Raw genomic sequence first — 72,089 nt, 5'->3', positions numbered from 1 at the left:
AATTATAACACTAACCCTATTTCTAAATATAGTTCTTACCCTAACCATACTTTTGATTATAAGACTTACCCTAACTCTATCTATAACCCTAACCCTAACCCTAACCCTAATTTCAAGAGTAATTATAACCCTAATACTAAATTTATTGAATTGTACTTGTATCTCTAAATTTACTTCTAACTAGATAGCTAGTCCTAACATTAACTCTATTTCTAAACCTAAGATCCACCATTACCTTAATCAAATGCTAAATAACCTTCATCCCAATCCTAATTCTAATCATAGTGCTTATTATAACACTAACTCTATTTCTAACCCTAACTCTTATATTGTAAATGTAATCCAAATTTTAATCTAGCCCAACCCTAACCCTACATATAACCTCAATTCTAACACTTTTAATTACATGGTTGATGTTAATTCTAACTCTAAATTTACTTCTAACTCTACAGCTAGTCCTAACGCTAACTCTATTTCTAACCCTAAGCTCCATCATTACCTTAATCAAATGCTAACTAACCTTCATCCTAACCCTAGCTCCAATTGTACCCTAATTGTAATCATAATGCTAATTATAACACTAACCCTATTTCTAACCCTAGCTCTTATATTGTAAATGTAATCCAAATTTTATTCTCCAACCCTAACTGTATAACCTCAATTCTAACACTAATAATAATTACAAGTATAACCTTTATTGTAACCATAACCATAATTGTAATTGTAAAAATAATTATAACCCTAAATTCATTTGTCATGCCCCAATTTTTTCTAATGAACATGAGATAACACCTAACAATTTTTTTTTATTAAACATATAATCTATCAGTATAGCTTGATACGCAAGGATGTAATGTGATCCTACATGCACTAACGCACATCATTGTACACACACTAGAGATAAATCCAAAGGTATGATCAAGTTTGTTTTTTACGCTATTACTCGATTCTACATCTAGAATGCCCAGTTTAGCCCAAATCAAAATTTTGTATCACCCCTATAATATTGAGGTTCTACAATATTCATAAAAGTGTCAGGATTTATAAACAATATTCTTATGACTCCAAAATAATTTATTTATTATAAGAAATAACATTATCATTCATGATTAATATTGTCATTTACAATATTACCAAATCTACTATTGATGATGGATAGAATGTAAAGACAACATTAATTTTAGACACATAACAATTTATTTCCTAAAAAGTGATAAATTGAACTAAAATATTATTGCCTCATTGATTTTGAAAGTTATTGACAAAATGGTTACCAAAATTTTTGTAAAAGAATATGTTAACATTACTTCATCTCTAGTCTTTCCTGCTTAACGGTCTTCTGCTTCTTGCTTCCTATTAACTATTCTATTTGTGGGTTTCGGCTTGTTATGAATGGGGTGGGGGGGAGCTTATGGGCTTCCCAAACCTTTGGGCCATGTGATTGTGCTGCTTTTCCAGAAAACCGTCTGGTGGCAGATTCGTCCTGTTGCCTTTGTGCTCCCTAGTACTGCCATGATGTTTTTGCAGAACTTTTATTACGGTCCTATGTGGATAAGATTTTGGGTGGGAGCCCTACAAAGATGGGGAAAGCTTATTATAGTTTGTTTCCTCCTGCTATTTGTGTGATCAGTGAGAATATAGTTGAGGTTCTGGATGTGTTAGTTAATACGGCCATTGTTGAACTTAGTCTCTCCCTAGTGGGGATGTTCTTGGCCTTTCGACCCTCTTTAGAACTAGTGAAAAAGTGGGTGTCCTCTAATTAGAAGTTGAAAGGAAGTGTTTCTTCTAGTGCCATGGTTGGTGGGCTTTTCCTCTTCAATTTCACAAAACAAGTTGACCTGGCTAGTATTCTCATGGGTGGGCCTCGGGTCTTCGGGTCTTTGAACTATCTCTTTTTGAGGAAATGGAAACCAAACCTTGAACCCTAGATGGAGCTTGGTGCAGTTTCCCCTACTTGGATTCATCTTCAGAGGCTCCCCCTGGAATTATGGAATTTATAAATTCTCAAGGGAGTTGCGAACTCTTTTGGAAAGTTCTTCTCTATTGATAGAATAACACAAAGTAGATCCTGGCTTCTATTTACTTGGGTCTATGTGAATGTTGCTATTAATACCATCTTGCCTACCAAGATTACCCTACTATCTAGGCTTGGTTATTGGGTTCAACAGATTAAATATGAAAATGAGAAATCTTTCTCTCAAAGTTGTGGTAGATATGATCATTTGAGCTCTGCCTACAAGAAGAGTAACGACGAGATACCTCTTTAGCCTAAAAACTCTGAGAAGGTTAGGAAGGAAACTACTGACATGGTTGAATCCAAGTTGGTGATTTCTTCCTCTATTAAGAATGCTCCTTTGAATGAGGAGATTGTTACCCATCTGGAAAAAGATAAAAATAAGTGTATTGATGACCTTATAGCTTCCACATATGTTATTGAGATGCATGTGGAGGCTCCTGCTTCTCCTCCCACTGGTGTGGAACTTCTCACGAGGGTTTCCCCTGGTGTGAGTAAGATTGTCATTGAAATTTTTCAACCGAGTGGGAAGGGACTACACACTAAGCAGTTAAAAAAGATGAGATCATCTCTAGGTAATTTCTTCTACCCAACTATCCAAATGAAGTGGAGCTTGCCCATAAAATATTGTTGCTAACATCAAGGAAAACCTGCAAATGTTGGGATTCTCTGCTACCCCCAGCTAAATCAAACCTTTAGTTTCTTGAGGATAAAAAAGAAGACAAGGGGTAGGAACAAGTCCCAATCAAGAACAAGAAGAAGAAAAAAGTAGATGTAGGCAACAAAAACAAGATAGGTAGACCAACTAACAAAGATTCTAGACAAGAGGATATAGATCGGGAGGTGGCAATAGGGAAACAATCAACCCTCAATGGCATCGCTGAAAACAAGAAAAAGAAGACCTAATCCCCTGCGGATTGTTCTCATCTCTATTCAGGTGAGTATGAAGTTGTATCTATTTATGTTATTGATTATTATCTCTTGGAATGTTAGGGTCTTGAATAGCCTGATAAAACAACATATGCTTAAGTGCAAACTTATGCAACAAAAGGTGGATATTCTTATGATAAAAGAAACCAAAATGAACAAGGATAACTTCCAGCAGATCATTAACTCTTTTTGGTCCTCTTTTGACTTCCTAAATAGTAACTCTATTGGTGCTTCAGGGGGAATAGCCACCCTCTAGAATCTCACCCTTTTTGAAGAAAATCTGGTTTTCTCTGAAAAAAATTGTCTGATTGTCAAAATGAAGGATATCAAGTCCAATCTTCAATGGTATCTGGTCAATGTTTATTCCTCGAATGTTAGTGCTACTTGTGCTAGATTATGGAACTTCATTACCAATCATATTGGTAACAAAATTGGTGAGTTATGGATGGTTACGGGAGATTTTAACTCCCCCCTATTTCCCTCAGAGAATGCTGGTGGGATTAAGGATTTCTTGGATAGCATGTCTAAGCTAGTTGAGTTTATATCTTTTTCTGGGTTATTGGATATTCTTATCATGGGTCTAAATTCAATTGGACCAATAGAAGGTTCGGGGATCAGTTGATTTAGGTCAGGTTAGATAGAGTGTTGATCTCTTCCAACTGGAACTACCTTGATTCCTTCTCTCTCTGGTCCTCTCCTCGATTAGGGTCTGATCATAATTCTATTATTTTAAGGTTGGATGAGCTTGGGAATCGTAAAAAATATGATTTTAAGTATGAGATCATGTGGGCCGAGCACAAGGAATTTAGTATGCTGGTTGAGAAATGGTGGAATACTTCTATTTTGGGCACCCTCTTGTTTACAATTGCTCAAAATCTCAAAATCCTAAATGAGAAAGTTAAAGGATGGAGTTGATACTCATTTGGTAACATCTTTGAACAAAAAATGAGCATCATAAATGGTTTGAGTGTGATTAAAACTAAAATGGAAGAGAGAACTGATAAGGAGGAAGAGTTTAAAGAAGAAATGGACTTGAGAAACCAATTGCTCATACTTAATAGAAAAGAAGAAGTGTTTTGGAAACATAATTCAAGGTTACAATGGCTCAAGGAGGAGGATAAGAACACTAAGTTCTTCCACTAATCTACTTTGAAGCATAGAAGTTGGAATAGAATAAGTAAACTCTTGAGAGAAGATGGATCATATGGCTGCCTTGTTCATTGAATCTCTAAGTCTAAACATAACTATGAACAATGGTGGCAGTCAAGACCACAACAATATTTTGGATGTCATCCCGAACATTATTGGGGATGCTGAAATTATTCATCTCAATAAAAGAGTGACTTCACAAGAGTTGAAGAATGCTCTGTTTTCCTTTTGTCCTTGTAATTCCCCTAGTCTAGATGGGTTCCCTCTGAACTTCTTTGAAGATCATTGGGATATTCTAGGAAGTGACAACTTCAACACTGTTAGAGTTTTCTTTAGAATATGTAAGCTTGTTAAAGAGAAAAATACAACTTTTATAGCTCTGATTTTAAAAAATGATAATGTTATTTCCACTAAAGATTTTAGACCCGTTAGTTTATGCAATAATATTTAAAAATTTATCTCTCAATTGATGGTCAATATTATGAAACCCCCGATAGATAAAATGATCTCTACTAATCCAAAAGGGTTTGTGGAAGGAATACATATTCTAGATGCAGTCATTGTGGCACATGAACTCATTCAATCTATGGAAAACAACAAAAAACTTGCTATGGTCTTAAAATTGGATATCTCCAAGGCTTATGATAGTATCTTGGGACTTCCTTCTTAAAGTCCTTAGGAGATTCGGGTTGAAGGGTAGATTCCTTGGAATAATAGAACAATGTGTTTGTACTCTAAAAATCTCTTTTCTCCTAAGTGGATGTCCTAAGGGCTACTTTTCCTATGAAAAAGGTCTGAGACAGGGTGACCCCCTCTCCCCCTATCTATTTATTATTGTTGCTGAAGTGTTGGGAAGAAATATAAAAAATCTTAGAATAGAGGGCTCCCTCAAAGTCTTCAAGGTGGCCTCCACCTTGAACCCCATTACTCACCAATAGTTTGTGGATGACACTATAATTTTTGGAGAAGCTTTTATCTTGGAGGCAAAGAAGTGGAAAAAACCTTAGACGGCTATGCTTCTAATTTAGGATAGTATATAAACTTTGTCAAAAGTAAACTATTCTTTATGAATGTCAACTCTAGCCTTCAAGCTAAAATATCCTCTATCCTTGGTGCTCAAGCTGCTACCATCCCAGATTCATATATTGGGTTTCCCCTCATCTCTAAACACCCTTCTCTAAATTTTTGGAATGGCATGCTTGAAAGGTTCCAAAAGAAATTGGTTGGTTGGAAAGGAAATCTCCTTAGTATGGCAAGAAAATTATAACTTGTCAAGTCTTGTTTACAAAATATACCAATCTACTACCTCTCTCTATTCAGAATGTCGGGTTTTGTTACTAATAAGATGGAGAGGATTCAAAAATGGTTTATAGGGGTTGGAATTGAAGAAACAGGTAGACTATCCTTGGTTGCTTGGAAAAAAGTTTGCAAACCCTTGAGGTGTGGAGGGTTGGGTATAAGCAAAAAAGTCCTTTAATAAAGCCCTCATCACCAAAATTGGTTGGCAATTAGCTGAAGCACGAAAATATTGGACTCCCATATTTAAAGCTAAGTACTTCCCTAGCTAAAGTGAGGATAAGTTTTTCGATCAGATGGATCTCCCTATTGGTTCTACCATCTAGAATTATGTAGCTAAAACTGGAAATGGCATAAAAAGAAGTGGCAAGATATTAATAGGAAATGGTATAAAGACTGACTTTTGGAAGGATACTTTGTTGCACAATTTTCCCCTCGATCATATCCCACAATTTAGGAATATCAAGCAATTCTTAAGAAGTCACTATGGAAATAATGTACACGACTACATAATTTAAAACATGGATTGTGCTTCTTAGAAAGATTTGAATAGAATGGTTTCTTGCTGGTTTAATGTTCATCCCACCAGTAAAAATCAACTTTTTCTAGAGGCTTCTAAACTCTCTACTCTTCTATACAATTGCTCCCTTTACTCTCCCTTGGTGGAAGATGAGTGAATTTGGAAACCTAATGCCTCAGGGAATTTCACGAAAAAATCATCTTACCAAAATTTGGAAGAAGACACTACTGAAGACTTCAATTGGAAAGCTATTTGGATCAAGGGTCTCATCCCAAAAATCAATTGTTTATGGTGGGATGCAACCCATGGAAGGATCCTCATGCTTGATAATTTCAATAGACGATGATTATTTCTAGCTAACATATGCGAGCTTTGCCAAAAGGAAATGAAAGGTATTGAACACATATTCCTTCATTATATTTATGCCTAAGAAATTTGGGAAGAGATTATAATCAAGATGAAAACTAGGTGGACTCAACCTAGAAATATAAAAGACTTTATAGAAGCTTCACATTTATCTCCTTACTTGCATTGCATTGCAAAAATTATTTGGTATCAAACTCCCCCATTCTTGGCATAGAATATCTTGAAGGAATGGAAGAGTAAGGTCTTTAGAGAAGAAATGAGAAGAAACAGGTACCATCATAATCCACCAAATTAAACAAAATTTTAATGCTCAACCCTTAGCTTCTTCCAAAATTTACCCCTCCCTCTTGGATCTTCAAGTAAGACAAGTCTTGGGGATTCGTCACAATTTTTTGGAACTTAATTTGAAAAAAATGTTACTGAGAAAGACCTGCTCTTGGTTACCTCCTGAACTAGGATGGATTAAATGTAACTTTGATGGATGTTCTAAAGGTAACCCGGGTTTCAAGGGAAGGAGGCTTAATAAGATACCATAATGGTAAATTTCTTATGGGATATGCTTCCAACCTTGAGATTGCCACTAACAGAAAGACTGAATTCTCAATGACTTGGATGGGTCTCCTAAGATTACAAATTATCTCGAGGAAGAATATTATCCTCGAAGGTGACTCTTAATTAATCATCATCTGGCTTAACAATGCTATCTCTCTATCATGGGAAGTCAGGGGTATGGTTAACAAGTGCAAAAGTATCTTGTCATCTTTTTATGGTATTAAGATACAACATGTCTATAGGGAGCGCAATAGGATGGTGGACCTTATTTCTAGTCAAAGTCTTGGAAATCCAGAATGGCAGGTTTTTAATTTTGAAAATAGCTCCAGAGAACTTAAAGAAATCCTTGCTTAAGAAAGAAAAATACAAGCAGATAATTTAGTGTCTCTGTTTTTTGGGTTCTTTTTGGTTGATATTTTGAATTATTCCAAGATTGTCGCCCTTTTTAAAAATTTTAACAGAAAGGTAGTCCCCTACATGATGCTATGTAGGTTGAAGATGACTAGGCATCCTGGCACTATGGGTTCTCGCTCTAGCTGGACATTTAAGGTGTATTGTGACTTGTATCCGAACTTTCTCGATGCGGATGCGAAAGCGATGGATGTAGATGACATATCGATTCAGGGAGATATTGTCTTCATTACATAGATAGGGAAAGCATTAGATTTGTGTGCTACCTTTATGAGAAATGATTGCATTTGATGTCACACTTGTCAGAAATTTAATTTTATTAAAGTTAGAAAAGACAAGATTAAAAGTAATTCTTCAAGAAGAAGCTTGAAAGTGCAAAAATGTAGTTGTTTTTCCAATCGCTTTCACAAAGTTTGTTGTTCTTTGTTCATCCTATTCTCAACATGGGGGGTCCTCTCAAGCACACTGACTGTTACAATTGTTTGGTGTTGCTCGACAATAAGGAAATTTGGGAGCTTTTCCAACTGGTTGGGTTCACTCCCTTCTGCTTGGCATTAAAAGGTTATAACAAGGATCTCTCTGGTAGATTTTGTAACTCTTGGTAGAATGGTGTGGTCACAATTGACAAGATTTCATTTACTATGACTTTGGAGTACATTGTGGAGGTGATAAGATTACATAATGAAGGAGAAAAAGTTAAAAGGAAAAGCTTGGGAGATTATAAAGGGTTCTTGAAGCAGTTCTTTCAAAAGGGCGATAAACCAATGCTGCTCCAGAATGTGTATGACTGCTCTGCTTTATCCAAACCCTTTTCTATTGTTAGTTACCATGTCATGAAGTTCTTTACCTTAGAGGGTAGATACCCTACTTTGCATGGGTATCATTTCCCTATCTTGAATCACATTAGGCGCCACGAGAAAAATAATATGTCTTTTTTTCTTTTCTCCTCTTTGCAAATGTGCATTCAAAATGGGGCTAAGCCCTCGCTCCACCAGGGTCTTATATATCTATTGTACAATTTTGCTGTCAAAAACTATCCTTTCATTAGTTATCTTGTCTTTGTGTCTAGCAGTGTTGGTGGCTCTGTGAAGGCTCCTTCTAAATCCACCAAGTTGTTTCTTTATGCCCCTAAAGCTCAAAATTCTTCTAGCGCGTCTTTCTCTATTACGACCATTCCCAATAATTCTACTGATGTTCTTGAAAAGGACTCCCTTGAACTGGCCCTGTTTGATGTCAATCCTGACAAAACAAAGCTTGATACCCCTAAACGCATGCCAAAAAAAGGCAAGAAAACCAATAAAGAGTCGGAGGGGAAAAGCATCACCATAGACTGGAGGTGCACAATTATGATGATAAAGGGGAAAAACCGATAGAGTAGGGAAAGATTGAGATCAGTTCGAGTGAGAGAAGGTTGGCCCGTCAGCATGCGAAAGGAAGAAGATTTAAATAAGGAATAGGAAAACCCAGCCAAGGCTGATTTGTAGGAAATCTATGACTTGGAGGAGGCAGATGACTCGAAGGATAACTCAAAATATGAGGACTTCCAGGTGGAAGAAGACCAACCTGAAGTAAATCCTAAAATGAAATGGAGGAAATGGATGAAGAAGAGGAAGGGGAGGATGAAAGTAGCAACACTGAAAGTGAACTAGAGTCCTCGATCAAAATCCTCGTCCACCCCAACATCTCTGAAGATGAAGATATGGTTTCTTGTTCTCCTATGTCGCCTATGCATGACAAGAGCAGTAAGATAGAAGGGAAATTACATGATATGAGGGAGAAACTATCAACCCTTGAATAGAAAAATGTAGAGCACGACAAAAACATCCAACTACTGTGTGACACAGTTAACTCTCTTTGTTGCATTATGGATGGTATCATGAAGAGTGTTATTCTAGGAACTATTTCTGGATATGGCAGAATTAAGAAAAATAAAAAGAAAGTGGCCAAGTAGGAGTGAAGGAGTTGGGCAACGAAGGGGAAATGAACCAGAACAACACATGGGATCAAAACTTGGGAAGACTCAAAATGGATTGGAACCTTCTCAAGAAAGAGTAGATATTTTTTGTTCCACTCCTTCCTTTTTCTTTTTGTTTATGTTCTACTCATGGTGGATTATCAGGGTCTACACACCCATTTTGATAAACTTAAATTTTTATGGTCATGCTAAGACTTTTATTTCTAGGTTTATGGATGATATGAATACCAAAATTGTTACTTTTAGTACTACTATTAATAGGTATATGGGATTGTTCTGTTTAAAGGCTGGAAGCTTGTTAGAATATGTAGAAACAACTATAGGGTTATGAGGGTTTTTTATTACTTTTGAATGGGGACTAGGTTTTTTTTCTAGCTTCTGGTGGGTGCTTGGTGATGCATTGTTGTAATCCTTATCTCTAGTTCAGGGTCATCTCCCTGTTAACCTAATCAAAAACATTACTTCATCCCTTAATATAGATGACCCATCTTGGCAATAAACCTTTTACTATAATTATCTATTTCATGGACTTAATTGTTATGGTGAGAAACTCTAATCATTGAAGACAATTGCACCTACTAGTAATTATAATATTAGCACAAATGTTTCTTAGATACTCAACCATTAAGTAGGGGTAATAGTGGAATGACAATGGTTGGATAATTAGTTTTGTTTATAATCACATTTATCCAATAACTTTGTCTAAAATCAATAATAAAAATAACAATCATATTTTTAATCAAAAATAAGTTTTATCTTAATATGATTACTACTATACAATTCATTAATACCAATTCAATATATGACTATAATATTAATATGTTTTTTTTGTCATTAATATATAGTAGTAGTTGAACCCATAATTCTTACACCATAATGATTGAACATCAATTATAGCATTAAATAATCGTCATATATATAGACATTAATTTCTTATATCCAATACTCTTAATTTTGATATTTCTTTTTATTGTTTTATTCTATTATTATCTTCTTTTTCTTCTTCTTCTTCTTTCCTAAATAAGTCTCTTTGTATATTAATATTGTGATAATAACAACTAATCTTAATATCTTAATAATACCACCCCATTTTATTTTTCACTTGATTAAATCATTAAATCTTTCTTTAGTTTAATTCCAATAAAAAGATTAAACAAAATAAAAGAATCATTAAAACCTATGCTTCTCTTTATATTTTTTTTGGTATATATATATATATAAACAAAATCTATTCACAAATATACAACTTTGTTCCAGCAATATTAACTATCTCGATTTTATAATACTTTTGCGCTTATTACATCCTTCAAATTGACTCAAGTTGCAGCAACTTTAGATACCAAATAAAAGTAACTCCTACCAGTTTAATAGCCGAACTACATATCTGATAGTACATATGCATAAATCAATAACATTAAAAGAGAAATAAGTCTTTTAATAATATGAATGCAGCAGTTAGTATGCAAAGAGAATCAAAATTAGGAAGCACCAGAGAGTTGCACAGCATATGAGTAAAGCTTTGCAGCTCATTCAGGATAACTGTAAACAAATAAAATACATTATATTGCAACTACAAATCTGAAAATAAACATTTAGAGATAAAGGGAAAAGAATTTTTATTTTTTTTTAATTTTAAACATACAAGAAAAAAAATCAAAACTTTAATTGGCAATGCAGTTACACTAAATATCAAATAAAGTCATTGCAACTATTTATTCAACAGTCTAAGTGCAGATAAATAACTATAAAATTAGATTAATCAAATGAAGATATAATAATTTATGCAGAATTTGGTTCACCAATTTGACTACATCCACGGGAAGAGTAGGGGAAGTCTTATATATATTAAATATGTCCTTTGGTTAAATGGATATCAACTCGTATCCATCAATAATACAATGGATAATTATTTTATCCTTTCACTCCACTTTCAAGACTCCAAAGGAGTAAATAAAGGGAAATATTGTAAGTTAAAGAGCCTAGACATTGGGCCGCAATCCCTAACATATGTAGTCATTCAAATGCCTTCAGAAGTTCTATTGTATTGGCTTTGGAGGTTGCTTACAATGCATATGTAGTCTATAACTAATTTAATGTCATGCCTTGGATTGGCTTTGGAGGTTGCTACAATTCTTAAGTTCTACAGTCAGTAATAGTTGTTGAGGGCAGCAATTTCTGTTGGATAAAACAATGCTAATATCTATATGAGGTTTATAGTCATATCTAAAAGAAAAATTATTTTTACTTAATATCAGAATTGAATAGCCCCATACAAATGAAGAGGGGTTGACTATCACATCAGTTTGAAGTCATTGTAAATATAATAATTGAGACTACATAATAATAAGATATTGATTCAGTTTGAAGTCATTGAAGGGGTTGGCTCCCTTAGCTTTTGGAAGAAAAGAGAGACAAAGTCCTCTATTTTTGTGCAGAAAAGCAATATGTCATACAATGCCAATGGAATTCCATTCTTTACAGATTATGAGAGGGCCACAGATTGATTCCAATGGAAGCTTTGAAAATGTCAATTCCTTCAAATCCCGAGGAAGTTTAGATATACCACACTGCTTTGCATCTCCTTCATTGCGACGATAGGTTCTGGCTTCATTTCATGCATTTCTTTCCACCCAGCTTCCCAACTAATTAACGGTTTTTATTCTTCAAACCCTTGATGAAGTATTATTTTATTTTTAATTTTTTGGTAAATATTCACCTCCTTTTATAGGCGTTTGATGCGAAGTACTTTCCTTAATCACCCCATGCTATTGGGCCAAGAGTAGCCAACCTTAAAAGAAATATAAAACTAGCATTTGCAGCAAAATGAGGTGCAAGGGTTAAGCCAATAGCAATGTATACTTTCAATGATCTATTGTACATAAAAAATTACATCATCTTAAAAAATTGCATTTATTAATGATAATTTTTTGTTCGGGTAATCAATTGATTCTAAAATATAAAAAAACTAAATACAAATGTTAGAATTTCTTGTCTTGGTTTGACATGCCTTCCACTACAGCTCCACTTTTCTCCTCTTAATTTACTTCTAACTCTACAGCTAATCCTAACACTAACTCTATATCTAACCCTAAGCTCCATCATTACCTTAATAAATGCTAAATAATCTTTATACCCTAATTGCAATCATAATGCTAATTATAACACTAACCCTATTTCTAAACATAGTTCTTGCCCTAACCATACTTTTGATTATAACACTTACCCTAAATCTATCTATAACCCTAACCCTAACCCTAATTTCAAGAGTAATTATAACCCTAATACTAAGTTTATTGAATTGTACTTGTATCTCTAAATTTACTTCTAACTAGATAGCTAGTCCTAACATTAACTCTATTTCTAACCCTAAGCTCCACCATTACCTTAATCAAATGCTAAATAAGCTTCATCCCAACCCTAATTCTAATTGTACCCTAATTGTAATCATAGTGCTTATCATAACAGTAACTCTATTTCTAACCCTAACTCTTATATTGTAAATGTAATCCAAATTTTAATCCAGCCCAACCCTAACCCTACACATAACCTCAATTCTAACACTTAATTATAATTGCAATCATAACCTTCATTGTAACCATAACCCTAATTGTAATTGTAAAAATTATTTTAACCCTATAGTTACCCTCATTCTATCCCACTTGCAACCCTAATCTTGATTATAAATCTAATTTTATTTTTATTTAATAATAATAATAATATTTATAGTGGTGATCCTAATTCTACCTCTAAATAGTTAAATTACTCATAGACATAATTTTTATTTATTATTATATATTTATAGTATTTAAATCAAATTTATGCCAAAATAATTATAACATTGATTTTAATTCTAACTCTAAATTTACTTCTAACTCTATAGCTAGTCCTAACACTAACTCTATTTCTAACCCTAAGCTCCATCATTACCTTAATCAAATGCTAACTAACCTTCATCCTAACCCTAGCTCCAATTGTACCCTAATTGTAATCATAATGCTAATTATAACACTAACCCTCTTATATTGTAAATGTAATTCAAATTTTAATCTCCAACCCTAACTGTATAACCTCAATTCTACACTAATCATGATTGCAAATATAACCTTCATTGTAACCATAACCATAATTGTAATTGTAAATTCATTTGTCATGCCCAAATTTTTTCTAATGGACATGACACAACACCAACAATTTTTTTTTATTAAACATATAATCTATCAGTATAGCTTGACATGCAAGGATGTAATGTGATCGTACATGCACTAACGCACATCATTGCACACACACTAGAGATAAATCCAAAGGTATGATAAAGTTTGGTTTTTACACTATGACTCGATTTATAAACAATATTCATAAAGGTGTCAGGATTTATAAACAATATTCTTATGACTCTAAAATAATTTATTTATTATAAGAAATAAGATTATCATTCATGATTAATATTGTCATTTACAATGTTACCAAATCTATTATTGACTATGGTTAGAATGTAAAGACAACATTAATTTTAGACACATAACAATTTATCTCCTAAAAAGTGATAAATTGAACTAAAATATTATTGCCTCATTGATTTTGAAAGTTATTGACAAATCAAACTAATTGAGGTATTCAAACTATGCAATTAATGGTTACCAAAAGTGTCGTAAAAGAATATGTTAACACTACTTCATCCCTAGTCTTTCCTTCTTACTATGGGACTTTTCCTCTAAGGGTCTTCTGCTTCTTGCTTCCTATTATCTATTCTATTTGTGGGTTGTGGCTTGTTATGAATGGGGTGGGGGTGGGAGATTGTGGGCTTCCCAAACCTTTGGGCCACGTGATTGTGCTTCTTTTCTAGAAGACCCTCTAGTGGCAGATTCATCCTGTTGCCTTTCTGCTCCCTAGTACTGCCATGATGTTTTTGCAGAACTTGTAATAGGGTCCTATGTGGATAAGCTTCTGGGCGAGAGCCCTGCAAAGATGGGGAAAGCTTATTATAGTTTTTTTCCTCCTGCTACTGGTGTGATCAGTGAGAATATAGTTGAGGTTTTGGATGTGTTAGTTAATGCGAGCATTGTTGAACTTAGTCTCTCCCTAATGGGGAAGTCTTGGCCTTTCGACCCTCTTTAGAACTAGTGAAAAAGTGGGTGTCCTCTAATTGGAAGTTGAAAGGAAGTGTTTCTTCCAATGCCATGGTTAGTGGGATTTTCCTCTTCAACTTCACAAACCAAGCTGACCTAGCTAGTATTCTCATGGGCGGACCTTGTGTCTTCGGGTCTTTGAACTATCTCTCTTCAAGAAAATGGAAACCAAACCTTGACCCCTGGATGGATCTTGGTGTAGTTTCCCCTACATGGATCTTGGTGCAGTTTCCCCTACATGGATTCATCTTCAGAGGCTCCCCTTGGAATTGTGGAATTTGGAAATTCTCAAGGGAGTTGCAAACTCTTTTGCAAAGTTATTGGCTATTGATAGCATAACACAAAGTATATCCTAGCTTCTTTTTGCTCAGGTCTATGTGAATGTTGCTATTAATACCATCTTGCCTACCAAGATTACACTACTATCTAGGCTTGGTTCTTGGGTTCAACAGATTGAATATGAAAATGAAAAAGCTTTATGTCAAAGTTCTAGTAGATATGATCATTTGAGCTCTGTGTACAAGAAGAGTAACGACCAGATACCTCTTCAGCCTAACAACTCTGAGAAGGTTAGGAAGGAAATTTCTAACATGGTTGAATCCAAGTTGGTGATTTCTTCCTCTATTAAGAATGCTCCTTTGAATGAGGATATTGTTACTAATCTGCAAAAAGATAAAAATAAGAGTATTGATGACCTTACAGCTTCCACATCTATTATTGAGATGAATGTGGAGGCTCTTGCTTCTCCTCCCACTAGTGTGGAACCTCTCACGAGGGTTTCACCTGGTGTGAGTGAGATTGTCATTAAAAATTTTCAACTGAGTGGGAAGGGACTACGCACTAAGGAGTTGCAGGAAGATGAGATCATCTCTATGGAATTTCTTCTACCCAAATCTCCAAATGAGGTGGAGCTTGCCCATAAATATTGTTTCTAACTCCTAAAAAGAAGACCCATGGTGGCTTTGGTAACATCAAGGAAAACTTGCAAATGTTGGGCTTCTCTGCTACCGCCCTAGCTAAATCAAACCTTTGGTTTGCTGAGGATGAAAAAGATGACAAGGGGTGGGAACAAGTCCCAATCAAGAACAATAAGAAGAAAAAAGTAGATGTAGGAAACAACAACAAGATGGGTAGACCAACTAACCAAGATTATAGACAAGAGGATGTATATCAGAGGGGGGAATAGAGAAACCATCAACCCTCGATGGCATCCCTGAAAACAAGAAAAAGAAGACCTAATCCCCTACGGATTGTTCTCCTCTATATTTAGGTGAGTATGAAGTTTTTTTCTATTTTTGTTAATGATTATTATCTCTTGGAATGTTAGGGTCTTGAATAGCCTGATAAAACAACATATGCTTAAGTGGAAACTTATGGAACAGAAAGTGGATATTCTTATGATACAAGAAACCAAAATGAACAAGGATAACTTCCAGAAGATCATTAACTCTTTTTCGCCCTCTGCTGACTTCCTAAATAGTGACTCTATTGGAGCTTTGGGGGGAATAGCCACCCTCTAGAATCCAACCCTTTTTGAAGGAAATCTGGTTTTGTCTAAAAAAAATTATCTGATTGTCAAAATGAAGGATATCAAGTCCAATCTTTAGTGGTATCTGGTCAATGTTTATGCCTTGATTGTTAGTGCTACTTGTGCTAGATTATGGAACTTCATTACCAATCATATTCATAACAAAATTGGTGAGTTATGGATGGTTGCTGGAGATTTGAACTCCCCCCTATTCCCCTGAAAGAAAGCTGGTGGGATAGAGGATTTATCGGATAGCATGTCTAAGCTCGTTGAATTTGTATCCTTTTCTGGGTTATTGGATATCCTTATCATTGGGTCTAAATTCAATTGGACCAAGAGAAGGTTTGGGGATCAGTTGATTTAGGTCAGGTTAGATAAAGTGCTGATCTCTTCCAACTGGAACTACCTCGATTCCTTCTCTCTCTGGTCCTCTCCTCGATCAGGGTCTGATCATAATACTATTATTTTAAGGTTTGATGAGCCTGGGAACCATAAAATATATGATTTTAAGTATGAGATGTTGTGGGTGCAGCACAAGGACTTTAGTATGTTGGTTGAGAAATGGTGGAATACTTCTATTTTGGGCACCCCCTTGTTTAAAATTGCTCAAAATCTCAAAATCCTAAAAGATAAAGTTAAAGGATGGAACCAATACTCATTTGGTACCATCTTCAAACAAAAAATGAACATCATAAATAATCTGAGTGTGATTCAAACTAAAATGGAAGAGAGAACTAATAAAGAGGAATAGTTTAAAGAAGAAATGGACTTGAGAAACCAGTCGCTCATACTTAATAGAAAAGAAGAAGTGTTTTCGAAACAAAAGTCAAGATTACAATGTCTCAAGGAGGGGGACAAGAACACTAATCCTTCCACCAATCTACCTTGAAGCATAGAATTCTGAATAGAATAACTAAACCCTTGAGAGAAGATGGATCATATGGCTGCCTTGTTCATTGAATCTCTAAGTCTAAACAATCCCATGAACTAGGGTGACAGTTAGGACCGGAACAAAACTTTGGATGTCATCCCGAGATTATTGGGGACATTGATCTTCTTCATCTCAATAAAAGAAGTGACTTTACAGGAGTTGAAGAATGCTATGTTTTCCTTTTCTCCTTGTAATTCCCCTAGTCTGGATGGGTTCCCTCTGGCCTTCTTTTAAGATCATTAGGATATTCTAGGAAGTGACATCTTCAACGATGTTAGAGACTTCTTCAGAATACGTAAACTTCTTAAACAAAAAAATGCAACTTTTATAGATTTGATTTCAAAAAATGATAATGCTATTTCCACTAAAGATTTTAGACCCATTAGTTTATGCAATATTATTTAAAATTTTATCTCTCAAGTGATGGTCAATATTATGAAACCCCTGATAGATAAAATGCTCTCTAGTAATCAGAAAGGGTTTGTGGAAGGAAGACATATTCTAGATGCAGTAATTGTGGCACATGAACTCGTTCATTCTATTGAAAACAACAAAAAACCTGCTGTGGTCTTAAAATTGGATATCTCCAAGGCTTATGATATTATCTTGGGACTTCCTTCTTGAAGTCCTTAGGAGATTCGGGTTTAAAGGTAGATTCTTTAGAATGATAGAACAATATGTTTGTGCTATGAAAAAGGTCCGAGACAACGTGACCCCCTCTCCCCCTATCTATTTATTATTGTTGCTGAAGTGTTGGGAAGAAATATAGAAAAACTTAGAATCGAAGGCTCCCTCAAAGGCTTCAAGGTGGCCTCCAATTTGAACCATTTCTCACCAATAGTTTGTGGATGGCACTATAATTTTTGGATAAGCTTTTGTCTCAGAGACAAAGAAGTGGAAAAAAACCTTAGATTGCTATGCGTCAATTTCGGGACAGTTTATAAACTTTGTCAAAAGTAAACTGTTCTTTATGAATGCCAACTCTAGCATTCAAGCTAAAATATACTCTATCCTTGGTTGTCAAGCTGCTACCCTCCCGTATTTATATCTTGGGCTTTCCCTCATCTCCAAACACCCTTCTCCAAATTTCTGGAATGACATTCTTGAAAGGTTCCAAAAGAAGTTGGTTGGTTGGAAAGGAAAGCTGCTTAGTATGGCAGGAAAATTATAACTTGTCAACTCTTATTTGCAAAATATACCAATCTACTACCAATCTAAGATAGAGAGGATTCAAAAAGGTTTATATGTGCTAGCACTGAAGAAAGAGGTAGACTTTCATTGGTTGCTTGGAAAAAAATTTGCAAACCCTTGAAGTATGGACGATTGGGTATAAAGAAGATCAAGTCCTTTAAAAAATCCCTCATCACCAAAATTGGCTGGCAATTAGCTGAAGCACAAAAAGATTGGATTGGCATAGTTAAAGCTAAGTACTTCCCTAGCTAGATTGAGGATAAGTTCTTCGATCATATGGATCTCCCTATTGGTTCTACTATCTAGAATTATGTGGCTAAAACCAGACATGACATCAAAAGAAGTGGCAAGATATTAATAGGAAATGGTATAAAGACCGACTTTTGGAATGACACTTGGTTGCATAATTTTTCCCTAGATCATATCCCACAATTCCTAAGAAGTCACTATGGAAATAATGTACATGGCTACATAATTTCAAATAGGGATTGTGCTTCTTAGAAAGATTTGAATAGAATGGTTTCCTGCTAGTTTAATGTTCATCCCACCAGTAAAAATCAACTTTTTCTTGAGGTTTCTAAACTCTCTACTCTTCTACACAATTTCTCCTTTTACTCTCCCTTTGTGGAAGATGAGTGGATTTGGAAACCTAATGCCTCAGGTAATTTCATGATAAAATCATCTTACCAAAATTTGGAAGAAGACACTACTGAAGACTTCAATTGGAAAGCTATTTTTGGATCAAGGGTATCATCTCAAAACTCAATTGTTTTTGGTGGGATACAACCCATGGAAGGATCCTCATGATTGATAATTCGAATAGACAATGATTCTTTCTTGCTAACAGATGGGAGCTTTGCCAAAAGGAAATGGAAGGTATTGAACACATATTCCTTCATTATATTTAGACCAAATAAATTTGGGAAGAGATTCTAATCAAGCTAAAAAATGGCTAAACTCAACCCAGAAATATGAAAGACTTTATAGAAGCTTGGCATTGTATCTCCTTACTTGCATTGCGTGGCAGAAAGCATTTGGTATCAAACTCCCCCATTCTTGGCATGGAATATCTGGAAGGAACAGAACAATAGGGTCTTCACAGAAGAAATGAGAAGCAACAGGAACCATCATAATCCACCAAATTAAATAAAATGTTAATGCTCAACCCTTAGCTTCTTCCAAAATTTACCCCTCCCTCTTGGACATACGGCTAAGACAAGTTTGGGGGATTCATCACAATTTTTTGGAGCTTAACTGGCAAAAAATGTTACTAAGAAAGACCTGCTCTTGGTAACCTCCTCAACCAGGAGGGATTAAATGTAAATTTGATGGATGTTCTAAAGGTAACCCAGTTTTCAAGGGTAGGAGGCTTAATAAAGATACCAAAATGGTAAAATTATCGTGGGATATGGTTCCAACCTTGAGATTGCCACTAACAAAAAGACTGAAGTCTCAACGACTTGGATGGGTCTCCTAAGATTACAAATTATCTCAAGGATGAATATTATCCTCGAAGGTGACTCTTAATTAATCATCGATTGGCTTAACGATGCTATCTCTCCATCATGGGAAGTCAGGGGTATTGTTAACAAGTGCAAAAGCATCCTGTTGTCTTTTCATGGTATTAAGATAAAGCATGTCTACAGGGAGGGAAATAGGATGGTGGACCGTATTTCTAATCAAAGTCTTGGCAATCCAGAATGGCAGGTTTTTAATTTTAAAAATCACTCCAGAGAGCTTAAAGAAATCTTTGCGCGGGAAAGACAAAACACAAGCGAATAATTTGGTGTCTCTATTTTATGGGTTCTTTTTGGTCAATGTTTTGAATTATTCCAAGATTATCACCCTTTTTCAAATTTTTAAAAGAAAGGTAGGTCCCTACATGATTTTGTGTAGGTTGAAGATGACTTGGCATCCTGGCACTATGGGTTCTCTCTCGAGTTGGACATTTGAGGTGGATTGTGACTTGGATCCAAAAATTCTTGATGCAGACGTGAAAGCGATGGATGGAGATGACATATCGATTCAGGGAGATATTGTCTTCATTAGATAGATAGGGAAAGCCTTAGCTTTTTGTGCTACCTTTACGAGAAATGATTGCATTTGGTGTCACACTTGTTAGAAATTTAATTCGAGTAAAGTTACAAAAGACAAGATTAAAAGTAACTATTCAAGAAGAAGCATGAAAGTGCAAAAACATAGTTGTTTTTCCAATCGCTTTCACAGAGTTTTGTTGTGCTTTATTCATCCTATTCTCAACATGGGGGATCCTCTCAAGCGCACTGAACGTCACAATTGTTTGGGGTTTCTCGACATCAAGGAAATCTAGGAGCTTTTCCAAGTGTTTGGCTTCACTTCCTTCTACTTGGCATTAAAAGGTTATAACAAGGATCTCTCTGGTACATTCTGCAACTCTTGGTAGAATGGCATGGTCAGGGTTGACAGAATTTCATTTACTATGACTCTAGAGTACATTGTGGAGGTGATAAGATTACATAATGAAGGAGAAAGATTTAAAAGGAAAAGTTCGAGAGATTATAAAGGGTTCTTGAAGAGGTTCTTCGAAAACGGCGATAAGCCAATACCGCTCTAGAATGGGTATGACCACTCTACCTTATCCAAACCCTTTCCTATTGTTAGTTACAATGTCATAAAAATTTTTACCTTAGAGGGTAGGTACCCTTCTATGCATGGGTATCATTTCCCTATCTTGAATCACATTAGGCACCATGAGAAAATTAATGTCTTTTTTCCTATTCTCCTCTTTACAAATGTGCATTCAAAATGGAGCTAATCCTTCACTCCACCAGGGTCTAATATATCTGTTGTACAAGTTTGTTGTAAAATACTCTCCTTTCATTAGTTGTCTTGTCTTTGTGTCTAGCAATGTTGGTGGCTCTGTGAAGGCTCCTTCTAAATCCACCAAGTTGTTGCTCTTTGCCCCTAAAGCTCAAAATTCTCCCTGCGCGTCTTTCTCTATTATGACCATTCCCAATAATTCTACTGACATTCTTGAAAAATATTCCCTTGAACTGGCCCTAATTGATGTCAATCTTGACAAAAGAAAGCTTGATACCCCTAAACGCATGCCGAAAAAATCCAAGAAAACCAATAAAGAGTCGGAGGGGAAAAGCATTACCATAGACTTGGAGGTACATAATTATGATGATGAAGGGGAAAAACTGACAGAACGGGGAAAGATTGAGATCAGTTCAGCTGAGAGAAGGTTGGTCCATCTGCATGCAAAAGGAAGAAGAGATTTAAATAAGGAAGAGGAAAACCTAGCCAAGGCTAATTTGTAGGAAATATATGACTTGGAGGAGGCAGATGACTCGAAGGATAACTCAATAGATGAGGACTTCCAGTTGGAAGAAGACGAACCTAAAGTAAACCCTAATAATGAAATGGAGGAAATGGATGAAGAAGAGGAAGCAGAGGATGAAAGTAGCAACACTGAAAGTGAACCAGAGTCCTTGATCAAAAGCCCTATCCACCCCAACATCTCTGAAGATGAAGATATGGTGTCTTGTTCTCCTATGTCCCCTCTGCATGACGAGAGCAGTAAGATGAAAGGGAAATTACATGATATGAGAGAGAAAATGTCAACCCTGGAATAAAAAAATGAAGAGTGGGACAAAAAAATCCAACTATTGTGTGACATAGTTAACTCTCTTTGTTGCATTACGAATGGTATCATGAAGAGTGTTATTCTAGGAACTATTTCTGGATTTGGCAGAATTAAGAAAAATAAAAAGAAAGTGGCCAAGCAGGAGTGAAGGAGCTAGATGAGGAAGGGGAAATGAACTAGATTGATACATGGGATCAAACCTTGGGAAGACTCAAAAGGGATTAGAACCTTCTCAAGAAAGAGTAGATATTTTCTATTTGGCTCCTTCCTTTTTCTTTTTGTTTATGTTTTACTCATGGTGGATTATCAGGTCTGCACACCCATTTTGATAAACTTAAAGTTTTATGGTCATGCTAAGACTTTTATTTGTAGGTTTATGGATGATATGAACACCAAAATTGTTAGTTTTAGGACTACTATTCATAGGTATACTGGGATTGTTCTGTTTAAAAGTTGGAAGCTTGTTAGAATATGTAGAAACATCTATAGGGTTATGAGGGTTTTTTATTACTTTTGATGGGGGACTAGGTTTTTTTTCTAGCTTATGGTGGGTACTTGGTGATGTGTTGTTGTAATCCTTGTCTCTTGTTCAGGGCCATCTCCCTGCTAATCTAATCAAAAACATTACTTCATCCCTTAATATAGATGACCCATCTTGGCAATAAACCTTTTACTATAATTATCTATTTCATGGACTTAATTGTTATGGTGAGAAATTGTAATCATTGAAGAAAATTGCACCTACTAATAATTATAATATTACAAAATCTATTCACAAATATACAACTTTATTCCAACAATATTAACTATCTAGATTTTATAATACTTTTGCGCTTATTACATCCTTCAAATTGACTCAAGTTGCAGCAACTTTAGATACCAAATAAAAGTTTAATAGCCGAACTACATATCTGGTAATACATATGCATAAATCAATAACATTAAAAGAGAACTAAGTCTTTTAATAATATGAATGCAGCAGTTAGTATGCAAAGAGAATCAAAATTAGGAAGCACCAGAGAGTTGCACAGCATATGAGTAAAGTTTTGCAGCTCATTAAGGATAAGTGTAAACAAATAAAATACATTATATTGCAACTACAAATCTGAAAATAAACTTGTAGAGATAAAAAAAAATCAAAACTTTAATTGGCAATAAAGTTACACTAAATATCAAACAAAGTCATTGCAACTATTCATTCAACCATCTAAAAATGAAACATTTAATCTATAAAGTGCAGATAAATAACTATAAAATTAGATTAATCAAATGAAGATATAATAATTTATGCAGAATAAGTTACATCCATGGGAAGAGCAGGGGAAGTCTTATATATATTAAATATGTCCTTTGGTTAAATGTATATCAACTCGGATGCGTCAATAATACAATGGATAATTATTTTATCCTTTCAATCCACTTTCAAGACTCCAAAGGAGTAAATAAAGGGAAATGATGTAAGTTAAAGAGCCTAGACATTGGGCTGCAATCCCTAGCATATGTAGTCATTCAAATGCCTTTAGAAGTTCTATTGTATATCTATAACTAATTTAATGTCATGCCTTGGATTGGCTTTGTAGAAAACAACTTGTAAGCAGCAGAGAATCGGAAGGTGGGCTACATTGAAGTAGAAAACTAACAACATAAACAGAAAAATAATTTAAAGATTCTTAACTTCTACAGTCCGTAATAGTTGTTGAGGGCAGCAATTTCTGTTGGATAAAACAATGCTAATATCTATGAGGTTTATGGTCATATCTAAAAGAAAACTTATTTTTACTTAATGTCAGAATTGAATAGCCCCATACAAATGAAGAGGGGTTGACTATCACATCAGTTTGAGGTCATTGTAAATATAAATACACAGAATGTATGTGGTAGTTGTGGATAGACTCCACTTTTTTAATTGCACGGATTCTCTGTTATTATTTAACCTCAGATTAACCTTAGGTTGTATCAGTCAACAAATTATGACCATAAATCTATAAATAAATTTGTCAAAATAATACGAACTGATATGGCAAACATAAATTTCAAATAATATTCTCTACAAACTATGGAGCAATAGCTGACTCCTTTAAGCTGATACATAATTGAGACAACATAATAGTAAGCTATTGATTCAGCACAAATGCCAGTCGAGATAAAATTAAAATACTAATACAGTGGCCTTAACAGCAGATAAAGATGGCTTCAGCTGGTGTATTCTATATTCAAGTTTTAAAATTGACAGGAGATTCTAATTAGGCAGCATTTCAAGTTTTTTTTTCTCTACTGAAAACCCACGAGACCAAGGTTCATATCGTGTAAATGCTAACATGAAAAAGGATTTTAATCTTAGACACAATTATTATTCTCATCTTGTTTACTAAATCTGGAATTATGTTTTACCTCCCTTGAACATATATGGTATGCTTTGTTATATTGGAGCAAAATATTTCAACGTAATTTCTTGGCATGTTAATTGAATAAGGTTTAATACTAGTAATCTCTGTACCCATCTGTAAGTAACTATATTTTGAGCACTGGGGAGCGAGTTTGCTTCGGTGTCAGATCCGCCTCCCTCCAAGGATCCTTTCGGCAAACAAGCTGGAGACATTCTTCAATGGGTCTTCCGCGGAGGAAAATGAGTTGATGCTCTGGTTTCGTCTGCTCGCGATCGTGAGGGAAATCTATCTGACTTTTCTACTTCTGTGTATTTTAAAGGGTTTTCTCGGCGTAATGGGAATTGGGGGTGTACCTTGAGGAATAAAGGAAATTGACAGAAGGGCAATAAAAAACAGAATCAAAATGCTAGGGTTTCTGGTAATAAGGCTCGGCTTGGCCTAGCGAGTGACTCTGCTAAATCACAGCCACTTTCAAAGGACTCGGTAGGTCAATTGCGGAATGTTGATTTGCCCTCGCAGTCTGTTCTGTCCCCCGTTCCATTAATTGACACCTCAGATGTTATCTTGGGGAGAAAGGTGCATGATCTTCGGGCTTTGGTAGTTGTTATCCAGGTTTGGGGTGACTATTTCTCTGTCAAAGCTTCATTATAAAATTCATGCGCACTGGTATGCGCATCTGCTAGGGATAAGGCATTGTGTGTTCCATTTTTCTGGCTTCTGATCTTTGTAGAAATTTGGAAGCTCTTTCTAGCATCCTATAGGGTTGGCCTAAAACAAGTTCCTACCTGGTTTAAACTTCCTTTGTTGCCATCTGAATTTGTTAAATCTGATATTTTAATAAAGATTGGGGATTATTTTGGTAATTTTTTGTTGTCTCATTCGGAGTTTGAGGATGGGATGGTGGTTGTTAAAATTTGTGTTTTAATTTCACCTAAACTCTCTCCGTAGAAGTTTTGTAATATTCAGTCTCCTTTTGGCCTTTGGCGTCAAAATCTTATCAAAGATTCTGGGAGTTTTGGCTGTTCTTCGGTGATTATGGATTCTCCTTTGTTTTTTCATATGAAAACCATTCAATTTGGCTTGGGGGTATCGAGTCCTGTTTAATTTGATGGGAATGCAGAGATGTTTATTTGGAATAAGCACCATTTAGATGCCTCTGCTGCTAATTTAACTCCCCCTTTGAAGAAAACTTTCATTCCTGGAGTTTCGGCAGAGGTTCCTCATTGTTCTGTTCCTTCCCCAAAGCCTGGGTTTGTGAATGTTTCTCTTTTTAATAATTCTAATGGTGTTTTAAATAAGGGAATGTCTGCTGGTGATTTAGGAAAAGCCTTAGGGTTTGAGACACAATTCCCTATGGATGTTGATATTTTCCCAGATGAGCAACTTATTGCTCAAGTGCAAGATATTGCTAATACAAATAAGGTTTCTCTCAACTCTGATTTAGCCAATAAACTAATTTCTTCAGTCATGGTTGATTTGGGTAGCCTGGATAATGACTTGGCCGCTTTTCCCACTACTAACTCCTTTGATTTACTAAATATGGATAAAGCTTTGGTGACATTAGTTCTTGGGACATCTTTGACTCTCATTCCTACAGATAGGGAAGAGGGTAGGGTGGCTTCGGTTATTGAGGGTAGGGTGGATACTTCTTTGGGTACTAACAGACTTCCTTTGGTTCAAACCCCTCTTTCCCCCATTTCATCCTTGTCAACTCCAGGGAAAAGAGGTCGTAAACCCAAATCTGCTAAAACTAAGCTAGAAATTGATGCGTGAATTCAATCAACTCTTCTTTGGAAACTTCCAGAAAGAAAAGATCAAAAGAACCCTTTAGTTTGCTAGTCACAAGAGCCTTCGCGACTAAGTGAAGTCTTCACAAGACTTTTTTGGCAAGCAAGGTTTCTCCAGTTTCTTTGGAGGTTTCAAGGGGAGCAGATGCTTCCCCTCAGGTCCAATGAGGATTATATCCTGGAATGTTAGGGGCTTAAATGCCCCTAAGAAATGAGGCTTGATTAAGTCACAAATGGACTTAATGAAGTGTGATGTGGTAATGGTACAAGAAACTAAGTTAAATCTATCTTCTGCTGATAGATTTTCTCTTCTTAGAAAGTATGGAATTTTGGTGCATCTCCTTCTTCGGGTTCTTCTAGGGGCCTTGCGATCCTTTGGAAAGACTCTAGTGCTCATTTCTCATTAATTGCTTCCTCATCCAACTGGATGCTTGGTCTGGTCAAAAGTAGGATATCTAATTTAAAATTTTGGCTCCTTAATGTTTATTGTCCATCTAGGGTTTTAGAAAAAAGAAACCTTTGGGAAGTTTTGATCTCCCTTGCTGCTCCGCTGTGCAATGTTTTTCTAATTTTTGGGGGGGATTTTAATGCAATTGCTAGTTTGGATGAAACAACTGGGGGAATCATCCCTAACAAACACTCTATGTCAGAATTTTGCCACTTCATGCATTCTTTAAATTTGATTCATTGTAAACCACTTAATGGGATATTTACATGGTCTAACATACGAAGAGACTTTTGCCAAATTTCTAAAAGGCTGGATCACTTTTTGGTTTTGGAAAATTGCTTCAATTCAGGTCAGGACTTTGTTTCCTCAATTCTCCCCTTTACTGTATCTGATCATTTTCCTATTCAGTTTACTATTTTTGAGGATAGGGCACCTCGAAAGTTACATTTTAAGTCTGAGCCAATGTGGTTTCGGGATCAATCTTTTCTACCATCATGAAAGCAATGGTGGTGCTCTGCCCCATTTTTTCATATTGCAGTCTAGTTCAACTTTCCTAAAGCTACAAAATCTTCTAACTATAAAATATCCAATTCCAAAGTGTAAAATCAAATTACTAAAAGATATAGGTCATCATAAAGTATGAATACTTTCCCTTATCCTTAGTTTTTATTTAATGTTGTTGATTTATGTCTCTTATATTTTCATATTCGCAACACTCTCAAACTCTTTGCATTTTGTTAAGAAGTATTTCCAATTATCTACCTACTTTTTCAATTTCATGATAATAGGAAGTACTTTCGAACTAGATATTCCACAAATTAGGCTGCTAGAGATTACTTAATGGTGCTTATTATGTTTTTGATAGGACTCAATACCTACCTTTCTAGAAAGCCCTTATTCTTGTTTTCTTCATTTGGTCTATCATTGTGACTGCAACCAATTATTGTCCTCATTGGAATGAGACTAGGAGTAAATTTGGGTTCTTAGCCCTCTTCAATTTTATTTTAAGTTGAAACCATTCTAACGATCCAACTAGTTTACATCAAGAATTAGGGTTCATCAAATTTTAAAGGAAAATTCTTGTGAAGAACACATTTTCTGAGGATGATAGGCGTGAGCTTGTTCAGTTTTTGGCTTTCTGTGTTTGTTATTCTTTCAGCAGCTTTGATGTTTTGGCTTGGAATGGTTCAGATGTGTCTGGGAGGTACTCTATGTCTACTAGTTATAAATAGCTAGATAGGCAGTTATTTGGGGATATTGAGGTCTCATGATGGAAACAAATTTGGCATAAGTTGTCTTGGTCCAAGTGTTCAAAACCGGTGTCTCACTCGGGATAATTTGTGCAAGCATGGTTTCAATGGTCCCTCAATGGGTTCAGATGTGTCTGGGAGGTACTCTATGTCTACTGGTTATAAACATCTGGATAGGCAGTTATTTGGGGATATTGAGGTCTCATGATGGAAACAAATTTGGCATAAGTTGTCTTGGCCCAAGTGTTCAAAACCGGTGTCTCACTTGGGATAATTTGTGCAAGCATGGTTTCAATGGTCCCTCAATGTGTGTGTTCTATTATCATGCCATGAAGAGTGTCTCTCATCTTTTCTTCCAGTGATCTTATGCTAGGGAGATTTGGTATTTCTAGTGGAGGATGTGGAATTTTCCCTATAGGCGTTTTTCCTCGTGGACTGAGTTTGTGGATCAATGGGGTAGGGCCCCTGTTTCTACTTTCTTCTTTCAAGCTGCTTGGTCTATTGGTCCATATTTTATTATTTGGAACCTTTAGTTGGAGAGAAATCATCATATTTTTCAGAATGTTGGGTTGATGTACCCTCACTTGTGGTGGAAGATCTTGCATTCTCTAAGAGAAACTATAATGTGATATGACTGAATTGGTGGTTCCGGGTGATGTTGGGTGTTTTCATCATCTTCATCTACCTCCTCTGCAGTGACAGTTCATGGAAAATAGATGTAGACACCCTACTCTGATGGTGAATAAAGAGGGAAGATGGTCTCCTCCTTAGGGAGATCTTAAAATTAATACGGATGGCTATTACCGTGGAAACCCTGGTCATGCTGCCATTGGTGGTGTGGGTTGGGATAGCTTTAGAGATTTTTAGTCTATACTTTCTATTTATATGGGTCTTCATACTAATAATTTAATGTAGGCTCAAGACATTTTATTAGCTCTGGAGTGTGCCAGTAAATTGGGATGGAGCAGGATTATATGTGACCTAGTTGAGCTTGATAGGGCTATGTAATGCCCTTTCTTTGTACTTCTTCTTGCCTTTAATAAATTTTTACCCCTCCTTCAAAATACACTCCCATTCACATAAGTACATGTCTTAGTTAGAGAACAATAGGTTTTGTTGATCTGTCTGAATAGCACTACATTTTCTTGATCAGATCCTTCTATAACCTTCAATTTGTCTTTACTCAAAGTATAGATCCATTTACCGGTTACGCAACTGTACACTCACAAGTTTCCCCCAATCTTGCCTAATTTTACCAACACACTTACAAGAAACTTCATCAACCTTAAATACAAAAATCATTACGTCGGTAACACAACAAAAACCTAATTCTCTTCATCGAGATTACAAATAGGTCAGTGCAATCTAGAACATTAGAAATCATAACAATCTTTTCACATTCTTCAAGAAAATTCCAACCACTCCATAACATTCTTTTCATAACAGTAGAAATAGGTCAGTGCAATCTAGAACATTAGAAATCATAACATTCTTTTCACATTCTTCAAGAAAATTCCAACCGCTCCATGATCACCGCGCCATTGGACTTTTGAACTCATCACGTGTTGTGCATTACTACTCTCCAGATAATAAACCATCAAACTTGATCAGTTAGGGTTTATCAATAGGTAGGGTTTATCGGTTATATTGTATAAAAATGTTTAAACCTTTACACCGTTTACCAGTTCAACTCACAAACTTAACACACCGGTTTACATCTTCCACAAAGCTCTTCTTACCGGTTACTAGCCAATATCAAAAACAACAATATCAGCAATAACATAAATACCATTACTGGTTCAATTGACATCAATGACAACATATGATTAATGCAATCTATATATAGAATACCAACAAACTCAAATTGCCAATATTCTACAGTGGTATTTGGTCAATGTTTATGCCCCAAATGTTTGTGCTACTTGTGCTAGATTATGGAACTTTATTGCCAATCATATGGGTAACAAGATTGGTGAGTTATGGATGGTTTCTAGAGATTTTAACTCCCCACTATTCCCCTCAATGACAGCTGGTGAGATTGAGGATTTCTCGGATAGCATGTATGAGCTAGTTGAGTTTATATCCTTTTCTGGGTTATTGGATATCTCTCTCTCATTGGGTCTAAATTCACTTGGACAGCCAGAAGGTTTGGGGATCAGTTGATTTAGGTCAGGTTAGATAGAGTTCTCATCTCTTCCAATCAGAACTGCCTTGATTCCTTCTCTCTCTAGTCCTCTCCTTAATCAGGGTCTGATCATAATGATATTCTTTTAGGGTTGGATGAGCCTGGGAACCGTAAATTATATGATTTTAAGTATGAGATGATGTGGGCCCAACACAAGGACTTTATTATGTTAGTTAAGAAATGGTGGAATACTCCTATTTTGGCCACCCCCTTGTTTAAAATTACTCAAACTCTCAAAATCTTAAAAGAGAAACTTAAAGGATGGAACTGATACTCATTTGGTAACATCTTCAAACAAAAAAAAAATATCATAAATGGTATGAGTGTGATTCCAACTAAAATGGAAGAGATAACTAATAAGGAGGAAGAGTTTAAAGAAGAATTGGACTTGAGAAACCCATTGCTCATACTTAATAGAAAAGAAGAAGTGTTTTGGAAACTGAAGTCAAGATTACAATGGCTCAAGGAGGGGGACAAGAACACTAAATTCTTACACCAATCTACTTTGAAGCATAGAACTAGGAATATAATAAGGAAACTCTTGAGAGAATATGGATCATATGGATGTCTTATTCATTGAATATCTAAGTCTAAACAATCCCATGAACTAGGGTGGTGGTTAGGACTGGAATAATATTTTGGATGTTATCTCGGAGGTTATTAGGGACGCTGATCTTCTTTATCTCAATAAAAGAGTAACATTATAGGAGTTGAAGAATGCTCTATTTTCCTTTTCTCCTTGTAAGTCCCCTAGTCTGGATGGGTTCCCTCTAGCCTTCTTTCAAGATCACTGGGATATTGTGCGAAGTGACATTTACAATGCTATTAGAGACTTCTTTAGAATACGTAAACTTCTTAAATAGATAAATGAAACTTTTATAGCTCTAATTTCAAAAACTGATAATGCTATTTCCACTAAAGATTTTAGACACATTAGTTTATGCAATTTTATTTAAAAAATTATCTCTCAAGTGATGGTCAGTATTATGGAACCACCAAAAGATAAAATGATCTGTAGTAATCAGAAGGGGTTTGTGGAAGGAAGACATATTCTGAATGCAGTCACTGTGACACATGAACTCATTCATTCTATGGATAACAACCAAAAACCTGCTATGGTCTTAAAATTGGATATCTCTAAGGCCTATGATAGTGTCTTGGGACTTCCTTCTTGAAGTGTTTAAGATATCTAGGTTTAAAGGTAGATTCCTTGGAATGATATAACAATGTGTTTGTACTCCAAAATTATCTATTCTCCTAAGTGGATGTCCTAAGGGCTACTTTTCCTATAAAAAATGTCTGAGCTAGGGTGAACCCCTCTCCCCCTATCAATTTATTATTGTCAGTGAAATGGTGAGAAGAAATATAGAAAAACTCAAAAGAGAGGGCTCCCTCAAAGGCTCCAAGGTGGCCTCCACCCTAAACCCCATTACTCACCAACAATTTGTCGATGACACTATAAGTTTTGGAGAAGATTTTGTTGCAGAGGCAAAGCAGTGGAAAAAAACCTTAAACAGCTATGCTTCAATTTCGGGAGAGTATATAAACTTTGTCAAAAGTAAACTGTACTTTATGAATGTCAACTCTAGCCTTCAAGATAAAATATCCTCTATCCTTGGTTGTTAAGCTACTACCCTCTAGAATTCATATATTGTGCTCCCCCTCATCTCAAAACACCCTTCTTTAAAGTTTTGGGATGACATGTTTGAAGGTTCCAAAAGAAATTGGTTGGCTAGAAAGGAAAGCTCCTTAGTATGGCACGAAAATTATAACTTGTCAAGTCTTGTTTGCAAAATATACCAATCTATTACCTCTCTCGCTTCAAAATGTCGAGCTTTGTTGCTGATAAGTTAGAGAGCATTCAAAAAAGGTTTCTATGGGCTAGCACTAAAGAAAGAGGTAGACTTTCCTTGGTTTATTGGAAAAAAGTTTGTAAACGCTTGAAGTGTGGAGGGTTGGGTATAAGAAAGATCAAGTCCTGTAAAAAATCCCTCATCAGCAAAATTGGCTGGAAATTAGCTGAAGCAAGAAAAGATTGGACTGACATCTTTAAAGCTACGTACTTCCCTAGCTAGAGTGATGATAAGCTCTTCAATTAGATAAATCTCCCTGTTGGTTCTACTATCTAGAATTATGTGGCTAGAACAAAAAATGACATCAAAAGAAGTGGTAAGATATTAATAGGAAATGGTATAAAGACTAAATTTTGGAAGGACCCTTGGTTGCACAATTGGCCCCTAGATCATATCCCACAATTCAAGAATATCAAGCAATTATTAAGCAGTCACTATGGAAATAATGTACACGACTACATAATTTGGAATGAGGATTGTGCTTACTAGAAAGATTTGAATTGAATGGTTTCCTCTTGGTTGAATGTTCATCCCTCCATTGAAAATCAACTTTTTCTCAGGGCTTCTAAACTCTCTACTCTTCTGCCCAATTGGTCCCTTTACTCTCCCTTGGTGGAAGATGAGTGGAATTGGAAACCTATTGCCTCACGGATTTTCACAGTAAAATCATCTTACCAAAATTTGGAAGAAGACACTACCGAAGACTTCAATTGGAAAGATATTTGGATCAAGGGTCTCATCCCAAAAATCAATTGTTTTTGGTGGGATACAACCCATGGAAGGATCCTCATGATTGATAATTTGAATAGACGAGGATTCTTTCTTTCTAACAAATGCAAGCTTTCCCAAAAGGAAATGGAAAGTATTGAACATGTATTCCTTCATTATGTTTATATCCAAGAAATTTGGGAAGAGGTTCTAATCAAGCTGAAAACTAGCTGAACTCAACCTAGAAATATGAAAGACTTTATAGAAGCTTGGCATTTATCTCCTTACTTGCACTAGATGACAAAAAGTATTTGGTATCAAACTCCCCCATTCTTGGCATGGAATATCTGGAAGGAATGGAACAATAGGGTCTTCAAAGAAGAAATGACAAGAAAAAGGAACCATCATAATCCACCAAATTAAAGAAAATGTTAATGCTCAACCGTCACCTTCTTCAAAAATTTACCTCCCTCTTGGACCTCTGGCTAAGACAATTCTGTGGGATTCGTCACAATTTTTTTGAGCTTAACTGGCAAAAAAATATTACCAAGAAAGACCTCTTCTTGGCAACCTCCTGAACTAGGATGGATTAAATGTAACTTTGATGGATGTTCTAAAGGTAACCCTAGGGTTTCAAGGGTAGGAGGCTTAATAAGATACCATAATGGTAAAATGCTTGTGGGATATGGTTCCAACCTTGGGATGCCCTCTAACAAAAAGTCTGAACCCTTGATGGCTTGGATGGGTCTCCTAATATTACAAATTATCCCGAGGAAGAATTTTATCCTCAAAGGTGACTCTACATTAATCATCAACTGGCTTAACAATGTTATCTCTCTATCATGGGAAGTCAAGGGTATGGTTAACAAGTGCAAAAGCATCCTTTCATCTTTTGATGGTATAAAGATACAACATAGCTATAAGGAGGGAAATAGGATGGTGGATCATATTGCTAATGAAAGTCTTGGAAATCCAGAGTGGCAGGTTTTTAATTTTGAAAATATCTCCACAGAGCTTAAAGAAATCCTTGTAGAGGAAAGAGAGAATGCAAGTGGATAATTTGGTGTCTCTATTTTCTAGGATCTTTTTGGTCAATTTTTTGAATTATTCCAAGATGACCGCCCTTTCTCAAATTTTTAAAAGAAAGGTGGGCCCCTACATGATGTTGTGTAGGTTGAAGATGACTAGGCATCCTGACACTATGGGTTCTCGCTCGAGCTAGACAGTTGAGGTGGATTGTGACATTGATCCAAACTTTCTTGATTAGGTAGGTAGGGAAAGCCTTATATTTTTGTGCTACCTTTACGAGAAATGATTGCACTGGGTGTTACACTTGTAAGAAATTTAATTCGAGTAAAGTTAGAAAAAACAATATTAAAAGTAATTCTTCAAGAAGAAGCTTGAAAGTGCAGAAGTGTAGTTGTTTTTCCAATCGCTTTCACAAAGTTTTGTTGTGCTTTATTCATCCTATTCTCAACATGGGGGGCCCTCTCCCTTTTGCTTGGCATTAAATTAGAGAGCTTTTCCAAGTGGTTAGCTTCTCTCCCTTTTGCTTGGCATTAAAAGGTTATAATAAGGATCTCTCTACTAGATTCTGCAACTCTTGGCAGAATGGCATGGTCATGGTCGACCAAATTTTATTTAATTTCACTTCGGAGTACATTATAAAGGTGATAGAATCAAAAAATGAAGGGGAAAGAGTTGAAAGGAAAAGCTCAGGAGATTATAAAGGTTTCTTGAAGAGGTTCCTTGAAAAGGGCGAGAAACCATTGCCATTCCATAATGGGTATGATCGCCCTGCTTTACCCAAACCCTTTTCTATTGTTAGTTACCATGTCATTAAATATTTTACCTTAGAAGGTAGATAACATACTATGCATGGGTATCATTTCCCTATCTGGAATCACATTAGGCACCACCAGAAAATTAATATGTCTATTTTCCTATTCTCCTCTTTGCAAATGTGAATTCAAAATGGGGCTAAGCCCCAACTCCACGAGGGTCTGATATATATGTTGTACAAGTTTGTTGTGGAACACTCTCCTTCTATTAACTGTCTTGTATTTGTGTCTAGTAGTGTTGGTGGCTCTGAGAAGGCTCCTTTTAAATCCACCAAGTTGTTGTTGTCTTCCTGTAAATCTCAGAATTCTCCCAGCTTGTCTTTCTCTATTACAACCATTACCAAGAATTCTACTGATGTTATTTAAAAAGACTCCCTTGAACCGGCCCTTCTTGATGTCAATCCTAACAAAAGAAAGCTAGATACCCCTAAATGCATGGCGGAAAAAACCAAGAAAACCAATAAATATTCAGAGGGGAAAAGCATTACCATAGACCTGAAGTTGCACAATTTTGATGATGAAGGGGAAAAAATGATAGACCAGGGAAACATTGAAAGTAGTTTGGGTGAGAGAAGGTCATCCCATCTGCATGCGAAAGGAAGAAGAGATATAAATAAGGAAAAGGAAAACTTGGCCAAGGCTAATCTGTAGGAAATCCATGACTTGGAGGAGGAAGATGAATCAAAGGATTACTCGAAAGATGAGGACTTCCAGGTGGAAGACGACGAAGTTGAAGTAAACCCTAATAATGAAATGGACGAAATGAATGAAGAAGAGGAAGGGGAGGATGAAAGTAGCAACACTGAAAGTGAACCAAAGTCCTCGATCAAAAGTCCTATCCGCACCAACATCTCTGAAGATGAAAATATGCTGTCATGTTCTCCTATGTTGTCTATGCATGCTGAGAGAAGTAAGATGGAAGGGAAATTATGTGATATGAGAGAGAAACTCTCAACCCTAGAACAAAAAAATGAAGAGTAGGATAGAAAAATCCAACTATTGTGTGATGGAGTTAAGTCTCTTTGTTGCATTATGGATGGTATCATGAAGAGTGTTGTTCTAGGAACTATTTCTGGATATTGAAGAATTAAGAAAAATAAAAAGAAAGTGGCCAAGAAGGAGTGAAGGAGTTGGATGAGGAAGGGGAAACAGGCCACAACGACACATTGGATCAAAATCTAGGAAGCTGCTCAAGAAAGAGTAGATATTTTTTGTTCGGCTCCTTCCTTTTGCTTTTTGATTATGTTCTATTCATGGTGGATTACCGGGGTTTGCAAACCCATTTTGATAAACATTATGTTTTATGGTCATGCTAAGACTTTTATTTCTAGGTTTATGGATGATATGAACACCAAAATTGTTATTTTTAGGATAGGTATACTGGGATTTTTCTGTTTAAAGGTTGGAAGCTTGTTAGAATATGTAGAAACAACTATAGGGTTATGAGGGTTTTTTATTACTTTCGATGGGGGACTAGGTTTTTTTTCTAGCTTCTGGTGGGCTTCTCATGGCTGCTTGGTGATGTATTCTTGTAATCCTTATCTCTGGTCCATGTTCATCTCCCTGCTAATCTAATAAAAAACATTACTTCATCCCTTAATATAGATGACCCATCTTGGCAATAAACCTTTTACTATAATTATCTATTTCATGGACTTAATTGTTATGGTGAGAAACTCTAATCTTTGAAGACAATTGCACCTACTAGCAATTATAATATTAGCACAAATGTTTCTTAGATACTCAACCATTAAGTAGGGGTAATAGTGCAATGAGTATGGTTGAATAATTAGTTTTGTTTATAATCACATTTATCCAATAACGTTGTCTAAAATCAATAATATAAATAAAAATCATATATTTATAATAAAAAATAAGTTTTATCTTAATATGATTACTATTATACAATTCATTAATACGAATTCAATATATGACTATAATATTAATATGATTTTTTTGTCATTAATGTATAGTAGTAGAACCCATAATTAGCATTCATATGCAAATATAGTCATTCAAATGCCTTCAGAAGTTCTCTTCTATATCTATAACTAATTTAATATCATGCCTTGGATTGGTTTTTGCAGGTTTCTTACAATTCATAAATTAGAAACAACTTGTGAGACAAAGGAAGCCTATCACATTGAGGAGAGATGCATGTTTCAATAAGATTATCTGCTAATTATTCTAACAATTCTTAAGTAAGCTTGTAAGCAGCGGAAAATCATAAGGTGAGATACATTGAAGTAGAAAACTAACAACATTGACAGAAAAATAATTTAAAGTTCTTAACTTCTACAATCCGTAATAGTTGTTGAGGCAGTAATTTCTATTGGATAGAACAATGCTAATATCGATATGAGGTTTATGGTCATATCTAAAAGAAAACTTATTTTTACTTAACGTCATAATTGAATAGCCCCATACAAATGAAGAGGGGTCGACTATCACATCAGTTTGAAGTCGTTGTAAAAATAATAATTGCAATATATGCTCCCATGGATAAATCACTATACTCTATGAGCTTCAAAAACATTCGTTCAATCTAAGATTTATATTATATTACGTAGAAATTAATAATTAAGTCACATTGTATTTTAATTTTACTTCAAGTATATAAGATTCTAGAGGAATATTTAGATTAATCTTCATGTCCAACATAATCATAATAAAAATTTAATCACAACCAAATGTTCATATAGTAAAATCAAATTGAGTGTCTCAAGTAACATCAAGTATGAAATATTTATAATCATCTACACATGGGGCATCACACATTCTAACCCTAATTTTGATTAAAAATCTAATTTTATTTTGTAAATCATATTCAATACTCACGTTAAACCTAATTAAACATATTAAACATTGAATTAGGGTTAGTTTTAGGTTCCATCAACATTATAGTTTTATAATGATTATGTTTTAATTTGGGTTTACCTTTGGTGAGGGTCAAATTATTTTTTTAATAAATGTTGAAATTAATCTTATAAAACTTAAATTATTTAAGTTAAAAAAAATATTAATTCGCTTAAAATATGAACATTGAATAAAGTTAACTTAAATTATTAAAGTAAAAAAAATATTATTTTGCATTTCATTTGATTTCAAAGAAATTATTCTTCACTTATAAATTATTATTATTATTATGTTGTATTATCTTTTATTTAATTTCTTATGTGTTGCACTTGCCAATGCTACTAGCATATATATATTATTATATATATAAAGTAAGCCTAGAGATATCGAGTCTTTAATTTTTGAGGTTAATCTTTCTATTATTTCAATAACTGAACCTAAAAAATTAAAGCCTTCTATGCTAGTAATATTTATAGTGGTAAGCCCATTACCCATAAAAACTCCTACAGTCACATTATGAATATCAGTGTACACAAAATCATCTCCTTAAATTTTGGAGGCATCTTTAAATCCTAACCTTTAAAATTGAATCATCTCCTTAAATTTTTGAAGCATCTTCAAATCCTAATGTTTGTGGCAGCTATACTCCTTTAAACAGTTTATTAATAAATACACACATCTATACACTTTGAATTATTAAAAAACATCTAGAGATCACTATACAATTTACTATTTTAAAAATTAATGCAAATCATTATACTTATTTGATGTCACTATGACTATTATTTTATGTCACTGCCACTACAAGATGTGAATGGAATAAGCACAGAAAAAATTTCAGCAAAATGCAGAAATAGAAGGAATAAATATATTATTAATGGTCATTTAATATTTTTTGTAAATTAGTGAGATGAGGAGTAAACAATTCATGAACCTTGTTACAATATATTTAAATATATAATTTAAGTCAAATTGTTCACTATCAATAAATTAAATTCAACTTTAATCCTAAACTAATTTGAACAAGTTATACCAAATGTAACTAAAATAAATCCTAACCTTAATTCATATTGAACACTAACACTAAACCAAATTAAATGTCAATTATAAAATTAATTGAATCATAAACCAAATTGAACCCTCACACTAACCCAAAATAAACCCTAACATTAAACTAATGTGATCCCTAACCCTAAACCAAACCAGATTCCAAATTGAAACCTACCCCTTACAGAACACTTAGGCAAATTAAACTGTAACCCTTATTGAACAATAACGTAAAATGAACCCCAATTAAATTTAACTAAATATTAAACCATATTGAACACTAAAACAAAACCTTAAAAATTTCACTTACTATATCATATTGAAGCTAAATCCTAAACCAAATTTGACCATGTTAACTTAATTGAATACAAAACCAAATAAAAACCTAACCCAATATTTAATTAAACATTAAACCAAATAGAACCCTAACCTTAATTTTTAACTTAATTAAACCTAACCCTAACCATATACCACATTGAAGCTACATCCTAAACCAGGTTTCACCCTAACCCCAACATTAAGCCAAATTGTTCACTATCAATAAATTAAATTGAACTTTAAACCTAAACCAATTTGAACAAGTCACACCAAATGTAACCAAATTAAACCCAAATCATGTAAACACAATACCAAATTGAATGACAATACTAAAAAAAATTATACCCTATAACACAAACTCTAAACCAATTTGACTGACTAACACTAAACTAATGTAATCCCTAACCCTAAACCACACCAAATTCGAAATTAAAACCTACCCCTTACAAAATGTTAATTGATTACAAATTATTTGATTTTCCTGTATGTGATTATTGTATAAATAACTAATACCAATTTGTTAATTAATTAATAATTAAATATGTTTCCATTCACGGATGTTGGTTCTAGAATGGTTCATAAAAGTTTTTAATCTAAAAAAAATTTGGTTTGACATTTAATATCTTTTCTTCTCATGATTGCAATGATTTGTATATGGCTATTGTAATCATCACTTTCAAAAGATTTCTCTAATTAATCAATATACACTGTAAATTATTGGTATTAAACTTTAAAAATATTTTTTTAATTTTTTATATGAAAAAACTAGAAATATCAAATTACTATTGATGATTCTCATTTATTGTTATTTATGTAATATATTTATTAATAAAATATATATTGATATAGCTTTTGTTAATTTTATTACTATTCAAATAATTTTTAAAAATTTATTGATATTTCAAATTATTTGATAAAGGTTAAACTCTTAATTAAGTATTTTATTTGATTATCATTAGGGTTTGATTATTGTATGAATAACTAATACTAATTTTTTAATTAATTAATAGGGGAATACAAACTAAACTAACTGATAACTAATAAATTAATCATAGGTAGGTTGGGCAATATTAACTCATCTTAGTAAGATAATAAATGTGTATGTGGTACTCCATCTCATGTGTATGTGTACTAAGAATGTTTTGGGATGACGACAATACTAAGTGGGAGATAATATTTGATTCTAAATTACACTTTTCTATAGTAGTAGGGAATGACATTATAGTATATCTTGTTGAATCTTTCAGCCCATTTGTTATACAAAGCAAATAAATAAGTTACAACACAGATCTGACAAATGCCATAGCTCTCAACACCCAAAGAAATTAAAAATGTTTCCAACAAAATCCAAAAAAAATTGGGTAATTTTTTAAAGTTTCTCGTGGTTTTTATTATCAATATAACTCCAAACTATGTTCATGTGATCATCCACTTCATAGCAGGATGAAAAAAAAAGAGCTCCAATCGCCACTGTCACCTACAAACTATTGTGATTGTCAAAAACCCCAAGACTTATGGAGTCATGTGATCTCTTCAGTTGGTATCAGTAAAAGTTATTTTTAACAAACAAGGCTTTTCATTATCTTTTTGTGTTTTAATAAAAATATAGTAAAATATTTTCTTATTATTTCCTACCAATTTTCATACTTTTCTAAGATTAGCTCTCTAAAATGAGCTTTCGTACAGAAATTCACCAAGTTCAAATTACATTCAGAATAATTTAACAAAAACAATTCCCACAGCTTTTCAATGCTGATAACATAAATAATGTACTAATGTACCAATGTGGTTTAAGAGCGAACTATTTAAGCAAAAGTATGGAAAATGAATGGTGAATACCCTAAATCTCATCTATCTAGTGTCTTATTAGTCCTATAATTTGTTCATATGCAGAATAGGAAGATTTATTAGTCCTAGTCCTATAATTTGTTCATATGCAGAATAGCAAGATTTACTAGTCCTATAATTTGTTCATATGCAGAATAGGAAGATGTAATGCCTTGATGAACAATATATAAGATTCTTATACATATATGTTTCTCTTGGAATTTGAATCTGGTAGACACAATTTATTCTTATTAGACATGAGATATATCCATATAATTTTATTCTCAATCATTAATTTTTTTCTTTTTCCTTTTTTCTTTACTTCAAAAAAACTCTCCACATAGAATTCCTTCCAAATAGTTGATGTGGTTTTTAGTATCCAAAGTATTACTTATGTTAAATTGGGTGTTGTGGATTGGGCAATCATCTTAAAGTTTAGACAATTATTTAAAAGATTACATATTTGTTATCAATTGACAGCTTAGAACTTATAATGAATAGGGTTCTTAAAGTACTATAAATTTGAAAACAGTGAAGAATATGAGAAGTCTTATTATATATTCCTCAAGTTACATCCACAATGAAATTTGGAGTCTTATTTTACAATAGATGATTGTGGAAAAATATTATGACAATTAATAGCAATTATAATATATTTGCATGTCCTCATTTATGGTTTATCTGTGCTCCTTATCCAATAATATACCACCCAAATAGGAATGTGCCTACAGAGGCGCACTTTGTTGGGCCTGATCCTGGGCCCTTGCAAAGAAACTGATGGATGAAGATACACTGAAGACAAAAATCCCAAGACCTATGGAGTCATGTGTTCTCTTCGGTTGGTTTCTGTAAATGCTTCTGCAGGCTGTCTCCAATGTCAATCATTATCGTCAAGAATAGTTTTTATCCAAAATATCAGTAAAATATATGCAACTTGTATATTGCATATATATAAAAAATAAAATACATTCAAATTAATAAATATTCTCCACAGTAGTTCCATGGCAGCAATTAATAAATATTTATATTGAGAGTGCTTTGAATGCAATGGCTTTAAATAGGTACAATATTTGCTATTATATACTGTATTAATCTACATTGGAATTTTATGGCAATATTTATGCAACATGTAAGATGCATTTTTTATAATGATTATTAGTAAATTAAAAATCAAAAACTTAATATATTCTAATTTTAAATTAATAACTAAATAAGATCAAGGGTATATTGTACATGCTACATAGACAAAATAAAATAAAATTCACATACATCATAGACAAAATAAAATAAAATTCACATACATTTTCATAAGCCACATTCAATATAATTTTGAAATAGATTTTATAGGGACAACGATTTCTGTATTTAGATTCCTTCCAAGTCTCGGTAGACCCATTTCCATCTTCACCCATTAAACTTAATGGCCATAAGGTGCAAAATATAAAAATGGAATATCAATGTGAAGTGATAGTATGCACCGACCACAATGTCTCGAAGAATGACAACTACAGGGCAAATATGGTCTCAACGCTAAACATGGACAAAATAACAACATTTAGAACAATATTACAAATGACCGCACAACTACAAAATTGAAATCATAGGAATATCAATCTTAAAAAGCAACAGATCACAAGAACGCTAATGCATGAAAAAAGAGTTTCTGTCATAACAGTTCACTAAATCATTAGAGCAAGATAGAGGATGCAGAAAGTAACATAAAATGTCTATACAATTGTCATCACTAGAATTGCAGATCCACTGTCATATCCTGAAAATCAGTGTCAAATATTCCTGGCAATAAATTCGCAAAAAATTACTGTAGAATAGCATGTAATTGACAAATGTGGACGTGCACTATAAGAAGCCCCCTCTTTACAAGGTAGAAGATTCATTACCTTATCACCATGTACTTATCGCCATGATCATGTCATCCAAGCTCGTTCCCTCGACTTTCTTAAGAACTGATAAAGATAGGGTTTCGGTTCAAACGACGCCATCCTCCAGTTTCTGTTCTCCATTTTACAGGGTGGAAGGCGTTGCATATAGAGAGCTGAAGCATAGCTAATCTCCCACACAAACACACTCTCCATACCACCAATGTTTATCAAGATATTCATGGAGCGACAGTGGAGGCATTCTTAAAAATTCTTTCCACTTCCAAACCAACTCATTCTGCTCGTCCTGAAACAACTCCCAGATAACAATTCCGTCCTGAGTCCGGCCAAGTTTGCAAATCTTGTGTACAGTGGATGGATGAATTCCGGCATACGATGGTGGGAGACTTAAGTCAAGCCTCGAATGGTTGAGCATGACGAATACGAAAAGAACAGACGAACCATATGAAACCATAGATAAAAGAAAAAGATCTTCATCTTCAACCATTTCAGATGGTAATGGAGCTACTGTAACAGGGCTAATGAAACCCTCCTCTTGGATTTTGAAACCTATGATAACCCTATGTTCCCCTCGTTCCCTCCAAAAAATAACGTCATTGCACACAACCATTTCATCACAGTAAAAATGTGAATACTTGGTTTCCCCTACAAATTGACACATTATATTCCATGAATCTTGAAAATAGTGGTAGATCTGGAAGGAAAACTTTACAAAATTTGAGCAGACTACCAAATACGGTTCTTTTTTTCCTCGCTGCACCATATGCATAAATTTGCGGGTGGCATCTATTTCTATCTCTGCATAAGATCTCATAAGAAGATTACAAACAAATGATTGCGAAGTCGACATTTCTTGAAATTGAAGTAACCCCAGCCCTACTCTTCGTAAAAATCTGGTATTGCCTCCCTTAGGTTTTGGAAGAAAAGAGAGAGACAAATTCCTCCATTTTTGTGCAGAAAAGCAATATGTCATACAACGCCAATTTTTATCCTTTTACTCATGGCAGATGAGGAGTCAAGGATATTGAATTGGCAGTGAAGATAAAAAATTGTCGGAAGACAAAATAGAATTCCATTCTTTACAGATTATGCGAGAGCTACAGATTGATTCCAATGGAAGCTTTGAAAATATCAACTCCTTCAAATCCTGAGGCAACTTAGATATACCACACTGATTTGCATCTCCTTCAACTGCTACGATGGATTCTGGCTTCATTTCTTCCATTTTTTTCCTCCCCTAGCTTCCAACTAATTAATGGTTTTTATTCTTCAAACCTTTGATGAAGTGCTATTTTTTATTTATTTTTTGGTAAATCTTCACTTCCTTTTATAGTCCTTAATCACTTCATCTTATTGGGCCAAGAGTAGCCGACCTTAAAAAAATATAAAACTAGCATTCGCACAAAAAGGGTTATACCAATAGCAATGTATACTTTCAATGATATATTGTAGGATACAAAATTACACAATCTTAAAAAATTGCATTTATTAATGATAATTTTTTGTTTGACATAATCAATTGATTCTAAAATATAAAAAATCTAAATACAAATGTTAGAATTTCTTGTCTTCGTTTGACATGCCTTCCACTACAGATCCACTTTTCCCTTAGAACCCTTTTTTTGTGTTTCAACATTTTTTATCTTGACACTAACCCTATTTATAAACATAATAATTACCCTAACCATACGTTTGATTATAAGACTTACCCTAGCTCTATCTATAACCCTAACCCTAACCATAATAATTACCCTAACCATAATATTTATAAACATAATAATTACCCTAACCATACGTTTGATTATAGGACTTACCCTAGCTCTATCTATAACCCTAACCCTAACCCCAATTCCAAGTTTAATTATAACCCTAATACTAAATTTATTGAATTGTACTTATATCTCTAAATTTAATTCTAACTAGATAGTTAGTCCTAATATTAACTCTATTTCTAACCCTAAGCTCCATCATTGCCTTAATCAAATGCTAAATAACCTTCTTCCTAACCCTATCTATAACCCTAACCCTAACCCCAATTCCAAGTTTAATTATAACCCTAATACTAAATTTATTGAATTGTACTTATATCTCTAAATTTAATTCTAACTAGATAGTTAGTCCTAATATTAACTCTATTTCTAACCCTAAGCTCCATCATTGCCTTAATCAAATGCTAAATAACCTTCTTCCTAACCCTAATAATAATTGTACCCTAATTGTAATCATAGTTCTTATCATAACACTAACTCTATTTCTAACCATAACTCTTATATTGTAAATGTAATCCAAATTTTTATCTAGCCCAACCCTAACCCTACATATAACCTCAATTCTAACACTTAATCATAATTGCAATCATAACCTTCATTGTACCCATAACCCTAATTGTAATTGTAAAAATAATTTTAACCCTATAGTTACGCTCGTTTTATCCCACTTGCAACCGTACTCGTGATTATAAATCTAACTTTATTTTGATTTAATAATAATAATAATATTTATAGTGGTGATCCTAATTCTACCTATAAATAGTTAAATTACTCATAGACATTATTACTATATACTTATAGTTTTTAAATCAAATTTATGCCAAAATAATTAAAACAGTGATTTTAATTCTAACTCTAAATTTACTTTAACTCTATAGCTAGTCCTAACACTAACTCTATTTCTAACCCTAAGCTCCATCATTACCTTAATCTAATGCTAAAAAACCTTCATGCTAACCCTAGCTCCAATTGTACCCTAATTGTAATCATAATACTAATTATAGCAGTATCCCTATTTCTAACCCTAGTTCTTATATTGTAAATGTAATCCAAATTTTAATCTGCAACCCTAACTGTATAACCTCAATTCTAACACTAATCATAATTGCAAGTATAACCTTCAGTGTAACCATAACCATAATTGTAATTGCAAATATAATTATAACCCTAAATTCATTTGTCATGCCCAATTTTACATATAATCTATCAGTATAGCTTGACACGCATAGATGTAATGTGATCCTACATGCACTAGCGAATGATGCTTGCACATCAATGTTTCTACATATTCTAACAAGCTTCCAACTTTTAAATAGAACAATCCCAGTATACCTATGAACAGTAGTCCTAAAACTAACAATTTTGGTGTTCATATCATCCATAAACCTACAAATAAAAGTCTTAGCATGACCATAACACTTTAAGTTTATCAAAATGGGTGTGTAGACTTGATAATCCACCATGAGCAAAACATAAGCAAAAAGAAAAAGGAAGGAGCCGAATAGAAAATATCTACTCTTTCTTGAGAAGGTTCTAATCCCTTTTGAGTCTTCCCAAGGTTTGATCCCATGTATCAATCTGGTTCATTTCCCCTTCCTCATCCAGCTCCTTCACTCCTGCTTGGCCACTTTTCTTTTTATTTTTCTTAATTCTGCCATATCCAGAAATAGTTCCTAGAATAACACTCTTCATGATACCATTCGTAATGCAACAAAGATAGTTAACTATGTCACACAGTGGTTGGATTTTTTTGTCCCGCTCTTCATTTTTCTATTCCAGGGTTGACTTTTTCTCTCTCATATCATGTAATTTCCCTTTTGTCTTACTACTCTTGTCATGCAGAGGCGACATAGGAGAACAAGAGACCATATCTTCATCTCCAGAGATGTTGGGGTGGACAAGGCTTTTGATCTAGGACTCTGGTTCACTTTCAGTGTTGCTACTTTCATCCTCTGCTTCCTCTTCTTCATCCATTTACTCCATTTCATTATTAGGGTTTACTTTAGGTTCATATTCTTCCACCTTGAAGTCCTCATCTTTTGAGTTATCCTTTGAGTCATCTACCTCCTCCAAGTCATAGATTCCCTACAAATTAGCCTTGGCTGGGTTTTCCTCTTCCTTATTTAAATCTCTTCTCCCTTTTGCATGTAGACGGGCCAACCTTGTCTCACCCGAACTGATCTCAATCTTTCCCTGTTCTGTTGGTTTTTCCCCTTCATCATCATAATTGTGCACCTCCAAGTCTATGGTAATTCTTTTCCCCTTCGACTCTTTATTGGTTTTCTTGGATTTTTCTGGCGTGCGTTTAGGGGTATCAAGCTTTCTTTTGTCAAGATTGACATCAATTAGGGCCAGTTCAAGGGAGTATTTTTCAAGAATGTCAGTAGAATTATCGGGAATGGTCATAATAGAGAAAGACGCACTGGGAGAATTTCTAGCTTTAGGGGCAAAGAGCAACAACTTGGTGGATTTAAAAGGAGCCTTCACAGACCCACCAACATTGCTAGACACAAAGACAAGACAACTAACGAAAGGAGATTTTTTTACAACAAACTTGTACAACAAATATATCAAACCCTGGTGGAGTGAAGGATTAGCTCCATTTTGAATGCACATTTGTAAAGAGGAGAACAGGAAAAAAGACATTAATTTTCTCATGGTGCCTAATGTGATTCAAGATAGGGAAATGATACCCATGCATAGTAGGGTACCTACCCTCTAAGGTAAAAAATTTTATGACATTGTAACTAACAATAGGAAAGGGTTTGGATAAAGTAGAGCGGTCATACCCATTCTAGAGTGGTATTGGTTTATCGTCATTTTTGAAGAACCTCTTCAAGAACCCTTTATAATCTCTCGAGCTTTTCCTTTTAAATCTTTCTCCTTCATTATGTAATCTTATCACCTCCACAATGTACTTTGGAGTCATAGTAAATGAAATTTTGTCAACCGTGACCATGCCATTCTACCAAGAGTTGTAGAATCTACCATAGAGATCCTTGTTATAACCTTTCAATGCCAAGAATAAGGAAGTGAAGCCAACCACTTGGAAAAGCTCCCAGATTTCCTTATTGTCGAGCAACCCCAAACAATTGTGATGTTCAGTGCACTTGAGAGGATCCCCCATGTTGAGAATAGGATGAATAAAGCACAACAAAAATTTGTGAAAGCAATTGGAAAAACAACTATGTTTTTGCACTTTCATGCTTCTTCTTGAATAATTACCTTTAATCTTGTCTTTTGTAACTTTACTCAAATTAAATTTCTGACAAGTGTGACACCAAATGCAATCATTTCTCATAAAGGTAGCACAAAAGTCTAAGGCTTTCCCTATCTATCTAATGAAGACAATATCTCCCTGAATTGATATGTCATCTCCATCCATCGCTTTCACATCTGCATCAAGAAAGTTTGGATCCAGATCACAATCCACCTCAAATGTCCAACTGGAGAGAGAACCCATAGTGCCAGGATGCCAAGTCATCTTCAACCTACACAAAATCATGTAGGGGCCTACCTTTCTTTTAAAAATTTGAAAAAGGGCGATAATCTTGGAATAATTCAAAACATCGACCAAAAAGAACCCATAAAATAGAGACACCAAATTATTCGCTTGTATTTTGTCTTTCTCACGCAAAGATTTCTTTAAGCTCTCTGGAGCGATTTTTAAAATTAAAAACATGCCATTTTGGATTGCCAAGACTTTGATTAGAAATACAGTCCACCATCCTATTTCCCTCCCTGTAGACATGTTTTATCTTAATACCATGAAAAGATGACAGGATGCTTTTGCACTTGTTAACAACACCCCTGACTTCCCATGACGGAGAGATAGCATCGTTAAGCCAATCGATGATTAATTAAGATTCACCTTTGAGGATAATATTCTTCCTTGAGATAATTTGTAATCTTAGGAGACCCATCCAAGTCATCGAGACTTCAGTCTTTTTGTTAGTGGCAATCTCAAGGTTGGAACCATATCCCATGTGAGAATTTTACCATTTTGGTATCTTATTAAGCCTCCTGCCCTTGAAAATTGGGTTACCTTTAAAACATCCATCAAATTTACCTTTAATACATCCTGGTTCAGGAGGTTACCAAGAGCAGGTCTTTCTCAGTAACAATTTTTGCCAGTTAAGCTCGAAAAAATTGTGATGAATCCCCCAGACTTGTCTTAGCTGGAGGTCGAAGAGGGAGGGGTAAATATTGGAAGAAGCTAAGGGTTGAGCATTAACATTTTATTTAATTTGGTGGATTATGATGGTTCCTATTGCTTCTCATTTCTTCTCTGAAGACCGTATTGTTCTGTTCCTTCCAGATATTCCAGGCCAAGAATGGGGGAGTTTGATACCAAATGCTTTTTGCCACACAATGCAAGTAAGGAGATAATTGCCAAGCTTCTATAAAGTCTTTCATATTTCTGGGTTGAGTCCAGCTAGTTTCTAGCTTGATTAGAATCTCTTCCCAACTTTATTTGGCCTAAATATAATGAAGGAATATGTGTTCAATACCTTCTATTTCCTTTTGGCAAATCTCGCATCTGTTAGCAAGAAAGAACCATCGACTATTCGAATTATCAATCGTGAGGAACCTTCCATGGGTTGTATCCCACCAGAAACAATTGAGTTTTGAGATAATACCCTTGATCCAAATAGCTTTCCAATTGAAGTCTTCAGTAGTGTCTTCTTCCAAATTTTGGTAAGATGATTTTATCATGAAATTACCTGAGGCATTAGGTTTCCAAATCCACTCATCTTCCACCAAGGGACAGTAAAAGGAGAAATTGTGTAGAAGAGTAGAGAGTTTAGAAGCCTCAAGAAAAAGTTGATTTTTACTGGTTGGATGAACATTAAACCAGCAGGAAACCATTCATTTCAAATCTTTCTAAGAAGCACAATCTCTGTTTTAAATTATGTAGCCGTGTACATTATTTCCATAGTGACTTCTTAAGAATTGTGGGATATGATCTAGGGGAAAATTATGCAACCAAGTGTCATTCCAAAAGTCAGTCTTTATACCATTTCCTATTAATATCTTGCCACTTCTTTTGATGTCATTTCTGGTTTTAGCCACATAATTCTAGATAGTAGAACCAACAGGGAGATCCATATGATCGAAGAACTTATCCTCACTCTAGCTAGGGAAGTACTTAGCTTTAACTATTCCAATCCAATATTTTTGTGCTTCAGCTAATTGCCAGCCAATTTTGGTGATGAGGGATTTTTTAAAGGACTTGATCTTCTTTATACCCAACCCTCCACACTTCAAGGGTTTTCAAAATTTTTTCCAAGCAACCAATGAAAGTCTACCTCTTTCTTCAATGCTAGCACATATAAACCTTTTTTGAACCCTCTCTATCTTAGATTGGTAGTAGATTGGTATATTTTGCAAACAAGAGTTGACAAGTTATAATTTTCCTGCCATACTAAGTAGCTTTCCTTTCCAACCAACCAACTTCTTTTGGAACCTTTCAAGAATGTCATTCCAAAAATTTAGAGAAGGGTGTTCGGAGATGAGGGGAAGCCCAAGATATAAATCCAGGAGGGTAGCAGCTTGACAACCAAGGATAGAGGATATTTTAGGTTGAATACTAGAATTGGCATTCATAAAGAATAGTTTACTTTTGACAAAGATTATATATTGTCTTGAAATTGACGCATAGCCATCTAAGGTTTTTTTCCACTTCTTTGCCTCTGAGACAAAAGCTTATCTAAAAATTATAGTGTCATCCACAAACTGTTGGTGAGTAATGGGGTTCAAATTGGAGGCCACCTTGAAGCCTTTGAGGGAGCCTTTGATTCTAATTTTTTCTATATTTCTTCCCAACACTTCAGCAACAATAATAAATAGATAGGGGGAGAGGGGGTCACCCTATCTCGGACCTTTTTCAGAGTACAAACACATTGTTCTATCATTTCAAGGAATCTACCTTTAAACTCGAATCTCCTAAGGACTTCAAGAAGGAAGTCCCAAGATAATATCATAAGCCTTGGAGATATCCAATTTTAAGACCATAGCAGGTTTTTTGTTGTTTTCAATGGAATGAACGAGTTCATGTGCCACAATTACTACATCTAGAATATGTCTTCCTTCCACAAACCCTTTCTGATTACTGGAGAGCATTTTATCTATCGGGGGTTTCATAATATTGACCATCACTTGAGAGATAAAATTTTAAATAGTATTGCATAAACTAATGGGTCTAAAATCTTTAGTGGAAACAACATTATCATTTTTTGAAATCAAATCTATAAAAGTTGCCTTTTTCTGTTTAAGAAGTTTACGTATTCTGAAGAAGTCTCTAACATCGTTGAAGATGCCACTTCCTAGAATAACTCAATGATCTTAAAATAAGGCCAGAGGGAACCCATCCAGACTAGGGGAATTACAAGGAGAAAAGGAAAATAGAGCATTCTTCAACTCCTGTAAAGTCACTTCTTTTATTGAGATGAAGAAGGTTAGCGTCCCCAATAATCTCGGGATGACATCCAAAATATTGTTTCGGTCCTAACTATCACCCTAGTTCATGGGATTGTTTAGACTTAGAGATTCAATGAACAAGGCAGCCATATGATCCATCTTCTCTCAAGAGTTTACTTATTCTATTCAAAATTATATGCTTCAAGGTAGATTGGTGGAAGTATTAGTGTTCTTGTCACCCTCCTTGAGCCATTGTAATCTTGACTTCTGTTTCCAAAACACTTCTTCTTTTCTATTAAGTATGAGCAACTGGTTTCTCAAGTCCATTTCTTCTTTAAACTCTTCCTCCTTATCAGTTCTCTCTTCCATTTTAGTTTGAATCAAACTTAGATTATTTATGATGTTCATTTTTTGTTCGAAGATGTTACCAAATGAGTATTGGTTCCATCCTTTAACTTTCTCTTTTAGGATTTTGAGATTTTAAGCAATTTTAAACAAGGGGGTGCCCAAAATAGAAGTATTCCACCATTTCTCAACCAACATACTAAAGTCCTTGTACTATGCCCATATCATCTCATACTTAAAATCATATATTTTATGGTTCCCAGGCTCATCAAACCTTAAAAGAATAGTATTATGATCAGACCCTGATCGAGGAGAGGACCAGAGAGAGAAGGAATCGAGGTAGTTCCAATTGGAAGAGATCAACACTTTATCTAACCTAACCTAAATCAACCAAACCCCAAACCTTCTCTTGGTCCAATTGAATTTAGACCCAATGATAAGGATATCCAATAACCCAGAAAAGGATATAAATTCAACTAGCTCAGACATACTATCCGAGAAATCATCTATACCACCACCTTTCTTTCAGGGGAATAGGGGGGAGTTAAAATCTCTAGCAACCATCTATAACTCACCAATTTTGTTATGAATATGATTGGTAATGAAGTTCCATAATCTAGCACAAGTAGCACTAACATTCAAGGCATAAACATTGACCAGATACCACTAAAGATTGGACTTGATATCCTTCATTTTGCCAATCAGACAATTTTTTTCAGACAAAACCAGATTTCCTTCAAAAAGGGTTGGATTCTAGAGGGTGGCTATTCCCCTCAAAGCTCCAATAGAGTCACTATTTAGGAAGTCAACAGAGGGCCAAAAAGAGTTAATGATCTTCTGGAAGTTATCCTTGTTCATTTTGGTTTCTTGTATCATAAGAATATCCACTTTTTGTTCCATAAGTTTCCATTTAAGCATATGTTGTTTTATCGGGCTATTCAAGACCCTAACATTCCAAGAGATAATAATCATTAACACAAATAGAAAAAAACTTCATACTCACCTAAATATAGAGGAGAACAATCCATAGGGGATTAGGTCTTCTTTTTCTTGTTTTCAGGGATGCCATCGAGGGTTGATTGTTTCCCTATTGCCACCTCTCGATCTACATCCTCTTGTCTATAATCTTGGTTAGTTGGTCTACCCATCTTGTTGTTGTTGCCTACATCTACTTTTTTCTTCTTATTGTTCTTGATTAGGACTTGTTCCCACCCCTTGTCTTCTTTTTCATCCTTAGCAAACCAAAGGTTTGATTTAGCTGAGGGGGTAGCAGAGAAGCCCAACATTTGCAGGTTTTCCTTGATGTTACCAAAGCCACCATGGGTCTTCTTTTTAGGAGTTAGCAACAATATTTTATGGGAAAGCTCCACCTCATTTGGAGATTTGGGTAGAACAAATTCCATAGAGATGATCTCATCTTCCTTCAACTCCTTAGTGCGTAGTCCCTTCCCACTCAATTGAAAAATTTTAATGACAATGTCACTCACACTAGGAGAAACCATTTTGAGAGGTTCCACACCAATGGGAGGAGAAGAAAGAGCCTCCACATGCATCTCAATAATAGATGTGGAAGCTGTAAGGTCATCAATACTCTTATTTTTTTCTTTTTTCAAATTGGTAACAATATCCTCATTCAAAGGAGCATTCTTAATAGAGGAAGAAATCACCAACTTGGATTCAACCATGTTAGCAATTTCCTTCCAAACCTTCTCAAAGTTGTTAGGCTGAAGAGGTATCTGGTCGTTACTCTTCTTGTACGTAGAGCTCAAATGATCATATCTGCCAAAACTTTGATATAAAGCTTTTTCATTTTCATATTCAATTTGTTGAACCCAAGAACCAAGCCTAGATAGTAGTGTAATCCTGATAGGCAAGACGGTATTAATAGAAACATTCACATAGACCTGAGCAAAAAGAAGCTAGGATATACTTTGTGTTATGCTATCAATTAGCTGCTATATGACCAGTTTTGTTGCATGCAAAACATTTTAAAGGTAGCTTACTTTTATATTTACCAGTGCCTCTAGGAAGTCATTTTGCCAACAATGCTTCAAGTTCCACTAAGCTGTCTTCATCATCAACATCTCTGTTGGATCTAGATTCATAGCTATGGCCAACATCTTTACTTCTTCTCATATATGGGTTAGAGACAGAAGCTCTAAATATAGATTCTGATTTTTGTATACTACTATCATAGCCATTTTGTTCAAAAGCAGTAAGTTTGCCAATAATAGAGTCAAGAGATACCTTAGATTTGTCAATGGACTTCTACTCTCGAATAGCTGCAACTCGGATAACATAGACCGGTAGCAAGGTTCTCAGTACCTTACTGATTACTGTGGCATCTTCCAATTTCCCTCCTGCACTCTTTATCTCTCCAACTATCTCTTTTATCCTTTGACCATACTGCTAGCTATTCTCACCGTCAGACATTCTCATATCATCAAACTTTCCTCTTAAACTCTCTTCTTTATCAATCTTGACATGTTCATCACCACTATAAATATCTTCTAGTTTCTTCCATAGTTCATATGCATTTTGAAGACTATGAACATCTACATATTCAACATCAGACAAGAAACTAATAATAGCCTCTAATGCTTGGTGATTTTCTTGTTGTTCTTTCTTCTAATGATTAGTTAGGGTTCCAGTAGGAGTAATATACTTATTCTCTATATGATCCCAATACTGACTACCAAGACTCTTAATGTAAATCTTCATTTTATCGCTCCATATTCTATAGTTATCTTTGTTGAACTTCGGACATTCTTTCTTCATCATGATCTACAAGATATTTTCCTCAAGTTGTCAGGCTTTTACATAAAGAGGACCTAAGATGCTCTGATACCAATTGATGGTATGATGAAAGAATAAGTATCTGGTATAATACTGAGAGGGGAGGGGGGTGAATCCATACATTGGAAAACTGATACAAAGTTCCCAAACTCAAATTCAATCACAAAAAGTAAACTTATTTCAGTCAAGATCAATATTCATAGGAATACTTGACACAAACCAGTTTGACTGTTATAACAGCTTAACATTAAAAAAATTCAACCTTTATGAATCATAAACAATCCTTAATCAAAACTCAACACATTCATCTTTAAATGCTTCTAGCTATCACACTTGATCAAAAACTAATCTAATTAACATATAAGATCACAACCACAAAAGAATTCACTACCTGACACAAATGTTTATACGTTGGAAACCCAAATAGGTAAAAACCACAGTGAGATGGGACTCACAAAGATAGCTATCTGGACTCTTTTAAAGTTTTCCTTGTTAGGATCCAAGCCTATTAAAGCTTTACAATAATTCCTGTTAAGAACTAATTCATGTTTAGCAATCACCCGGTTAAGGGATTTACAAATATGCCTTGATGAAAAGAACAATACCTTGTTAGGAGTAACCTCGTTGGAGGATTTAAGAATCCAAGTTAATAGACCACCTTGTTAGAGGAGTTAATGAGTAACCAATCTTGTTAGAACTTACCCGGTTAAGGGATTTCACTGCTATTGTACTTGTTAGAGAACACCATGTTTTGTTGATTTATCTAAATGGCACTACATTTTCTTCATTAGATCCTTCTATAACCTTCAATTTGTCTTTACTCAAAGTACAGATCCATTCACGGGTTAGGCAACTGCACACTCACAAGTTTCTCCAAATCTTGCCTACTTTTGCCAACACACTTACAAGAAACTCATTGACCTTAAATACAAAAATAATTAGGTCAGTAACACAACAAAAACCTAATTCTCATTATCGAGATTACAAATAGGTCGGTGTAATCTAGACCATTAGAAATCATAACAATATTTTCACATTCTTCAAGAAAATTCCAACTGCTCCATGATCACTACTCCATTGGACTTTGTAACTCATCACGTGGTGTGTATTAGATGCAATCCACTTTGCTCCTTTCCAAGAAATCAAATAAACATGCCAAAATAGTTTGAACTTATCCTCATACAATGATCACACGTGTCGCCATCATTACCACTCTCTAGATAATAAACCATCAAACTTGATCGGTTAGGGTTTATCAATAGGTAGGGTTTACCGGTTACATTGTATAAAAATGTTTAACCCTTTACACCGTTTTACCGGTTCAAATCATAAACTTAACACATCAGTTTACAACATCTTCCACAAAGCTCTTCTTACCAGTTATTAGGCAATATAAAAAACAACAATAACAACAATAACATAAATACCATTACTGGTTCAATTGACATCAATGACAAGATATCATTAATGAAATATATATGCAGAATACCAACAAACTTTAAATGCCAATATTCTACAGTGGTATTTGTCAATGTTTATGCCTCAGATGTTTGTGCTACTTGTGATAGATTATGGAGGTTTATAACCAATCATATTGGTAACAAAATTGGTGAGTTATGGATAGTTGCTGGAGATTTTAACTGCCCCCTATTACCCTCAAATAAAGCTAGTGAGATTGAGGATTTCTCGGATAGCATGTCTGAGATAGTTGAGTTTATATCCTTTTCTTGGTTATTGGATATCCCTCTCATTGGGTCTAAATTCACTTGGACAACTAGAAGGTTTGGGGATCAATTGATTTAGGTTAGGTTAGATAGAGTGCTTATCACTTCCAATTGGAACTACCTTAATTGCTTCTTTCTCTATTCCTCTCCTTGATCAGTGTCTGATCATAATGATATTGTTTAAAGGTTGGACGAGCCTAGGAACCATAAATTCTATGATTTTAAGCATGATATGATGTGGGACCAACACGAGGACTTTAGAACATTGGTTATGAAATGGTGGAATACTCCTATTTTGGCCACCCCCTTTTTTAAAATTACTCAAACTCTCAAAATCCTAAAGAAGAAACTTAAAGGATAGAACCGATACTCATTTGGTAACATATTTGAAGAAAAAAAGAACATCATAAAAGGTCTGAGTGTGATTCAAATTAAAATGGAAGAGAGAACTGATAAGGAGGAAGAGTTTAAAGAATAAATGGAAGTAAAGATTACAATGGCTCAAGGAGGGGGACAAGAACACTAACTTCTTCCACCAATCTACTTTGAAGCATAGAACTAGGAATAGAATAAGGAAACTCTTGAGAGAATATGGATCATATGGCTACCTTATTCAATGACTCTCTAAGTCTAAACAATCCCATGAACTAGGGTGGCGGTTAGGACCGGAACAATATTTTGGATGTTATCCTGGAGATTATTGGGGATGGTGATCTTCTTCATCTCAATAAAAGAGTGACATTACAAGAGTTGAAAAATGCTCCATTTTGCTTTTCTCCTTGTAAGTCCCCTATTCTGGATGGGTTCCCTCTGGCCTTCTTTCAAGATCATTGGGATATTGTTGGAAGTGACATTTTCAATGTTGTTAGAGACTTCTTCAGAATACGTAAACTTCTTAAACAAATAAATGCAACTTTAATAGCTCCTACTTCAAAAAATGATAATGCTAGTTCCACTAAAGATTTTAGACCCATTAGTTTATGCAATACTATTTAAAAAATTATCTCTCAAGTGATGGTCAATATTATGAAACCACTAATAGATAAAATATCTCTAGTAATCAGAAAGGGTTTGTCGAAGGTAGACATATTCTGGATGCAATCATTGTGGCACATGAACTCATTCATTCTATGGAAAACAACCAAAAACCTGTTATGGTCTTAAAATTGGACATCTCCAAGGCTTATGATAGTGTCTTGGGACTTGCTTTTGAATTCCTTAGGAGATCCGGGTTTAAAGATAGATTCCTTGGAATGATATAACAATATGTTTGTACATTGAAATTATCTATTCTCCTAAGTGGATGTCCTAAGGGCTACTTTTCCTATTAACAAGGTCTGACACAAGGTGAACCCCTCTCCCCCTATCTATTTATTATTTTTGTTGAAGTGTTGGGAAAAAATATAGAAAAACTCAAAAGAGAGGGCTCCCTCAAAGGCTCCAAGGCAGCCTCCACCCTGAACCCTATTACTCACCAACAGTTTGTGGACGACACTATAATTTTTGAAGAAGCTTTTGTTGTAGAGGCAAAGCAGTGGAAAAAAACCTTAGACAACTATGCTTCAATTACACAATAGTATATAAACTTTGTCAAAAGTAAATTGTTCTTTATGAATTTCAACTCTAGCCTTCAAGCTAAAATATCCTCTATCCTTGGCTATTAAGCTGCTACCCTCTCGGATTCATATCTTGGGCTCCCCCTCATCTCCAAACACCCTTCTCTAAATTTTTGGAATGCCATGCTTGAAAGGTTCCAAAAGAAATTGGTTGGCTGCGAGGAAACCTCCTTAGTATGGCACACAAATTATAACTTCGCAAGTCCTATTTGCAAAATATACCCATCTACTACCTCTCTCTATTCAAAATGTCAGGCTTTGTTTCTGATTAAGATAGAGAGCATTCAAAAAAGGTTTTTATGGGCTAGCACTAAAGAAAAAGGTAGACTTTCCTTGGTTTCTTGGAAAAAAGTTTGTAAATGCTTGAAATGTGGAGGGTTGGATATAAGAAATATCAAGTCCTTTAACAAAGCCCTCATTGCCAAAATTGGCTGGAAAATAGCAGAAACACAAAAGGATTGGACTGAAATCTTTAAATCTAAGTACTTCCCTAGCTAGAGTGATGATAAGTTCTTCAATTAGATGGTTCTTCCTGTAGGTTCTACTATCTAGAATTATGTGGCTAGAACCAGAAACGAAATCAAAAGAAGTGGCAAGATATTAATAGGAAATTGTATAAAGACTGACTTTTGGAAGGACCCTTGGTTGCACAATTTTCCCCTAGATCATATCCCACAATTCCAGAATATCAAGTGATTCTTAAGCAGTCACTATGGAAATAATGTACACGACTAAATAATTTGGAACGAGGATCGTACTTCTTAGAAAGATTTGAATTGAATGGTTTCCTCCTGGTTGAATGTTCATCCCATCAATGAAAATCAACTTTTTCTCGAGGCTTCTAAACTCTCTACTCTTCTACCTAATTTCTCTCTTTACTCTCCCTTGGTGGAAGATAAGTGAATTTGGAAACCTAATGCCTCAGGAAATTTCACAATAAAATCATCTTACCAAAATTTGGAAGAAGACACCACTAAAGACTTCAATTGGAAATATATTTGGATCAAGGGTCTCATCCCAAAACTAAATTTTTTTTTGGTGGGATACAACCCATGGAAGGATCCTCATGATTGATAATTTGAATAGATGAGGATTCTTTCTTGCTAATAGATGAAAGCTTTGCCAAAAGGAAATGGAAAGTATTGAAAACATATTCCTTCATTATGTTTATGCCCGAGAAATTTGGGAAGAGATTCTAATTGAGCCGAAAACTAGCTAGACTCAACCTTAAAATATGAAAGACTTTATAGAAGCTTGGCATTTATCTCCTTACTTGCACTGGGTGGCAAAAAGTATTTGGTATCAAACTCCACCATTCTTGGCATGGAATATCTGGAAGGAACATAACATTAGGGTCCTCAAAGAAGAAATGAGAAGCAAAAGGAAGCATCATAATCCACCAAATTAAAGAAAATGTTAATGATCAACCCTCAGCTTCTTCCAAAATTTACCCCTCCCTCTTGGACCTCTTTCTAAGACAAGTTTGGGGGATTCATCACAATATTTTGGAGCTTAACGAGCAAAAAAGGTTACTGAGAAAGACCTCTTCTTGGCAACCTTCTGAACTACGATGGATTAAATGTAACTTTCATTGATGTTCTAAGGGTAACCCTAGGGTTTCAAGGGTAGGAGGCTTAATAAGATACCATAATGGTAAAATTCTTGTGGGATATGGTTCCAACCTTGTGATTGCCACTATGAAAAAGACTGAAGCATTGACGACTTGGATGGGTCTCCTAATATAAACAATTATCTCAAGGAAGAATGTTATCCTTGAAGGTGACTCTAAATTAATCATCGACTACCTTAACAATGCTATCTCTCTGTCATGGCAAGTCAGGGTTGTGGTTAACAAGTGAAAAAGCATCCTGGCATCTTTTGATTGTATTAAGATACAACATGTCTATAGGGAGGGAAATAGGATGGTGGACTTTATTGATAATCAAAGTGTTGGAAATTTAGAATGGCAGGTTTTTAATTTTGAAAATAGCTCTACAGAGCTTAAAGAAATCCTTGCATAGGAAAGACAGAATGCAAGCGGATAATTTGGTGTCTATTTTTTCTGGGTTCTTTTTGCTCAAATCTTTGAATTATTCCAAGATGATCAGCCTTTTTCAATATTTTAAAAGAAAAGTGGGCCCCTACATGATGTTGTATAGGTTGAAGATGACTAGGCATTCTGGCACTATGGGTTCTCTCTCCAACTAGACAATTGAGATGGATTGTGACCTTGATCCACACTTTCTCGATGTGGATGTGAAAATGAGGGATGGAGATGGCATATGGATTCAAGGAGATATTGTCATCATTAGGTAGATAGGGAAAGCCTTACATTTTTGTGCTACCTTTACAAGAAATGATTGCTTTTGGTGTTACACTCGTAAGAAATTTAATTCAAGTAAAGTTAGAAAAAAAAATATTAAAAGTAATTCTTCAAGAGAAGCTTGAAAGTGTAGAAATGTAATTGATTTTCCAATCAGTTTCACAAAGTTTTGTTGTGCTTTGTTAATCCTATTCTTAGCATGGGAGGCCCTCGCAAGCGCATCGGACCTCACAATTTTTTGAGGTTTCTTGACAATAGGGAAATCTGGGAGCTTTTCCAAGTGGTTGGCTTGTCTCCCTTTTCCTTGGCATTAAAAGGTTATAACAAGGATATCTTTGCTAGATTCTACAACTCTTGGTAGAATGGCATGGTCATGGTTGACAAAATTTCATTTACTGTGACTGGTTGTCTTTCTCTATTACGACTATTCCCAAGAATCCTACTGATTTTCTTTAAAAAGACTCCCTTGAATTGGCCCTGGTTGATGTCAATCTTGAGAAAAGATAGCTTGATACCCCTAAACGAATGCTGAAAAAATCAAGAAAACCAATAAAGAGTCAGAGGGGAAAAGCATTACCATAGACCTGGACATGAACAATTCTAATGATCAAGGGGAAAAATTGATAGAGCAAGGAAACATTGAGAGAAGTTTGGGTGAGAGAAGGTCAGCCCATCTGCATGTGAAAGGAAGAAGAGATTTAAATAAGGAAGAGGAAAACCTGGCCAAGGCTAATCTGTAGGAAATATATGGCTTGGAGGAGGAAGATGACTTGAAGGATAAATTGAAAGATGAGGACTTCCACATGGAAGAAGACAAACCTAAAGTAAAGCCTAATAATGAAATGGATGAAGAAGAGGAAGGGGAGGATGAAAGTAGCTACACTAAAAGTGAACCAGAGTCCTTGATCAAAAGCCCTGTCAACCCCAACATCTCTAAAGATGAAGATATGGTGTCATGTTCTCCTATGTTGTCTATGCATGACAAGAGCAGTAAGATGGAAGGGAAATTACATGATATGAGAGAGAAAGTGTCAACCCTGGAACATAAAATGAAGAGCAGTACAAAAAAATCCAACTACTGTGTGATGCAGTTTAACTCTCTTGGTTGCATTATGGATGGTATCATGAAGAGTATTGTTCTAGGAACTATTTCTGGATATGGCATAATTAAGAAAAATAAAAAAAAAGTGGCCAAGCAGGAGTGAAGGATTTGGACAAGGAAGGGGAAATGAACTAGAACAACACATAGGATCAAAATCTAGGAAGACTCAAAAAGGATTGGAACCTACTCAAGAAAGAGTAGATATTTTTGGTTTGACTCCGTCCTTTTGCTTTTTGATTATGCTCTACTCATGGTGGATTATTGAGGTTTGTGAACCCATTTTGATAAACTTTATGTTTTATGGTCATGCTAAGACTTTTATTTCTAGGTTTATGGATGATATGAACACCAAAATTGTTAGTTTTAGGACTACTGTTAATAGAAATACTGGGATTTTTCTGTTTAAAGGCTAGAAGCTTGTTAGAATATGTAGAAACAACTATAGGGTTATGAGGGTTTTTTAATAGTTTTGATGGGGGACCAGGTTTTTTTTTCTGGCTTTCGGTGGTTGCTTGGTGATGTATTGTTGTAATCCTTGTCTCTGGTTCTGGGTCATCTCCCTGCTAATCTAATAAAAAACATGACTTCATCCCTTAATATAGATGACCCATCTTGGCAATAAACCTTATACTATAATTATCTATTTCATGGACTCAATTGTTATAGTGAGAAACTCTAATCATTGAAGACAATTGCACCTACTAGTAATTATAATATTAGCACAAATGTTTCTTAGATACTCAAAAATTAAGTAGGGGTAATAGTGGAATGACAATGGTTGGATAATTAGGTTTTTTTATAATCACATTTATCCAATAACTTTGTCTAAAATCAATAATAGAAATAACAATCATATGTTTATAATAAAAAATAAGTTTAATCTTAATATGATTACTACTATACAATTCATTAATACCAATTCAATATATGACTATAATACTAATATGATTTTTTTGTCATTAATATATAATAGTAGAACCCATATTTCTCATTCATATGCATATGTTGTCATTCAAATGCCTTCAGAAGTTCTCTATAACTAATTTAATGTTATGCCTTGAATTGTCATTAATATATAGTAGTAGGTTGCTTACAATTCGTAAATTAGAAACAACTTGTGAGCCAAAGGAAGCCTATCACATTGTGGAGAGATCCATGTTTCAATAAGATTATCTGCTAATTATTGTAACAATTATTCTAAGCAATGGAGAATCAGAAGGTGAGCTACATTGAAGTAGAAACAGTTTATTAATAAAAACACATCTATACAATATAAATTATTAAAAAACAAGTAGAGAATAGGAATAAATGTATTTAATACTTGAGTGGAAATTAAGGTATTTGAAATGCCCAAGAATTTAGAACAAATTACTACACTCAATAAATCCATGCACATGTAAAACTTTCCTGAAGTTTGATGGCGTATATAAACATCTAAGAAGAAAAAATTATACAAAGCAATGAAATAAATAAACACTTAAACAAATAAATGAATGATCCAAATTATGAATTCGGATGTGAGTGAGAAGAACCAGAAATCATAGAATTGAAGCAAGCGAAAAAGTAATCTATTTCATTTGAGAACCCAACATATAGAAGCTCATGAGACTCCAAGAGTCACAAAAAAACCTCTTTAGAATCGAAGTCCGACAGTCACAACTTCAAAAATTCAAATTACTAACTTATAGACAAACTAAAGTAAAAAAAAGTATAATTCAAATTTTCTTCTGATCAATGAAATTCATGGATCTTTTGATAGTTTTTGTAAATTAGTGAGATGAGGAGTACACAATTCATGAACCTTGTTACAACAGATTTTAATATATAATTAAAAAATTTATTAACTTAATAAAATATTTTAATGTATAACTCTTAAATATTTTTTTAAGTTTATAAAATCTATTCTAATTAAACATTAAATATAATTAATATAAAAAAATTAATATCAAATTTCATATAGCTAAATTTATTAATATTAAATTGTTAAATAAACTTATTAAATTTCAACTATTAAAGTTATATTTATTAAAATTTTATAAAGTATAGTTAAAAAATAATTAAAATTTATTTTGAAAGAGTTCTTATACAACCATTTTCTTTTGGAAGAAATTATTAAATTTGTACATAGACTAATATTTGAAGAAACAAAAGTGGATTAGGGTTACATTTTAAATAGGGATAGGGTTCAATTAGCTTTGGGCTTCAATAAACCAACACAAACTCCAACACTCAAACAAATTGAAACCTAAACCCAAAACTAATTAAAATATAAACCAAGTTAAACACTAACATTGCAAGCTAAATCCTAAACCTAGTTTCACCCTAACCCCAACATTAAGCCAAATTGTTCACTATTAATAAATTAAATTCAACTTTAATCCTAAACCAATTTGAACAAGTTATACCAAATGTAACTAAAATAAATCCTAGCCTTAATTCATATTAAACCCAAACACTAAACCAAATTAAATGCCAATTATAAAATTAATTGAATCATAAACAAAATTGAACCCTCACACTAAACCAAAATAAACCCTAACATTAAACTAATGTGATCGCTAACCCTAAACCAAACTAGATTCCAAATTGAAATCCACCCTTTACAAAACACTTAGGCAAATTAAACTCTAACCCTTATTAAACAATAACCAAAATTGAACCCTCTAACACAAACTCTAAACGAATTTGAGTGACAACACTAAACTTATGTAATCCCTAACCCTAAGCCACACCAAACTCGAAATTAAAACCTACCCCTTACAAAATGTGAATTGATTACAAATTATTTGATTTTCCTATATGTGATTACTATATAAATAAGTAATACCAATTTGTTAATTAATTAATAATTAAATAATGTTTCCGTTCACGGAAGTTGGTTCTAGAAGGGTTCATAAAAGTTTTTAATCTAAAAAAAGTTGGGGTTGACATTTAATATCTTTTCTTTGCATGATTGCAGTGATTGGTATATCGCTATTGTAATCATCACTTTCAAAATATTTCTCTAATTAATTAATATACCCTGTAAAATATTGGTATTAAACTTTTTAAAAATATTTTTAATATTTTTTTATATGAAAGAACTAGAAATATCAAATTACTATTGATGATGCTCATTTATTCTCATTTATCTAATATATTTAAAAATAAAATATATATTGATATAGCCTTTGTTAATTTTATTATTATTCAAATAATTTTAAAAAATTTATTGATGTTTCAAATTATTTCATAAAGGTTAAACTCTTAATTAAGTATTTCATTTGATTATCATTAGGGTTTGATTATTGTATGAATAACTAATACCAATTTGTTAATTAATTAATAGGGAAGACAAAATAAGCTAACTGGTAACTAATAAATTAATCATAGTAGTAACTCATCTTAGTAAGATAATAAATGTGTATGTGGTACTCCATCTCATGTGTATGTGTACTAGGAATGTTTTGGGATGATGACAATACTAAGTGGGAGATAATATTTGATTCTAAATTGCACTTTTCTATAGTAGTAGGGAATGACATTATAGTATGCCTTGTTGGATCTTTCAGCCCATTTGTTGTACAAAGAAAATAAATAAGTTACAACACAGATTTGGTAAATGCCATAGCTCGCAAGGACCATACACCCAAAGAAATTAAAAATGTTTCCAACGAAATACAAAAAAATTGGGTAGTTTTTAAAAGTTTCTTGTGTTTTTTATTACCAATATAACTCCAACCTATGTTCATGTGATCATAAATAATGTACTAATTTACCAATGTGGTTTAAGAGACAACTATTTAAGCAAAATTATGCAAAATGAATGGTCTTATTAGTCCTATAATTTGTTCATAATATGGAGAATAAGAAGCTGTAATGCCTTGATGAACAAAATATAGGATTCTTATACATATATGTTTCTCTTGGAATTTGAATCTCATAGACACAATTTATTCTTATTAGACATGAGATATATCCATATAATTTTATTCTCAATCATTAAGTTTTGTCTTTTTCCTTTTTTTTCAAGATTAGAATCTTAACAACAAATTATTGTGGAAAAATATTATAAAATATAATAGAAATAAACATAATAACATGCATACACAATGATTTATCTAGAAAAAATCCCTTTGAAAGAAAAACTCTAGATTCCAAAAACAGCTCAATATATTATTTAACAATTAATAACAATTACAATATACTTGTATGTCCTCATTTATGGTTTATCTAGAATGTGCCTACGGAGGCACACTTTGTCAAAAAACCCAAGACCTATGGATTCATGTGTTCTTTTTGGTTGGTTGCTATAAATGCTTCTGCAGGTTGTCTCCAAAATATCAGTAAAATATATGCAACTTGTATATTGCATATACATAAAAAATAAAATACATGCAACGAATGCTATCAATTAGACTTGACAGGTTCTTGATAGGCGAATGGTGGATGAATGGTAGCCTCTCACTGGAATCTAACATCATACCTCAGATTGGGTCGGATCATTTTCTTATTTCACTTTCTATTGCACAAGACAAACCTTGTAAGAAAACTACTTCAAATTTCTTAACATGTGGTGGCAGGATCCAAAATTATTAGGGAATCTAAGGGAAGGGTGGCTCGAAAACAATATCTTCTCTAGATCCCCAAGTTTCAGATTCACTAAACGCATGCACTTTTCAAAAAATAAGCTCAAATCATGGAATAAATCATCCTTTAAAAACATCTTCGTGGAGAAAACCAGGATAAAGAAATAATTGGAAGACATAAATAAACAGGTGATGGAAAAATGCATGACAAATAAAGAGTTCGAAGCTGAAAAACTCTTAAAAGATCAGTATTCTGAGATCCTTAAAAGGGAGGAGCTGTATTGGAAAGAAAAATCTAGGGAATTATGGATTGCAGAGGGGGACCTGAACACAAAATTTTTCCACACCTCATCCAAGGCCAAAAGAATAAACAATAAGATTGGATCCATCAAGGATAGAAATGTCATGGTATGCACCTCACAAAATGAAATTGAACATGTTGCCATCGAATACTTTACTAATTTGTTGGGGAGGAAAAACAGTGACAACACCCTGACATATTCATTAATTGATGTTATTTAAACACTCATAACAAATGAAGATTGCGCTATGCTACAAGCTCTATATTCCTTGGAAGAAGTTAAAAGTGCAACTTTTCCCTCCACCCACATAATGCGCCTGGATCCGATGGTATAACTGTCAAATGTTTTCAGAAATGTTGGGATTTCATGGGACAGGACATTTGGTTGGTGGCGGAAGAATTTAGGAAAAAATAGAAATTCGTCAAAGAAATCAACCATACCCTAATAACACTGATTCCTAAGAGACATGATTGTAAATCAATGATGGATTATCACCCCATCTCACTATGCAATACTATTTACAAGATTATCTCTAAAGAAATGGTGGAAAGACATAAGAAATTATTATCGAAGCTCATCTCAGAGAACTAAAATGGCTTCACTCGCGGACGAGAGATTTCTGATAGCACCATTCTGGTCTTAGAAGTCGTCCACTCAATTTACAAAGGGAAAAAACAAGGAATGGTCATTAAACTTGATGTTTCCAAAGCTTATGATCAGGTGGTATGGGGCTTTTTAACAAGCATACTGAGAAAATTCGGTTTTCCTATCAATTGGATTGAATGCATCAAATTTTGCATATCCATCGTTAACTTCTCAATGATAGTCAACGGAAATTTGTGTGGCTTCTTCAGAGCCATGAATGTCCTGTGTCAGGGTGACCCATTATCACCTGCCCTATTTGTGAGTATGGCAGAAATTCTTGAGAAATTGATAGAAAAAAGACATGCAAATAGAAAATGGAAAGGAATATGTACACAACCAATTGGACACTATTACTCATTCCCAATTTGCTGATGACACAAAAATATTTGTGGAGGCCTCGCTGTTTGAAGCTAAGAACATCTTGAGCTCACTGAATGTATACTCTGAACAATCCGGGCAGGTGATGAACAAAAAAAAATTGCAACTTTTTTTCTTTAATACTAAATTGTAGGACCAGCAAAGGATCCCGAACTTGTTGGGAATTAAAGTCTCTCAACTACCAATCAAATATTTGGGGGTTATAATTGAGAAAGGTTGTAGGAAATCTCAGATTTGGGATGATGTGTAGAAATATTGCTTGACCAAAACAACACTTTGGAAGAATAGATGGCTTACACAACTTGGCAGATTGACAATGGTTAAGTTTGTCCTATCAGCCATTCCAATTTATAGTATGTCCTGCTTCAAGATACCCTTTGCTGCTGGTAAGAACATTGACAACCTACTCAGAAAATTTGTTTGGGAGGGGGCAAAAGACAAAAAAAAGATACCACTTATTAACTGGGACACCATGTGTTTATTGAAAGAAGATGGCGGAGCTGGACTTAGTAAACTGGCACTTCAGAATATTGCATTGGGTGCCAAATTATCTTGGAAGATATACACAAAACCACATAAATTATGGTGCAAAATATTCAGGAATAAATATTTGGATTCTGACAACCCTATCCAAATCCTCACTTTGGCAAAAACTAAGCGGGGATCCACCTCGTGGAACTTTCTTTGGGATTGCAGATTCATTATAAGTGATCACATTTCGTGGCACATTGGAAATGGGAAATCTACAAAATTTTGGAGGGACTCATGGGATGGTCCTCATGCACTATTTGATAGCTTTAGTCTTGATTGGATTGAGCTCATCGAGTCTAAATATGGTGTGTTTGTTGAGGATTATTTCGAGAAGAATATGAAACTGAATGGAAAGAGGGTGTGGAAATAGATATCTATTGGAAATCCGATTTTATGTGAATATCTGAGAGATGTGCTAAAAAGTAGATGTATCCCTCTGTCTAATGATGAGGATAGGATATTTTGGCATGTTTCCAAATCAAGTGAATACTCTATCAAATTGGGATATGAGTTACAAAGACAAAGGGATCGATGCATGGACTGGCCACATAAGGTATGTTGGAGCAAAAAGTTACTCCTTAAAGTGGGGGCATTTCTTTGGTTGACACTTCACAATAGCATCCTCACTGGGAACAGATTAAAATTAATAGGTATCTTTGGACCTAACATGTGTGTCATGTGTAAGGTAGATGAAGAATCTACCAATCATCTACTCTTCAATTGCCCCATGGTAGAGGCCTGTTGGAATTGGTTCTTGGACAATACCAATCTTAGAACTATAAAAAATGAAGTACTCAAGGATTTTCTTATTTCTTGGCCAAGGGTCTACAACTCAAGATTGAGTGACCTGAGGTTGGTAGGGCCTTCATTAATAGTTTGGCACATTTGGAAAGAGAGAAACATTAGGATCCTCAAAAAAACCTCACTCCCGGTTAGCAAATTCATTGAGAACATCAAAAGAGTTGTTGAGGGTACGATAAATGGGAAATTTGTCCCAAGGAAAATCAGATCCTATAATGATTGGGATCAAAGCATGGAAAAGACATGGCTCCTAAAACCCCCTTCAATCATATTCAATATTAACAAAGCAAAAAGGAGGGATATCAAATGGATGGGCCCACCATAGGATTGGATGAAATTAAACTTCGATGGAGCTAGCAAGGGTAACCTGGGAGATGCTTGATTTGGAGCCATAATTAGAAACAACTCTAGTAAGATAATCCATGGTGTCTATGGTAGACTGGGCAAGGCTACTAACAATGAGGCTGAAATCAGAGCATTGGAGGCTGGATTAAATCTCTATGTTCAAAATGGTATCTCTGAGGTACTCATTGAGGGAGATTCCTAAATAATTATAAATGACATTATCAATTCAAAGCTCGAATGTTGGAAGTTACGAAAATGGCTCCCTCAAGTAACACATTTGTTGGATTTGATTGGCACCTTTGAAATTAAGCATGTATATCAGGAAGGGAATTGCTTGGCCAATTACCTTACAAACTTGGGAGTGGTATGCAATGACAACATGATTACCTTTAACGAACATTCTGCAAGTAATGATATAATGAATCACATGAACATGGATGCTTCACGTGATGGTATCGACTGAGACAAGTACCTAGGATGGAGGTGGCACAAGAAAGGGTAACCTAGGATGGAGCTAGCAAGGGTAACCTAGGAGATACTTGATTTGGAGCCATAATTAGAAACAACTCTAGTAAGATAATCCATGGTGTCTATGGTAGACTGGGCAAGGCTACTAACAATGAGGCTGAAATCAGAGCATTGGAGGCTGGATTAAATCTCTGTGTTCAAAATGGTATCTCTGAGGTACTCATTGAGGGAGATTCCTAAATAATTATAAATGACATTATCAATTCAAAGCTCGAATGTTGGAAGTTACGAAAATGGCTCCCTCAAGTAACACATTTGTTGGATTTTATTGGCACCTTTGAAATTAAGCATGTATATTAGGAAGGGAATTGCTTGGCCAATTACCTTACAAACTTGGGAGTGGTATGCAATGACAACATGATTACCTTTGACGAACATTCTACAAGTAATGATATAATGAATCACATGAACATGGATGCTTCACGTGATGGTATCAACTGAGACAAGTACCTAGGATGGAGGTGGCACTAGAAAGGGTAACCTAGGATGGAGCTAGCAAGGGTAACCTGGGAGATACTTGATTTGGAGCCATAATTAGAAACAACTCTAGTAAGATAATCCATGGTGTCTATGGTAGACTAGGCAAGGCTACTAACAATGAGGCTAAAATCAGAGCATTAGAGGCTGGATTAAATCTCTGTGTTCAAAATGGTATCTCTGAGGTACTCATTGAGGGAGATTCCTAAATAATTATAAATGACATTATCAATTCAAAGCTCTAATGTTGGAAGTTATGAAAATGGCTCCCTCAAGTAACACATTTGTTGGATTTGATTGGTACCTTTGAAATTAAGCATGTATATCAGGAAGGGAATTGCTTGGCCAATTACCTTACAAACTTGGGAGTGGTATGCAATGACAACATGATTACCTTTGACAAACATTCTGCAAGTAATGATATAATGAATCACATGAACATGGATGCTTCACGTGATGGTATCGAATGAGACAAGTACCTAGGATGGAGGTGGCACTAGACTAGACTATGGTTCAGTCACATGGTACTGCGATTGGATATCACTATGAGCTTTATCCCAAAAAGAAGATTCAATTTCGATTTCCTGGAGTAGTGGTGGCATAGTCGTATTATACTTTTCTAAACAAATCGAGCAATTTATATCAAAAACTCTATTTTTTGGATTTTGAAAAAGAAACTTCTAGAGATATCCAGCTCTATAAAGAAATGCCTCATAGTTGGATGCTGCCAATATTGATGAACTTGGAAAATGGCTCACTTTGGAGAGATCAGCTGTGTGAACTGTGAAAGGCATGTCGGTTCCCAAAGCAGAATTCTATTCGTAACAGAGGAGTATGTGTATAAGGCAATCTAGGGGCTGATGGGGATCACTCTTAATTTTGACATACACTAGTGCGAAGCACTAGTTTATGAAGTGGTGGTGCTTCCCATAGTTGATATCATCAACTCAAGGGAATGGTCTATTGAGCTATTTTGCAAATTTTTTAAGCTGTCTGTGGGAAATATTGTTGCCAATGACATCCTCAGCTTGGATGAAAACACAAAGGTCAGCATACTAAAAATGTATTTCCAGCTAGAGTACTATTTGCCTTGTGATTCTAGTGAGGATGCAAACAACTCTGAAGAGGATGAGGTGGCAGTTCAGTCAGATTCTGAGAATATTGACCAGGGAAACACAAACCAAAGAAACTTGGAGAAGACGGATGAAAGGGAGTGAATGTAGACCTTCATAGAAAACACCTCGGATATATTCAGGTATGCGGTCTTGAATGGGAATATAGATCCTTTCAGGAGCATTACCAACTCTGACGATTGGTGGTAACCTGCTGCCTGTACTATGAATGTTATTAGCCATGGAGAGTATGCAGTGTTGATTCTCCAAGCTATTCGAGGTGAGTAATTGTTATGCACTTGCTCACTGCGTTGTCTCTGTATGTGATAGTCATATAGGTCATCTACTCTGGTCTTTGTCTCTAAGGTTGATGTTAGGTCCTATGGTAGTATAGATGAGTGATTCACCCACCTTTTTCATATGTGGATGATGATACTTTATGTAATTTTCAGCATTTTAATAGAGGGTGCTATCCCCATAATTGATAACACTTACCTTTAAAAAAATAAAATAAAATACTTATTGTTGGATTTTGCCAAGATCAAGGGCACAATGAAAAGCATAAAAGAGACAATAGAATGACAAGAACAAACTGTATTCTCATCAATATGCAAAATGATCAACTGGATTAACCAATACAATGAATAGAGGCCTTCTTATATAGGCAAGGCCGTATGGATGTATGAGCACACAAATATGACATGTGGCTCAATGAGAAACAAGGGTAGGTAAGAAATACTAGGGGTAGGTAGGAGAAATAATATAATATTCCACAAGAGGTGGATGACCCACCGAATGTGGAGTGTAACAGCAAAATAAGACCACAAAAGGTGGAATTTCTCCTACAAGCTCTATCCCTATGTGCACACTTCCCTAAGTGTCTCAAATCCAAACTACGAAGAGATTCATTATCCTAAGTTAACTTAAGTAAGTGTAATAATATCCAAAATGAATATTTATTTACACCAACACCCCCCATTAAGTGCAACTTAGGGGAATGAAGACTCAAGTCAACAATGCAAGATGGGTCCCGGCTACTAGGCCATGATAGGTACCCATGTACAATATGCAAATGCAAGCAAAACTATGCAATGCAATCTCTCACAAATGGAGAAAGGGAGAAAACCCAGTGGGAAAAAACTCCCCCCAAAAGAGAGATGAATGTACAAAAGACTCTCAAAGAAGAAGGACAAAACCTCAAAGAGGAAAAAGTCCCCCCCATAAGAGAGGAAGGAGAAGTCAGCTGACCCCCCCTAATGATACATCCCGCACCCCCAAGAGAGCTCGCAACTGCTAGAACTTACTCTCGGTGAAAGGTTTGGTGAATATGTCAGCAACCTGCTCTGCTGTAGGACAATACTACAAATCAATGACCTACTCTTGGATGAGCTCTCAGATATAGTGCATATGAATCTCGATGTGTTTGGTCCGCTGGTGGTAGACCGGGTTCTTTGAGATTGCAATAGCACCCTGATTGTCGCAATGTAGAACTGTCGGCCATGGAGTGGTGAATCCAAACTTTGTGAGAATCTGCTGGAGCCAAATGGTCTTAGTCGCTGCATTAATAGCGCCTTGATACTCAGCCTCAATCGAAGAGAGAGCAATAGCATGTTGCTTCTTGCTCTGCCAACAAATGGGGCTCGAACCAAGGTGAAAACTATAACCAGAAGTAGACTTATGATCAACTAGATCGCCAGCCCAATCGAAGTCTGTGTAACCAACCAAGCGAAGTCCTATGCCTGCTGCATAGTGAATCCCATAGTGATGTGTACCCTGGATGTAATGAAGGATGAATTTGACGGCTTTCCAATGAAGCTCATGTGGTTCCTGCATGAAGCGGGAAACCATGCCAACTGCAAATGAAATATCAGGGCGTGTATGAGTCAAGTAGATGAGACTACCCACAAGCTGACGATACAAAGTGGCATCAACTGGTGGAGAAGAACACTGAGCCTCAAGCTTGACTCCTGAAAGAAAGGGAGTCAGGGCAGGCTTACAATTAGCCATATGAAAGCGTGCAAGTAGATCAAGAGCATACTTGGGCTGCGATAGAGTAATCTTGAAAGGTGACTGTGAAATCTCTATCCCGAGAAAGTAGTGCAAAAGACCCAAGTCAGTCATAGAAAATTTGTCATTGAAAGCAGATTTGACCTTGCTAATGATGGATGAAGTACTCCCTATAATGATCAAGTCATCAACATAGAGCACAAGTATCAAGTGAGAGTCATCCTGTCGCAAAATGTAGACATTCAGATTGGAATGACACCTGGTGAAACCTGTAGAGA

The sequence above is a fragment of the Cryptomeria japonica genome, chromosome 9, assembly GCF_030272615.1.
Source record: "Cryptomeria japonica chromosome 9, Sugi_1.0, whole genome shotgun sequence".
Taxonomy (NCBI): Eukaryota; Viridiplantae; Streptophyta; class Pinopsida; order Cupressales; family Cupressaceae; genus Cryptomeria; species Cryptomeria japonica.
This window is presented reverse-complemented; position numbering follows the sequence as displayed.